This window comes from Nannobrachium achirus, assembly GCF_963921795.1.
Source record: "Nannobrachium achirus genome assembly, chromosome: 7".
NCBI lineage: Eukaryota > Metazoa > Chordata > Actinopteri > Myctophiformes > Myctophidae > Nannobrachium > Nannobrachium achirus.
In genome coordinates, this window is record NC_137816.1 from 21,686,034 (window position 1) to 21,758,122 (window position 72,089).

At 41.2% G+C, this 72,089-nt stretch overlaps 3 protein-coding genes across 5 annotated transcripts; all 3 read right to left on the reverse strand.

The window, feature by feature from the left end:
• Window positions 1-2,062: 2,062 nt before the first annotated feature.
• On the reverse strand, window positions 2,063-29,241 carry heatr3 (HEAT repeat containing 3). Its single transcript, XM_080729477.1, has 15 exons — window positions 29,041-29,241; window positions 25,642-25,814; window positions 24,899-24,986; window positions 23,538-23,638; window positions 22,861-22,970; window positions 22,473-22,613; window positions 16,965-17,269; window positions 14,864-14,954; window positions 14,156-14,310; window positions 12,724-12,806; window positions 12,263-12,399; window positions 9,000-9,088; window positions 4,959-5,102; window positions 3,139-3,315; window positions 2,063-2,585 (listed from the first exon to the last, which is right to left on the reverse strand). Exons 1-15 carry the CDS (start codon window positions 29,167-29,169, stop codon window positions 2,472-2,474), a joined length of 2,037 nt encoding a protein of 678 aa, XP_080585603.1. The 5' UTR covers window positions 29,170-29,241; the 3' UTR covers window positions 2,063-2,471.
• A 369-nt stretch (window positions 29,242-29,610) lies between these two features.
• On the reverse strand, window positions 29,611-34,143 carry cnep1r1 (CTD nuclear envelope phosphatase 1 regulatory subunit 1). The gene is made up of 6 exons (XM_080730769.1): window positions 34,064-34,143; window positions 32,977-33,048; window positions 32,337-32,410; window positions 31,762-31,871; window positions 30,385-30,439; window positions 29,611-30,286 (listed from the first exon to the last, which is right to left on the reverse strand). The coding sequence occupies exons 1-6, from the start codon at window positions 34,086-34,088 to the stop codon at window positions 30,245-30,247; spliced, it is 378 nt and encodes a 125-aa protein (XP_080586895.1). The 5' UTR covers window positions 34,089-34,143; the 3' UTR covers window positions 29,611-30,244.
• A 4,635-nt stretch (window positions 34,144-38,778) lies between these two features.
• LOC308289116 (myosin heavy chain, fast skeletal muscle-like) lies at window positions 38,779-56,239 on the reverse strand (the record flags this gene model as incomplete). Of its 3 annotated transcripts, none has more annotated exons than XM_080730693.1 (39): window positions 38,779-38,799; window positions 38,949-39,077; window positions 39,367-39,462; window positions 39,547-39,651; window positions 39,749-39,919; window positions 40,071-40,196; window positions 40,278-40,481; window positions 40,567-40,875; window positions 41,005-41,129; window positions 41,438-41,603; window positions 41,699-41,882; window positions 42,061-42,257; window positions 42,351-42,469; window positions 42,615-42,741; window positions 42,993-43,382; window positions 44,101-44,191; window positions 45,636-45,781; window positions 45,878-46,054; window positions 46,741-46,983; window positions 47,372-47,627; window positions 48,122-48,258; window positions 48,869-48,992; window positions 49,106-49,223; window positions 49,337-49,424; window positions 49,799-49,863; window positions 49,956-50,259; window positions 51,006-51,176; window positions 51,275-51,424; window positions 52,281-52,399; window positions 52,578-52,716; window positions 53,177-53,280; window positions 53,794-53,892; window positions 53,981-54,044; window positions 54,134-54,226; window positions 54,335-54,458; window positions 55,064-55,091; window positions 55,198-55,354; window positions 55,791-55,934; window positions 56,057-56,239. In XM_080730693.1, 39 exons carry the CDS (start codon window positions 56,237-56,239, stop codon window positions 38,779-38,781), a joined length of 5,793 nt encoding a protein of 1,930 aa, XP_080586819.1. The 3 variants fall into 3 exon arrangements, with proteins under 3 accessions (XP_080586819.1, XP_080586820.1, XP_080586818.1); XM_080730694.1 differs by having other exon boundaries at window positions 54,359-54,458; window positions 56,033-56,239; XM_080730692.1 differs by having other exon boundaries at window positions 56,033-56,239.
• Window positions 56,240-72,089: the final 15,850 nt, after the last annotated feature.

Consider the following 72,089-nt stretch of genomic DNA (forward strand, 5'->3'; position numbering starts at 1 on the left):
ATGGGGTTTATGGGCATAGTTTTTTTGCGAATTACGTTGCCATGGTAACGTGGATGGGCAAGAAAACTAATAGCACCCCATTCCCAGCCGAGCCACACGTTTTGATGTATATATTGCGTGCCGAAATTTGTGGGATCATCATTATTATTAACTATATATAAGTATGGCGTATTACAATAAGTGTTTTGCCATTGCATGGCAGGCCCACTTAATGAAAAGGATCACATTCACAAATGGATTAATGCCCATAATAAATGAGGGACAGAAGATATGCACAACACACACATTATTCAATGTACGGTATGTAAAAAACTGATACATCTAACTGAAATTCTATTTAGTAATAGTCAGACACCTAAGGGCGAAAAACGTCACTTTTCTAACCTATATGTCAGTCTAACCATTGTGGCTGGTTCGGCCTCCATATATGGGCATTCCCATATGAAGTCCTACTTAGGGGAACCACACTAACAGAATCCCTTTTGTGCCCATATATGGAGATCCCTGTCTGTAGAACCATTCACACTGACATGTATAGTCTATAGCAGGGATGTCAAACATATGGCCCGCGGGCCGAATCCGGCCCGCCAGGCTAGAGCATACATTTCTGAGCATTTAGGAAAAAAAAGTAAGTCTCTAGCCCATTCCTGTCAAGAGTTATGATTGTTTTAAGAATTAACCTAACTAATGTCTGTACACTGCAGGCTAGGTTTCTCCCACCTGGCAGTGATTGAGTTGATTGATTGGAATGTTAAGTGACCAGCTCTCTCTCTCTCTTTGAAGATGACAGCATTGCTAGGAATAGAGTGGTTGGTCTGGCTATGAATAATACCTGAACATACCTACAATATTCGAACTGTACTCAAAGATTACACATATTAGACATGGAAATTAATGTTGTTAAAAAAATAACTTATTTAAAAAATATAATAATAATAAAAATGTAAAAGTTTTATTATTCCGATATTTTCTGAATATGCCATTATTGTTCATTACTTTTATTTATTTTTTATTATAAAATACAATAAAAATAATTATTGTCCTGCATCAATAATATTTTTTTAGCCATTTACAAATTATAGCGTACTAGAGACAATCAGGAATTGAATTATTCTATTATCAAATGGTTTATTCTTATTGGCACTTCTTAACACCCCCAAAATGCCATGGAGCCAATGTAGACTCATTCCTAAAACAGAAATTTGATTACAATAAATGCATGGCTATTGATTCCGGATGGGGACCCAAATGCATTTGGGTCCCCATCCGGAATCAATGGGGGGAAGTGTACTATTATCACATTTTTGTCTTAGTAATGCGACAAATAAAATAAAAATATATTATTGAACTCAATTCTCCATGGCGTGAGTAATCAAAGAAAAAAAAGTCATTTTGGGGATGAACTACTCCTTTAAACAAATAGCATCTCTCGTACCTAACTGCAACTGTAATACCAGTAATGAAAGTAGCTATTTTACACAATTTGTAAAATGATATACTGCTATACTGCTAGCTACAGCAGTGGCTGAGACGACAGGAAGAAAAACAGAGCGAACATGTGCGCGAGTGTGCATGCCATCCGATCCGCGACTGGTTCGGCCCTCATCAAGTCGCCTTTCATCCAATCCGGCCCTCACCCCAAAATGAGTTCGACACCCCTGGTCTATAGGTTACAGACATGTACTGTATATATAGGCATTCACATGGGCTTAATATTGATGACATCAGGGGACTCCATATACTGTATGGGCATAAAAGGGATTCTGTTAGTGTGGTTTCCGTGACATCACAGTGATGTCAGAGTGTGACAGTCAATTAACCCATTCAGGCCGGGTACACATTTTAGTGTATGGGAGGGGCTTACAGTACATGTACAGTATGTATCAACATATTTGTTTTTGTTGGCAAATTTATTTCGGTTCAGTTCGGTTCGGGGAGTCACAAAATCTCTGCAGCACCGAACAGCAGAATTAATGACGGTACCCGCCCCCGAACGCCTCTAAAAGTGGAGTATGCATCGGCCCTTACAGTCAAATAAAGCACATTATTAAAGCACGCAATGTGGTAGGGTAACATAAATCTTTATGTTCTTATTATTCATCTGTTTTTTACACATTAGTTATGACATTTCACTATTAAATAAAATAAGAAAGAATCTCACTGAGAGATAAAGGAGAAAAAAGAAAATAAAACTTGGCAAACACAAATCTCTCACTACCATCATAATAAATATTTGATTGGCAGGCTTCATTCAAAAAATAAAACGAAAATAAACGAAGAAAGAAATCCAGAAGCCAATGGCTCTGAGTCTGTCTGCATTTCTGTCCATTCACTGTTATTCATTAAGCCTTGTTGAAGGTCTTTCACACCACGTTGGTAACGTGACGAAAACAGCAGACCGACAAGCTCATGCGTTGTGGGCTTGCAGGCTCAGCCGACCACATGGAGGAAATTCTGGAAAAGCAAGCTGGTCATTTTTTCACCACCGTTTCCAGGTAACCGATGAACCTCCTCAGGTTCACTTTGATGTTGTCCAGTACACACAGCTGTTCAGGGCTGTACTTCCCCCTGCCCTCCTTACGGATCTAGTGGAGAAAATATAAAAAAAAATAGGATAATTAAATCACTTATGTAGGTTTTACTGTGGGAATTCATAGCTTTGAGATTTGGGGAGAAGAAATGTGCCTCCTCAAATCTCTCTGGATAAAGGAACATTTGAAAATCTCGAAAAGCAATCATGTCAATCAATAGAACTAACTAATATAGCTCTTACATATTTCTCCTCCCTTTCTCTCTTTTTTTTTACCATGACTGTTGGGAACACTCCACCCTGACAAGCATTGTTATTGTATGCATTACATTTAGTTTGACTCGATTCCACAGATAAATATTGTGAAAATAGCCAAACTACAAGCTCACTTACATAATATTTGCCAAGTTAAGTTATTTAAAAAAGTAATTAAATTGTAACTTTAGTTATGCGTAGATACCCTGATAATGTATACAATTACCGGTATACTGTATGTAGGTTTGTTTACTGTCGAGTGAGAAAACAATGTTGCACATTAAGCTAATCATCTGGGGACCCGCCGAAAAATACTTTTGGGACCCCCAGGTTGAGAAGCACTGCTCCAGTACCTTGGCCTTGAAAACGGGCTGCAGGGCTTTCAGAGCAGGCAGCAGCTGGATGTTCCTAGCAGCCTTCTCAGCCTCCGCCCCGTCTGCGAACACATCAAACAGGGCGTCCAGGGCCGCCCCGTTCACCACCAGGTTGACGTCTTTGGAAGCAACGTTAAGTAAGGCACTCCCGATCATCTGAGATGAAGCACATTTCTTAAAGTTATCGTAGCTCCAAAACAGGACATTTCTTGAATTAAGAGTATATGGCTGACTTAAACACAATTCAGGGTTAAGATGGACTAAATAAAATGTGGAATGAGGCTTATTGCCCTTTTAGACCGGTTACACCAACAGTATATGTTGTTAAACCGTTCAAGCTGTGAACACCCATGTTTTTTTTAATTGCTTTAATGAAAAGCCTTCTTTTTCTTCATAAAACTTAGGTTAGGATTTAGAAGGCGTTTTTAGAACCTGCCTCAGGTCTAAATGGGCTAGAGTAATTATGAAAAATAGATTTGAGTGAAATGATATAGTATACGTATATCTTGTACAAAGCCTACAGTGAAATATGTTTTACCTTTTAACGGTATTCATCATCTCTAAGAAATGTGCTCTTTACTTTATCCTAGATATAGGAATTGTGCGATTATACTCTGACATATCATAAGTATTAGTATGTTACTTGAGTGACTTCTACAGGTTAACTCTAGTCTTACTCTTAAATAGCACATTGGAAATTGCTTGTGGGATAGAAAACTACGACCGGGAAACCACTGGACTACAGTGTAACCATGGGGCAAGGCCTAGCATGTTGAGTGTCAAGAAAACGGAAGTGCTGGAATTTGACAGAAGTACAGCGCCCAAGGAAGTGACATTGAGGCTTACTGATCTGCTTACATACTCACGCATGTAGTGATTGGTTGAGGAGGACCGTTTCCGTGGGAAGTACATATATTATACAATGGAAGTCCCGCCCTAGACCATTGGTTCTCAAAGCCACTCCCATCCATTTATATGTTGACTATTCAAAAATAGCAGATTTACAAGCTCACACTGCAAGCTTATACATCTGCTATTTTTAAAGATCTTTTTAAAATATCGAAAATGTTTGTAATTTTCTAAACATAAATCTTCTCTCCAGGGGGTCCCTGGCAAAAAACCTTTTCAAATGGTGTTCCAATTACATATCAATTTGGGGGCCCTTGACATTTGAGAACCACTGCTACAGACAGTCTGCATTCGGTTGTGTCAAGGCTTTTCTCCTCAAGAGATGAGAAAAGGCTGTTAACTCATCTAGTGCCATTCCCGAGATATCTCGTGAAATGTACTCGAGTATCTGTAGTGCCATTCACGAGATATCTCGGGAAAAGTAATATATTACTGTAACGGCGAGTACATTACCGAGAAGAATGGCCGGCGGTCCGGAGACGAAATCCGTCGCTGATTTCGCATCATCACGGCTCCACGAGCACAAAATAGTCCCATCCATAACATTGAGGTGGACGGGGGATCTCATCTTTAATGTCCATTATCTCAAAACTACACTTTAGAAGCTAGGATGGAGGCAGATGCTCGCTTATGTTACACAGTTATAAAAGCTCCCGGTCGGCCATTACACAACTCCACGTGGACACGGATCGGTTCCGGCGCACGACCCGATGACGTCAGACCGGAAGTGATTGCGCTGTGGACCTCTGGCCTTCAAAATAAGATAACGGCGGTGATGCCAGCCTGAAGGTGGCATCGTGGACTTTATAATCCGTTAATTTCATGGGCACTAAATGAGTTAAGGGAACAAGGCTACAGTAGAACAGAGTAGAAGGAAGATCCCAGGTCACCTGAAGTGTGTCCGCGGTGTTTCTCTCTTTGGCCAGAGTGCTTCCAGTGATGCCCAGGATGGCCAAGGCGTTGACCCTGATACTCACCCCCTCACAGCGGGTGGCTGCTTCACACAGGCTCATCAGTTGCTGGGGGCTCATACACTAAACAACACAAAACAAACATGATGGAAGTTGAAGTTAACCATGATCTAGGTGAGATGACTTTTTTTTTGCAACTTATTGTTTTATTGAATATCAATATTCATCACAATTTTTTTTCCTGGAATACAAAACAAATTATAGAATACTGTACATTAGTATAGACAACATAAAAGATATGATACAACAACATCAACGACAACAACAACAAAAAAGAAATGGGCAAACAAAGAGAAAGGAAAAAGAAGGAATGTTGTCTCTGCGAACAGTAACAAAAGACAGTAAAACACGAATAACAGAATAAAGAACTATATATACATGGTTAAATAGGACTCCAAAATGTATGGTCCACCAACTAGTGGGTCTCTCTCCGAGTGACATATCTCCCCCAGTCAGACATGTTTGGGGGTAATTAAGGTACCAGAATTGAGAGAAATGGACAGGGAGGAGGGTCGTCACAGAGGAAAGGAGTAGGAGCAACCGGATCAACAATAAAGTCATCCGGGCCTGTTGCAACATAAAAATAAACAGAAGTAAAATAAAATAATAACTAAGGATCGACCTTTGCGAGGTCTTGGCTGCTAGGAAGAGCACAGCTATAATAGACTCTCTCCCAGCCACTGTTACCGCCACAATGATAGTGTACTCAAGATAAGCTATGCAATTCACACACATAACCCACAGTAAAGAAGAGAAAAAAAAGAAGAAAAAAAAGGAAACAAAACAAAATGGGAGAAAAAGGCAACAATAACAATGTTGAGCAGTTACAGGGTCATCTCCCAATCTTATATCGCAATAATGTTTAACAGGTTGAAATTAAATTGGGTCAAGTCTTAATCTTGTCATTGTCACTTCCCTGATAATACTACCTAGTGAGTGTTTATCTGAGGATGGGCATCTTGTAAACAAAAACAGACACATTTTAAGAGCAGAGACAGAGAAACTTACAAAAATAAACTCCTATTTTAGCTACACCCATCTACTCCATCTCCATCACCCACACACACACACACACACACACAAGGTTGCTGTGTTACTTCCTTAAGGGTAGTTTAAAACAAAAAGATAAAAATGAAAAAGATTTCACAGAACCCCTGTATTACACACAGTCACGCACACCCACACACACCATCCACACCCCCAGAGACACACCCACTCACACCCACACAATGTCAAAATAAAACCAATGAAATAAAATAAATACTGAGTATAATATGCAGGATATGTATGAAAAATGAACAGCATCAAAAAAGGAAAAAAGGAACAATAAAACGGTGCAAAACCAAACATCACATTTTTAAATCAGTCCTTAAGTCCTAGATAAGAAAGAAAACTATTATAATAATAATGATTTGAGTTCCTTAACTTTTCGTGTACATTCTCACTGCACTGAGGAGTATTTCACCCAAAGAGTCAGTCATCACTTGGTTTCAACAGTTCTGCTGCATCCTGGAGGACTCCTCGCATCTTCGCGGCGCTGCCGGTTCCATCCCTGCCGACGATCTGCCATCCTATGCGTCGTTGTTCCCGTTCCAGTCTCTCCCACTCAGAAAGGGTGGTCTTTATCCCGTGTTCGGCCAGGCCCTCGGCTGCTTCCCATGCCGAGGAGAAGATCTTCGTACCAGTTGGAAGCTCCACTAGTAACCTTGCTGGATGGCAGGACTTGAACGTGATATTTTTAGGTTTTTTAATATCAGCGTATTCTTTTCTTCTACGTTGAACAGCAGGGGGGTGGTCATTATCGAATCCAATTCGGTTGCCTTTGTATTTTAATTCTTTGGCCTTCCACGCTTTCATGAGAACGTCTTGTTTCGTGTTGAAATCAAGAAACTTGGCAATGAAGGATCTCGGTGGCGCCGTTGCGTCTGGCTTTCGCACCAAGGAACGGTGCATACGTTCCAGGCGCAGCTCGGTCTCAGCAGGCAGTTGTAGTATTTCTTTAATGAACTTCTCCCCCCATTTCACCACATCTCCTGATTCAGCATCCTCTGGAATTCCAAAAATGCGAATGGAATTTCTTCTCGAGGCACATTCCAACTGAACACATCTTAATTCGAGTTGTTTCTCTCTCTGGAGTAAATAGCTAATCAGTCTCTGATTGAGGGCGCAGCCATTTTCATTTTACCCGGTTCTATTTTCCACCGCGTCCATTCGGTCCTTCAGGCCAGAGACAGACTGCCTAATCTCGGTCATGGATACACTCAGTGTCTCTAGCTGTCCATTTACCTCTTCGTGAAACGACCGCATTTCTTCACGGGAGGACCGGATTTCGGCGAGGATCGCAGCCGTGTCGTCGCCCATTCTTGCGTCTCTCTCGGGGGTTGTTTGCACTGGCGTCCTCTCAGCAGGGACGGGTGAGGAAGCCTTCGCGTTCCGCGAGGGTGGTTGTTTCGTGATTAGAAGGTTGTGGAAATACTTGGTCTTGATTCTTTCGCTTTTTCTTTGTTCTTGGTTCATAGTACGGTGAGATTTGCGTTTTGGAGTACTAAAAAACGTTTTCTAAAGTATGATTATTGGCGGATTCCATGAGGCCAGGTCGGAGCTAAACTAAAGAGCTGCCATCTTGCCACTGTCGTGGGCGGAGTCCCGAGATGACTTGTTAACCATTTAAACCCTATATATTGTTGTTTTTTCGTAAATTAATGCCCCACATGATCATACTACAACATCACACAACTATCAAAAGTAGCAGATCCACAAAATCGAAACATGACGCGGTGCGACATGTAGATATGCTACTTTTGGATTTGAATCCTGAAAAGTAACAGGACTTTATACTGTACTTCATTTGACCAGGGTCCCCCAAGGGTCTAATTGGTCCCCTCTCTTCTCCAAAAATAGCCGAACTGCAAGCTCAGGACAAATTATGTTGTGATGGCGTTATGAGCCATTTCCCCCCCGAATGGGTTGCCTATCATCATGACCTGCCCAGACTGAGTAGGGATCATGCAAGGGTTCGTTTGGTTTAACTGTGTGGGTGGAAACACAAAGTCCAACAAGATTCACCGAATTCCAGTGTACACATATTTGTTCAGCACTGACACAGTGCAGTTGCTACACGCATGGACACTATTTTAGCAAATTAATTTAAATGTAAAGAAAAGATAAGAGAGATGCATTTCCGGGCATACCAGTAGGACATTTCCAGTCACGGTTGAGAATGTTTCACCTGCTGGGTATCAGAGGGTCAACACTTTGGTTTGCTGCACTACTGCTTTTGTGTGCCTTTATTTAGGACAGCCTTCTTTTCTAAACGTTTTACATGTCATGTAATGAAGCAGCCCCCAACATTCATGTTTGCATTCTGCACTCCCCCCACTCTGGAAGGTCCTGTTGCTTTCAATTCATATGGCCGTGCCAAAACACAAAAAGTTAGAATATGGAGATAAGTGGTTGTTTAGACGTCCCTGCAGGTCCATGACACCACTGCGGTTATTGTGACAGCCCTACACACCAGTTGGTCACCGGATAGTCCATCAACCACAGAATCGCAACATCCCCACTTAAATTTCAACAGCAGACCTTCTCCCCCCCAACTGGCTTCAAGTTTCCTGTCTCTCTACTATCTATCTAAAAAAAAGCAACAACAACAAAAAGAAGATACATTTCCAGTTTAAACCACTTGAACCAAAGTTCAATAACTATTCTGGGGCAAACATTTGGCAACAAAAGATGATCTACAATACATGCTCATTACACGTCACAACATTCTGGGGCCAACATTAACCACTTGAACCCCAGCATGGCTATTCTAGGGGGAACATTCGCCAAAAAGAGCAGATCTACAAGCTCACAAGGCATTTTGTTGTGAAGCGTTGTGAGCTTGTAGATCGCTGTGTAGCACCAATGCTACACACACTGACAGGATTCAGTGCAGTGTGTGTGATGTGTGGACTGTACCTGGGGAATGTTCTTAGAGGCTATCATCTGCAGCAGTGACCTCATGGCACTGGTGACGGCCTCCAGGAACTCCTCATCCTTTGGTATCTCTGGGAAGACAAACACGCAAGTTACCATTATAGTCTGTGGATCATTTAGTACAGTGGCACTCAAACACTTTCATGTCAACTCCTCTCCTTCACCAACTCAGTGGTGTTGTAGTTACGAGTTCCATCCCCCGGGCCGGGCCATACCAACGATTATATAAAAATGGTACCCAATGCCACCCTGCTTGGGACTCAGCATCATTGGTTGGATTGGAGATAATGTCCAGGGCGTGTACTCGTACATGGCTGGGGTATGTACTTGTACCTAAATAAGCCTCCACACGCTACAAAGAGAGTTATGCTTCTGCCCTGTGTGCCACATGGCTCGGGAATCATCTCCATATTTTGGAAAATATGGACAGATTTTGTTCAACTTAAACAACCAACCAGGTCTGTGTCTTTTTTGGGTCAAAGTTGATCCCATGCTAAAGCGCCAGCGCTAGCCCAGCAGTCTGCCGTCACCCAGGCGGATGGGTGCACGCACCCATGTGCCCTTGGGCGTCTTACTAGTATGAATATTATGCTTAAAGGAGTAGTTCACCCAAGACATGACATTTATTCTATCGTTTTACTTACCCTGTGATGTTTATGACCCATGGAGATTTTTTGTTTGTAAAGCCTTCTTTAATGGTAAATCCAGAAGCGAGGAAAAAAAATGAATGGAATCAATCAGTGACCCGTTTCTGCGGCAAAAAAACAATATCAAAAATCCTTCCATTACAAAACAAACAAAGCTCCAGTGTGCTATCAAAGCCTGTAGTTCCATTATCTGTTGAGACCAGTTCAAAAAGTTCCCTGTACAGTGAGAAAATTAACTTTATAAAATGCTTCCGGTGTAAACAAACTGTGCACGAAAAGGGAGCGCGCTTGGCCAGGCGTGTGCGTTCTCAGCCATGCTCGTTCAAGCTGCGTCATCAACGCAACCAGGCACCAGCTGTTTACGGTGAAATGAAAGCTACTAGAGATGGGATTTATGACTGTATGAGGTGAGCCGGATTCATGGAATCCGTTCATTTTAAAGAGCCGTTCAAAAGATTCAATTAGTTCACGAACGTCCTATCTCTAACGAGCATGGCTGAGAACCTTTTTGAACTGGTCTCAACAGATAATGGAACTACAGGCTTTGATAGCACACTGGAGCTTTGTTTGTTTTGTAATGGAAGGATTTTTGATATTGTTTTTTTGCCGCAGAAACGGGTCACTGATTGATTCCATTCATTTTTTTTCCTCGCTTCTGGATTCACCATTAACTCAACCTCTGCCAAAAAAATACCCCTTTGTACCCCTTCCCTGCCATGCCTGAGGAACCCGAAGATTTAATAAGCTTTAATTAAAAAGAAATAATTTATCGAAGCGGAACCAAAATAGGCCGGAACTAATGCTCCGTGATCGGTTTCTACACGGACACATTATTGAGCGGACCAGTTAACATTGAGGCCGTGAACCGGAAGCGGATGGTCCGTCGTCTATTTTGGCCTGTTAGCTTTCTGTGTAAACTCCGCGGCTTACAGACGGAGAACTTATTGATCAATTGGAAAAATTTAAAAGGATTTGAGAAGTTGATGGAATACGCGAACACACGATGCATAGCAGTGTCCGATCACGCACAATGGGAACTGGATGAGCGCCCGCGTTAACAGGTAGGAGAAGCCAGCAGTGAAAGACATAGAAAAATCTTCGGGCTCCTCGGCTGTAAACTACAAATGAGTTAATGAAGGCTTTACAAACAAAAAATCTCCATGGGTCATAAACATCACAGGGTAAGTAAAACGATAGAATAAATGTCATGTCTTGGGTGAACTACTCCTTTAATTTATAATCCATACTATGGAACTTATAAATCGTCAGTTTTCGTCACATGACACCCTCATACGACAAAGAATGAATCAGGCTTTATTCTTAGCAATAAAGTACCGCCAAGTAACCTGTGATCCAACAATGTCAACACATACTATTCTGCAGGTTGGTACGTTTCGTTTTTTCCATTACGCTTGTCCCCTTATCACTCATGCACTTTGAGAATGCGCGTGATTGCCTTGAACATGTACAAAATAAAGAAAAGGTTGTATTTTTGGAGACTCAGTCAAAAGGGTCAACCTGAGAGTCTTTCGCCACTTTAGTTCCTCTAAATTGTCTAAAATGTAAATCTGAAGTGTTTCCCCGTCCCCCCCACACACACACACACACACTTTATCATTGTGTGCTTTATCTATACGTGTACAAATAAACTAAGCAAACTAACAGAAACGTGCTACATTTCAATTGTATAAATGTCAGACCTGGCGCTGGTGTGACGCAATGGTACCTGCCCACTGCCGCCTAGTTTAGGGCAGAGTGACTTGAGAGAGAGAGTGGTGTCACCGAGGGGTCAGAAAATGAACTGCGTCGTGTTTCAGCTCTAAAGTGACAAGCGGGAGATTAAATAACATTGGTTTCAATAGAAGCGTCGCGAATATCGGCATTTTTAGTTAAATACACAACATGACAACCATTTTAAAGTATTGTATATGGATAACTAAAGTCTCTTTAACATTTACTTTATACTATTGCCAAAAAACGATGTAAAATAACATGGTTTAAGAGGATTCAAGTCGGGATGTTTAGTTGCCTTGTCGCCGACGCTAATCACTGCATCGTCATAATGTTGTTAACATGCACAATAGCACCTCCAAGTGGCAGGCTAAAGTAAGGCAATGAAAGGCATGTACTCTTGTGAGACATCAATATAATTATATCGTTTGCAAATCAGAAAATAAGATATCAGGAAATAACCTGTGATATGTTTTCTTTCATTTGTCTGAATCGATTATTTTAGAAAATGATGTTTTGAGCAGCTGCTCTCATTCATTTTCACATAGTCACTATAGAGCTCCTCCCGAGCCGCCATTGGACTCGCCCCATGAAGTGAACGTAGTTGGCCTAACTCTCCATTCAAGGGCTCTGGTTTAGGGGTTCAAATCCACCATAGTACATCCTGCTTGTCGAGCATCTATACTACACACAATTAGGAGTAGGACGGACGGAGGCTCTATGTTCTCCTGGTGAGGGCTCCTCACTGGCAGAAGTGTGTGTGTGTGTGGGGGAGGAATTAATTGGCATAGTGACTAAATTGTGGAGAAAAGGGTGTAAAAATAACTGGTTACTAGTCTAAAACCATAAATAAATAAAATGTCAGACCTGCGGCACCAAACACCAGTGAGGACAGGTGGTGCGCGGCGGCCTGTAGGGCGGCGCCACCTCCCAGGGACTCTGCATCCATGGTGGACAGGATGTTGTTGAGGCAGGTCAGCGCTCTGTACTGCACGCGCTGCATCCTGAGCGCACACACACACACACACACACACACACACACACACACACACACACACACACACACACACACACACACACACACACACACACACACACACACACACACACACACACACACACACACACTCCGTCACAATGCGTCAGGACGCTTTATTCTGGAATTTTATTAATCTGTAACCACCACATGGGGGCGTTAAAACTCACTGGCTCTCAAACCTTTTCACGTCAAAGACCCTCCAAAATAATATTCGGCTGAATGTATTTTTCACCACCGACTGATCGCCCATAAAATATTTGCGTGTTAAATATTCAAAATTCACACTTACTTTTTAACTAGGCATTTCCATGCGGCGTTCTGCTGACACACATCCATGGCCTCCGTGCTGGGGAACTGTGTCTTTTTCAGTACCTGGAGTGTTGAATGAGGAAAATTCATTAAATGCTGTCAGGCAGAAACCTCTGGCACGAAACGATGAGTTTTGAGCTTGTAGATCTGCTACTTTTGTGCGACACTGTGTAGGATGATCAAGTAGGGCATTACAAAAAAAATCAAACCTCGGTTCGAAGTGAAGCGGTGAACTTTTATTCTATGTGTTCTAGAGTTATGAACTCTGTGATCTATACATCTATACAGTTATGGACTCTGTGATCTATTCATTATTTATATATTCTGAATTCTACATTCTTTATATATTCTGAATGAATATATAAAGAATGGAGGGCCAAATTATCATGTGAAGCTTGACCAATCCTCAAAGTATCCATTCATCAGACCGGGAGGGACACTACACACATATTCTGGACGTACAGGACAGATAAATCCTATTCATTCTGAACTGAAATGGCCATATATGGACATGGGACACACATTTTGCTTTTTGAAAAAGTCTATTCATTCTGGACTGATATTCTGGACGTACGGGACAGAAAAAACCTGTTCATTCTGGACTGGAGTGACCATATATGGACATGAGGTTACATACATTGTGTTTTTGAAAAAGCCTGTTCATTCTGGACTGAGATGACCATAAATGGACATTAAACACACATTTTGTTTTTGAAAAGACCTGTTCATTCTGGACTGAAATGACCATATATGGGCGTGGGACACACAAAGCCACTCATTGGAAGCGGTTTTCACCGCTTCAAAATACAAAAAGTTTATGGAGATAAGAGGTTTCCTACCTGACAACAACAATATAATTGCTCCTAATGCTCATCAACCTGAACGCCCATGGACAGTTCAGGGTTCTGCCCGACACCAGTAAGTGGGACAAATGTGCTGTGGTTTACCCATTTGGAACGCATTATTAAACTCTCTAACTTTTTATCCCATGATTTTGTAACCCATTTTTCACCCTGTGCCAATTGCCGAAGCTGTAATCCTGGGCTCTGCTCTCCCTCTGCCAACCTGGGTAGAGCCCCGAACTGAGCTCATGCTTCCTTCTTATCACCTGACAGGGGGAGCTTCCACGGTTGGACATAGCGTGTGGAAGGAACACGTTCCAAACAGTTCCTTTGCCCTCAATCATATTTTTGACCCGATTCTATAAGTGTCTTGTTCATGTCAAGGACCCCCAAAATGTATGTATTTGGCCACGGACTACCAATCTCAAAATATGTTATTCCAGGGACCCCTCAGAAGCAAATGTTTAAAAAAAATAGCAGATCTGCAGTATATCTGCAATGTTATAATAGTTAAAATATAAAATAATGGTTAAATGGTTCCAGGTCTTAATGGGTTTAAGTGGAACACACCTTCTGTGGTATGCTGTGGTTGGTCAGAGCAGTGTGGATCTCAGCAGACAGACACAGGGGAGACAGCAGGCTGGACAGTCCATCACACAGGCTGTCAGGTCCCATCTCGCTTTCATCACTACTGGACTCCTCTTCCCACTCGTCATCCGACGGGTCTGAAAACATGATGCGTGGTCACAGACATAGAAATGCTGGACAGAAGGGACATACCTTTAAGTTTTTTTTTCTTCTCATACATTTAGAGTAGCCAACAATTGTACCCCCTTTTTCTCCCCAATTTAGTCGTTCTATGCCAATTAAATTCCTCCCACTGCTTGCCACTGCTGTTGTATCCTGCTGACTTTCCTGCCAGTGAGGAGCAGCCCCCACTGGGAGGACGTAGAGCCTTCGTCCTACACCTCCCGCTCAACCCTCCCCAATGACAAGTAGGACTACGTTCAGTGACAAATATCACCCTTCCCCCTTCCCGCCTGGCTTCCCTCCCTCAAACACAGGCCCACCGGTGGATTCAAACTCACAGACTCAGCAGCGGTGGGCAGGCACTTTACCACTGCGCCACCCGATGTGCATTGATTGCTGGTGATGAGGGCAGGCTGTGGAGGGTTAGGGATGGCTGGGACAGGCATGGTGCCCAGGGCACTCACTCACCATCAGAGTGGAGGGTTAGGGGTGGCTGGGACAGGCATGGTGCCCAGGGCACTCACTCACCATCAGAGCAGCACATGTTGACGATGATCTCCAGGGACGTCTGCTGGGCTGTCAGCAATGCGATGGCCTCCCGCAGCTCTGCCTTGTCCCTCTGGACCATAGAGACATCGGCCATTAGGAGTCAACAACACACGCAGACATAAACAAACACGTTGTCAGCTAGTGGGTCAGGAAGACTACTGTAGCTATAGCTGCTTGGCGCTGATTAATGCTTTTCACCAGTGGAGCTCAATATGAGAGCACATTCAGCTGTACTTTTATGCTTATATATCAAAATGTTCTGGATCAGGGCTTCTAAACCGTTGGCGGCCCACGTATCTAATCACTATACACGGCAACCAAGTTAACACATCTGGTGCCAAACCCGAGTTTCCCGAGTTTGAAAAGGTACCACCCCTGTGCCAAACCCGAGTTTCCTGAGTTTGAGCAGTTTTTGACCCTAACCCGTTTTTTTTTTTTTTTTTCATTTTCTTTTTTTCAAAAATGTTTTTTGAACCTCCAGAAATGTATTAGGCATGATCGCGATCGCGAAATTGCATGTTTAACCCCCATACCAACCCATTCTTTCAAACATGGCAGCCATGTTTCTTTACATCTGAAGAAAACATAATGGCTGATAAATCATGAATGCCTGAACGGATTTCCAAGCGGATTTTTTTGTTTGAAAGCTGTGAACAGTGCGCACACACGTGGTGCATCATCTAGGCATGGGCGTGCACGATCCGTGCACTATAAATTACATGGAAGTCTATGGAGACCATGGCATCGCGGGACATAGAAGAGAAAAAATCACTGCAACATAAGTGTTAAGTGGTCAGATGGGTGGGCCATGTGCGTTCTCAGAGCATGTTTGATTTAATGATCAATTAATCGATTGTGTTTCTGCGAGGATCAACGGAACTAACATTACACGTTACTATTTATTACACTGAAAACATGAATTACTTTACAGGTATACATTTATAATAAGTGATAGATAGATTGAAGATAGTTTTCTACGTTCTGTACCCTGGCACAGTTTTTATTCAATGTGAAGCATTTTGTGTTGAGTGTATAAAGTTGGGGGAGTGGGGTATCCAACAGGAATATAAAATGGAGGGGTTCACGTTCACCCCTCCACGTTCAAGTCCATGACATGGCTGTAGGCTCGCCCAGTATATGTGAAGTGTCCCTGAGCAAGGAGAAAGTCACTCATTTCAACAGTAAATTCATGTAATTGGCTCTCACTAATGCTCATAATAAGATGGTATACTTTATATCTACACACTCTCATTGTCTCATTGGTGGGCTGTGGACAGTTCAGAAACCTGCAAATCAATGATGTCATCGAACTTATGATTACAAGCTAATACTCTTCTTTTGAAGTTGTCATGCTGAAATAGAAGCCATTGTTCCAGCATTAATGGAAAATGTGTTCGTTGAATTTGTTTGAAATGACCAAAACCTGCCTAGCAATGATGTGACTGGTAGGCCGGTTACAGAACTGTCCACTTACACAGCCCTCCTCTGACATCAACTGAATAAACAGACATGGTTCCAACTTATGAGCATTGGTGAGGACTAGGTACTTGAAGATAGGTTGGAATTGGAAATGGGTGAAATGAGAAAGGAGGGCTACAAACAGCTGGTCCATGATATTATGGGGTTCTATTTTTGGAGGATCACCACCAGTAAGTTGTCAGGCGTGATCATGGCGGCAGCACTGTGACTGGTGCTGAGAGGGACAGCTCAGCTCTGAGCGGCCAGCGAGGTTGTTGGGCAGGAGGCAAAGGGAGCAGAGTGACGATGGTGCGTCCTAGACCAGTGGTCCCCCCCCAAAAAAAAATAAAAATAAAAATCATATTTGAACTGACAAGCACTTTGCATTGTAGGATTTGAGGTCATGCATTTTGTTTGACTCGGTTCCACAGATAAAACATTGTGAAAATTAGCGAGCTTGTAACAGCTATCTTTTGAACATTTTAGAAAAAGTGTTTCACATTTGTTCCATAATCATTTTGCATTTTTAATACATATCTCTTCTGGGGGTCCCTGGCACATAACATATCAATTTGACGGTCCTTGACAACTTGTGAGGGTACGAGTGGACATCATCACTTACAGGCAGCAGATCAGAGAAGTCAGTATCTACATGACGTGCAGCCTTTCCGTTGCTCTTGTGCTCAACTCCCTCCTCCATCTCTTCTTCAACCCCTCCAGAAGCCAGCTGCTCCTCCTCCTCCTGTGTGACCGCTGTGGCCGAGGCCGGAGGAGCGCTGAGGTGGCGCGCCTCCTCGGCTCGCCTCAGCTCGGGGATCAGCCTGCCGGCGTCCAGCTCCAGGGTCTGCCCCAAGATTGCCGCCAGAGCGTTGAGCGTCTGGGCCTGGCTGCCAGCCGGTAAGCTGCTCTTCATGTTCCACATTGTCCCTTTGATGACAAGAGGGAGGACTAGGCATGTCACAATTACTACATAATCGCCTAATCGCAATTATTTTAGATAATCGCGATTATTTTGCATAATCGGCATAATCCTTTCCATGTTGGGAAAGCTTCATATATATTGAAACATTTAAATAAATCTACAAGCTCACGACACGTCGCGATGCCACGTGTTGTGAGCTTGTAGATCGTTAATTTACACCTTTTTGTTACAGATTTTGAGTAAACAAGACCTGGAAAGGCTTAATACGCTACATTCAAATTTCCATGGGGCTGGAGAGTCTACCACTGATCTTAGTGAATACCTGGTGGTGTTGCAATTCTCTGGAACAGTAAATATGACTGGGCCATTGGTATTGAAATCAAGTATGAAAATAGGTCTTTTATTATTTTAAATATATACACCCCTTATGAGTCATACCAAAATGAAGACGAATTTAGCAATAGATTGGCATGTATTAATGCTTTCATCAAGGATAATGCTACATCCTGTGTCTATCTTGTGGGTGACATGAACGCTGACATATCAGATGATAAATCTCTGTTTGGCAAATGCCTACTGAGTTTTTGTAATGATAATAACCTTATACTGTCAAGTAAAGCTCTACTACCTGAAAATAGCTATACATATATTAGTGAAGCATGGAATACAGTGTCATGGCTAGACCATTGTATATGTACTGTGGATGCACATGCTTCTATTGACAACATGGTTGGTCATTTGTTATGAGTTGGCCACTTCTGACCATATTCCCTTTGCTTTGAACCTAAATGTTGAAAATATTCCAATGCTAGCTGTGGTTGACAATAAATCAACCACAAGGAGGCTGGATTGGCTAAAATTAAGTGAGAACGATACCAATCACTATACCTTGCTTACTGACCAACTACTTGAATCTCTTGTTTTACCCAAAGAAGCAATGCTGTGCAGTGACACCAACTGTAAAAACGAGCAACATGTTAGAGAGTTATGTCTTACATACGATTTTATTATTAATGTTTTAAATTCCTCTAGTAAGGGTCTTTATAAGGGAAAGAAAAAGGAGCATAGCATAAAACCTGGATGGAATGAGCATGTGGCTGAGCTACACACTCAGACCTGCCAACCCTGGGAATTTTTTTTGAGTACTCATGCGCGGGCACGAAGTGCCCGCGCGGCGCCCGCAGCGCCCGCACAGCGGGCGCGGCGCCCGCAGCGCCCGCACAGCGAATTTTTGTTGTTTTCCCGCACAAAACAGCGTATATTTTGGGGGGTTCCATGCACCTTTTTGGGTGGGACCTTTACAGTTATGTTAACAAAATTTCACACCAGAAATGTAGCACATTGCATGTCTTGACTTACACTAATAGGAGGAGGCAAGATCAACCTTTTAAATAAAAATGCCATTTGGTCTGGAGAAAAAGTAGGCTAGTATTACCAGGCAATACATTAATGTTGCTTTGGCAATATTGTTGACAAATCCTTAATAAAATATATTAACTGCACTTGCTCAGAGTTAGTTAACAATAGACTAGCAAAACAGTCTCACCAGTGACTTAATGAATGAACATACATCAACATAATCATGTTATTCAAATAGCAAAATAGCTTTACATTGTCAGGTAGGCTATTTACCTTTAAATATTTACCTGTGTCTTTGTTAAACATTGTTAATTGAGCAGCCTAAAAAAAACACCTTTCTGTGCATGATTTGCATGAAGTTGAAAGTATTCAACTCATGTAGGTTTCTATTGCATTCATTAAAATAGGCCTACATTGTGTATAGATCAAATACCGTCTAGTCTGTATATTCATTCATAGAGGATACAGGCTACTCATTGTTAACAAACCATTAATGTCTTCATATATTCACAGGTGATAAATAACTTGTTCACCTTTAATGTTTTTGACAATACACATAGTCCCCCTAATTCCTTCATTCATACTCATTTAGAGATAGTGGAACAGGGAGCCCAGTATTTTATTTTCATTCGCTTGGATCTTTACTCTAAAGCCTAATCATGGTCAATGTATGCTACAGTTCATTGTACCTGGTCACAAGTTTTGACATTTCCCGACTTCGCTCACGTGCAACACCGTCGTATGACGAAGTATAACACAGGCTTCATACACAACAAGCTGTCGCGGGGGCGACCGCAGTTTAATAGTATAATATTATTGATTCACTTGATTAAAACCCTAACCGCGTCGCGGAGAGGAGCGACAACAACATAACCATTTCATTCTCACCATCGTGGCTGCTGACATGTGAATTCACCTTAGCTGAGTGTTATCTTAATATATTACCTGTTAGTCAGACTACTACTCGCACGGCAGCATTGTAGGGGCGCCACCGACGACTCGCACAACACGGCCATTCTCCGTGTATCTTCTTTATAAATTAATCGTATTAATATCGCCGTTGTACAAACCGGGCGGCGATAGCTATGAGATGACTGAGATGAGTAGCTTCTTATGATGAGTAGCGTAAGTGTACATGCTGCACCCGGCTGCACCGCGCTGAAAACCCAAAACAAACTAATAGCATCCGGTTCAATTCTTCTTCTGCCGAAAAAAACGAGCATATCTTCTGTTCTAGTGCTCCCCAGCGCCATGCGCCCCATTCACACACCATTCAAGTGGTGCCTGGGAGGAACTACACGGCAGGTTGCAAAAATCTTCGCCTCGTTTGCTGCTGCAGAATTGCGTAGCAATGAGGGGAAATATCGTACCTGCGTACAGAGCCTTAAAATGCGTGCTTAGTACGCAAAATGCGTACGGGTTGGCAGGTCTGCACACTGCAGCTAGAGATGCTTTTAAAGTTTGGTCAGAATCAGGACGAGACAGGGGCCCTTATTTGAATCAAAACAAATCTTGAATGCCAAATTTAAATATGCTGTGTCCGCTTCATAAAAAAAAAACAAGAGGATAATATGACTCACTTGACAGAAAGCTGCGCAACAACAGCTGTGTTGATTTCTGGCAAGAGGTCAAGTTGTTAAATAACAGTAAAATGTCTCTGCCGTCTTCCATGTATGCCCAGGCAAACACGTTGATGCGTAAATTTGACAAGTGCTCTGCAGATGTCAAGGTATCACTTTTTAAAGCATTCTGTACACCATGGTATACTGCTCACTTGTGAAGCAATTACAGGGCTAGCAGTATGCAAAAACTAGAGGTGGCATACAATGATGCACTGAGGTTACTGGTGAGGCCAGCTCTTTGTGAACTTGAGGGTGCCTACTTGTCAAGCCCTATTAAGAAACTTAATGTACAAATGTATGTGTCGTCTTGATGAGTCTGACAATAGTGTTATTGTGATTTTAACCAACCCTGTGATTAGTTCTAATCGGTTCTCGTCCTTGATCAGGAGACATTGGCGCAACAGCCTCTACAGAGATATTTATATACTGTATATCCTCTTGTGGACTTTTGTACCTTATGTACCTTTGTACCTTATTTTCTATTTTTTCCTGTGTTGTTTGTATGTATTTATCTTGTCATTTATACTGTATGTGATATGGACCTGAAATAAAGATTGATTATATATAAAATAATACATAATACATTATTTATTTTGATTATTGGTATCTGCCATTGTCAGTTATTTCTTAGTGTATATATGTTTTAGTCATATTTCCCCCGTGCAACTTTTGTTTACAAGGCTTAAAAGCCACACAATTAAATTGTTAAATCGCAATTATTTGTATGACAGTAAAATGTCATAAACATGACAGGCCTAGAGAGGACACAATATGAGGGCATGACAGGCCAGAGTGCTTTGATTCACTGTTGTTCTACATGGCTCACTGGGGGATACCAACGGCGACCGAGTATTTCCCGGTGAACCTAAGCGCAACGGTGGGGGCTTGGGAGTGTGGGGAACACGTGCCACTGACTATTGCTGATGATGGAGAGGTTATATAGTTTAGCCTTTATGTATTGAAAATGAGAGGCACTCTTGCCGATTTAGTAAGAGACTCGTCGCCAATTGCAAGATATTTAAAAGTTATTTGGGGCCAAGATGATGATGATATCCTTTTCTTCCCACAACTAGACTAAGGATTTATATTGTCTGTGTCATTGTTTACAACCACTGAACCACAATTATTCACGTGTGGCAAGATTCACTAGTTTTAGTAGGCTAATAGTGTAGGCTTAGAAGAAGCCTTTTCAGAAGTTAATTTAATGTTTTCCATTTAATGATTTCCTTTATCCTCATCTAATCTTGCGCAATATTATGCAGGCTGTTTAAAGGCTGTGTAGGCTTTTCAGAAGTTAATTGAATGTTTTCCATTTAATGATTTCCTTTATCGTCATCTTGCGCTAATGCACGCAACTGTTTTCACCAGGTTTTAAGTTCTTTGTTTCTCATAAAGCTCGCAACCCTCCTTGCCCATCGGCCCCCACCTTTGCGCACGTTCACCGGGAAATACTCAGTCGCATACCAACGTAATAATACTAAGTCAGTCAAGGGAAGTGGTTCTCTAAATGTAGAGCACGGCCTACTGGGAAAACAACTGCTGCAGGTTCAGGAGGAGGAGGAGCGCCTTTGTCCCATTACTGTCCCATCGCTGCCAGCTTGTGCATCGATTTTTAAACTTTTTCTTTTTTTTTTTTTTTTTTATCTTAAAAGTATTATGACATTTCAAACACAAATCTTATCTTCCGTGGGGTCGCTGGCACAAAGCATTTTCAGTTGGGGGCCACTCAGCGCTATATATATATATATATATATATATATATTCTGCTTTAAACCTCTGGTTTTCAACCTTTTTCATATCAAGGTCCATTAATTATTTGGCATTTGAGCCACGGACCACCATTTGATGAGATTTTACCTTTCAGACCCAAAACTTTGACTAAGATTTTGTGCACAATTCCATGTTGTATTGATGTGGTACCATAGGAGAGATAACAGACAAACGTTGATCAAAATAACAATCCTTCTAAATCTCTAATTGTGTGTACTTCTTTTAAATTAAGTAATGCAAATGTTAAACAATAATTTAACTCTTCTTTCTTGGGAGCATGAAATTAAACCAAATGGACCCGTAATGGTCCATTTGTTTTAATTTTACACTCTCAAGAGTTAAAGATCTTAAAGGGTTCATAATGGTTACCAACACTATCATTTAGCTGGGGACCACCTGGAAGGCTCAAAGGCCAGTGGTTTTAAGCCATTGTGTTAAACCCATATACAGACAGTACCTGCAGCCAGTGTCCTGAGCAGTGTGTGAGCCATGTCAGTCTGGGTTGACAGCATGAGGCTCTCAAGGGCTCCCAGCACAGAGCCGTTGATGCTGCCCAGCAGGTCCGGGTTGTCCTCTGTCACAGTGTGCAGGCAGTGGGCTGGAAGGTCACGTCAATATAAACATGTGTACATTTATATTTATACTGCAACATAATCAACACATAATGGGATGTACAGTACATACAATTTGACAAATATGGGCTGCATTTCAAGCCTGTAGATCTGCTACTTTTGAGTGACGCTGTAAAGGTTGGGCATTAATTTACCAAAAAACCAGTTTGAATATTAACCATGATGTCTAATAAATCAAATCAAATGGTATGTAAAGTAAAAGTTAGGTCCTACCGGCAGACACAGCCAGCTCTATGTTGTGTGGATGTCTCTCCACACACTGGACGACCACGTCCAACAGACCAGACTTGTTGAACAGCGAAAGGGCCTGGCTGCTGCTCTCACTGTCAGGGACCATAGATAGCAAACAACAGTAGGATAAGAGTCAGAAGTGAAACACCATGGAGTTTTCATTTAAACCAATCACTGACTGCACCGATTGAACACACCTTTAATCTAATGGGTCTTCAACAGGGGGTCCTTGGGGTTACTTTGGGGGGGGGGGGGGGGTCGCCAAATCTTTTGTGAAAGTAACTTAAAAATATTAATAATCATTTATTAACCACTTGAACCCTAGCGTCCCTATTTTGGGGGGACCATTTGCCCAAAATAGCAGATCTATGAATTGTAAGATAATAGATTGGTTATCTTCAGCGAAGAGGTTTGGTGAAAAGGGGAGGTGAAAGGGCAGACAACAAACAATACTTTGAAATATGTATATTTTTGGTCAAATGAATCGCACAAAAACAAAATAACGGCATGCATTGCAAGGACATTAAAGTTTCTATGGATAGTTAGGTACAGTATGTCCACAAAATGCGTAAATGTAAATACAAACAACCACAAGGCTCCAGGGGATCATTTTCACTTTGAATATCACTGTCAATAGCCTTTCAACAGTCCTAGCTTACCAGAGATTCCACAGCAGATGCACTGCCTCGTTGGCTACGCCTTCCACCGTGTTCCTGGGCTCTTTCATCGGCACAGTGCTGGTCTCAAAGCCAGCACAACACTGTAAAGAGACAATGTTGAAGGTTAAAGCTAAGGATAGTAATCATTGCTATAAAGTGGTGTTCAGTAACAGGAGTCTCCCAATCTCTTTAATAAACATAAAATACATTTTCAGGTGGGTTGCAAAAGTTAAGCCAACCAGAAGAGTAACCATTTATCACTTGTAGATTGGCTATTTCCCACGGCAAATGCAACTATGTATAAATGTGACTTTAGTGCACATTTCTGAGGTTCCACTCTCACTGCTACCATGCATCCAAACAATGCTAAGAATCTAAATAGGTAATATGAACGACGTCAACACACCCTGTACCATGTAGAGATAAACCTTGAGTACACCCTACATGACAACGAAATGTATCGTTTGAGAAAAATTAGAAACATGTTTTGTTCTTCTCGCCTGTTGGGCATTTATTAAGAAGAAATTAGTCACCTAACATTCTGACATGACATGTCATGGGAAAGACTACTGTGAGTGATTGTTTTGCCCACAAGCAAAATCCTTGTTACCGTTCCTTTCAAACACGAGTCGCTCTGTTTATACTGTATCCCAATAGTTTCTCTAACATACTGCAAGTCTGTCCAAACAATGAATTCAACGCGTGAGAAAAAATAAAACACTGCCATGTTTACTTTGAGTGACTTTGACAAGCCTTTGGGCCTATGAAGCCCAAGTCTACTGTAAAAGTACTAGTATTTTGCCTGTATTATGCTGCATTCACACTGAGAGAAGCCAAGCTAATGGTTTGCTTGGTAATTCAATGTATTCTCTATGCAAACCAGCTTTAAAAAATTCCAAGCTTTTTTTCCAGCTTGGAAATTTTAAAAGCTGGTTTTCATAGAGAATACATTGAATTACCAAGCAAACCATTAGCTTGGATTTTCTGTATGTGAATGAGGCATTAGAGTTCAGCGCAGTCGATTTACTATTTACACCAAGCACGATAACGATGACTAAAATGTTAAAAGATTGTTCCAAATAAAATGGATGGCACACCACAACTATAACGACAACTAATAGTTGTGGTCGACAATATAGTTTGGGTCACTCTAAGGTGTTCGGAGAGGGCATTCCACAGACATGGGGCAGTAGAGCAGAAGGTCAAAGAGCTTGGTGATGGGGATAGGATACAGGATACCGTATACAGCAGAGCCAGGAGATATTGGGTATATGACATCACAGCTGTGTGAAAACGAGGTGTTCAGGAGTAATGGAACAGAAGCTGAAGTAAACACAGAGTGTGGAAGCCAGAGTTCTCACCTCTCGGAGCAGGGCTGTGAGAGGAGTCATGACATCATGTTTCACCATGTCCTCACAAACCTCATGGCCTCCACATGCACTCAGGTTCCTGTCAGTGTGAGTGTGTGTATAAAAGTAAAAAAGAAAGAAGAATTCTGGTTAACTCATGAACCAAAACCAGTACTATATCATTGCTGTCGTGCAGACAACCCTTTAATCTCCATGTTTTATGCATTTGTGTTTTTTCTTAATTAACGCCCTACTTGATCATCTTACAGGGTCACACAAAAGCCTCAAAAGTGGAAATCAAATGATATTAACCAAACAACACCATCTTCAGTCAGTGTTTACTGTTTAGCAAGCAACTGTTGTCTATAACTGGATTATGGCTCCCCCTGTTGAAATACCGCCAAGTAATGCTGCAGTATTCTCCAAAACCCCTTTTGTGGTTTTTGTTGCTATGTACAGTATATACTTTAGCAACATACTTTTTTCCCTTTTTTTACAGAAAATGTAGTGCAGGATTTAGAAGGCGTTTTTAGAATTGGCATCATTGGCTATGGTTGCAACGTACAATAAAGTTGAAACTGTCCTGCTGCTATACCCTGATTTATTATTACTTATTTACATAAATCTCCTATTCTGGGGGTCCCTGGCAAAAAACCTTTTCAGATGGGGGTCCGCGGCCAAATACATATACTTTTGGGGGTCCTTATCAAGAAGCACTGCTTTTTTTTGACAGCATGGTTGGTGGCACTTGTCACCTGAGTGCCCCTGTGGCGGTCTCCCTGACGGCCAGGCTCTGGTCCAGCAGCATGGGGCCCAGGCGCCTCACAGCATCCCTCTGCAGGAAGCCTGGGATGGTCTGACTCTGCTGCACCACCCGGGAGATGCTGGCACACGCAAACTCTCTCACATCAGCGCTAGGACTCTGCAACTGTACACCACAACACAAAACGGGCACGTCATTTTGGGAATACCGGAAAGAAACTCGCCCGGGCTGATGGTTTATGCATTTTGATTGATTGATTGAGGCATTTATTAGAAGTTTTGGATAGGAAAACGGTACAGTTTCATGACAGTACAGTTCACTGATACAATGTCAAATAAAAGGAAACTCGGGTAAGGCAAGGCTTATCTGTTATTTTCCATTGAGATCCTTAATAATATCCTGCGACTCTCCCAGGGCACAGCAATTGCTGAATTCAGATATTATGCATATTTTCCCCCACTCTGAATTGTTTCGGCAGATTCATCTGATTTCACTGAGTCCATTCTTAGCTCCATATCCAAAGTCATGGAGAAAATAGTCTACGAACAGATTGCAAGTTATCTCGATGAGAATAATCTGATTTACGAGTTCCAATCTGGATTCAGAAAATCCCATTCCACTGACACATGCCTTCTCTATTTGACTGACCAAATCAAACGCGAAGCGGATCAGGGCAAATATAGTGGCATGGTCATGATGGACCTCCAGAAGGCATTTGACACCGTGGATCATGCTATTCTGATTGAGAAACTAAAAGCCATCGGTCTTGACAGCGCAGCAGTGAGCTGGATGCAATCTTACCTGGTGGGGAGGGAACAGGTGGTGGAGATTAACGGAACCCTGTCCCCCCCCCCTCCCAGTAAGCTGTGGTGTTCCTCAAGGTAGCATACTGGGACCTCTGTTGTTCCTAATATACGTGAACGACATGGCATCTGCTTGCGACTGCAACCTGTTCCTGTTCGCGGATGACTCGGCTCTCCTAGTCTCGGGCAAGGACCACTTGCAGGTTGAAAAGACACTTAACTCTGAACTGAGTAAGATCTGCACATGGCTTAACGACAACAAATTATCAATTCACCTGGGAAAAACCGAGTCCATCCTCTTTGGATCAAATCATAATCTCAAAAAGGTAGATGACTTCACAATCAAAGTGGGTGACAAGGTCATAACACGAAAAAACGAAATCTCTTACTTAGGATGTATCCTTGAAGCTAATCTTTCCAGCGAAAAGATGACTTCAAAAGTAATAAAAAAAATCAACCAACGAACTCGTTTCCTACAGAGGATCGCCCCAATGGTCAACTTCAACACACTGAAGACCATAGCTGGTGCAATAATCCAGCCCCTCTTTGATTACGGAGTCCACGTATGGTATCGTGACGCCCCACAAGCCCTAAACTCCAAACAGCCCAAAATAAACTAATTAGGGTCCTGCTTAACCTTCCCTATCAGACTCACCTCACCGCTACTCACCAGTTAAGAGTAGGGTGGCTCAGAGTAGATGACAGAGTACAGCAACTTGCAATGGGCCTGGTGTACAAGATACACCACACCACTATGATACCCAAGTACCTGTCAAAATACTTTATAAACGTTAAGGATGTCCATAATTACAACACCAGAGGCAGTGCCACAGATCACGTTCAACCCAGAGTCAACTCAAAGAAAGGGTCGAACTCGTTCTTCTGCTACACCACAAAAATGTGGAATGCCTTACCGAAGGCCATAAAGGAGTGTGGATCACTAGCATCCTTTAAAAATGCCCTGAAAAACCACTTACAGGCAGCAGCCGTTCGCAACTGGTAAAAAACCTAGCCCAACCCTACCCTCCCTGCCCCTTCCTTGTATATACTGTACATACTGATTGTTTAGACTTACTGTTACCTGCCCCTTCCTTGTATATATTGTATATACTGTACTTACTGATTGTATAGACCTACTGTTTTCTTTTTTTCTTTACATATCTACTGCATAGTACTGTGTTCTATTTGTCTGTCATTCAATGTTATATGAGATACTTTAATGGTTTCCTGTTGAAATAAGCTTAGTCTTTTCATGGATCTCCTTTTAGTAGACCTTGTACCAGTGAACTGTACCGTCATGAATCTGTACATTTTCCTATGCAAACTTCTAATAAAGCCTTCAATCAATCAATCAATCAATGCATCCCAATGCCGGTGCATTTGCATGTGACATGTAACACATGTGTTCATCTACATGTGAAATATGTTGTATAGTTATGGATGTGTCTTCATCAACTGTACATCTGATCATGTGACACATGTTAGCTGTTTATGTGTCAGCTACAATACATGTATACTATTAACCAATAACCACTATCCCTATTTTGGAGGACATGTCTCCTCTTTCCCCACCAAAAATTGTGGATCTATAACCTACAAGCTCCACTATTTGGAAAATGGCTCATTAGTGGCATCTTATTTTTACCACACAGATTTTATTTGGATTTTCTGAAATGACACTCAAATCTTTGCCACAGAGTGTTGAAGAGTTCTGCTACTAGACAGCGTAAACTTAATTTACACTTCATAACATATCTCGGTTCATAGTCCATATTAATCATGAGAGACAAGCCTTAGATTGTTAGACTCGTAGATGTATGTTGACATTTTCAATCTACCAAATGGTTACATTTACAGTGTAAAACAAGTCACTAACTCTAGATTGTGTCATCTACCAGGCTTTCTTCATTGTGAAGAATCTGTCACCAAAAGTCGTTGGCATAGTAAAATGCTCTTAAATGATCTGTGTCCAACTTAAAAGTGTATGACATGTAGTCATATGTAACCATTTGTGGTGGACAAACTCTGTTACAAATACATGTCCGGAATTCAAAATGTACTTGAGTATGAAATGTTGTATGTTGGCATTAAAATGTACTTAAAGTACCAAAGTAAAAGCACACAATAGCTATTTTCAAATAGCCTAGGTATAAAATAGGGCTAAAGTGGTAAATCACATGTAGTAACTAAAGTTTTCAAATAAATGTAGTGGAGTAAAAGTACAATATTTGGATCCGATCCACTACAACTCGAGATGTAGTGGAGTAATAGTAAAAGTATTGGAAATTGGAAATACGAAATAAATACCTAAAAATTGTACTCAAGCACATTACTTACATACATGTAGGCTACTTACATATATTACACCACTGGTAATCTGCTATTTGTTTACATCGGGTGTTTGTTGTTACATTTACAGAGGGTTTTACAGTTTAAAAACAAGTCCTCTAGTAACTTAACTGCAAGTGACAACACCATAGCAACACGATACCATATATACAGGATGTGTTCCTCATTTCCCTACATTAATAGGTGTTAACAGACATTAGGTCAGCACATTATTCACATGCATGCACGTCTGTTCCTACTTTCTCCAGTAACTCTCCAGCTGGACAGCGCTCCTCGTCCTCCTCCACTTCTTCCTTCACAGGGTTCACTGGCAGCCCGGCGGAGTTGAACTGGGCTCGTTTGAACTTGTTATTCTTTGCTTTACCCATTTTTTAAACTGTCTTTGAAGTAAGTGCAACAAGCCTTGCATGGAAGTTGGTGGTAGTGTTGCTGCTCAGTCTGTCAACCATCCACACGCACACAAGAGGCCATGTGGAAGCTCCCTGCCGTAAACTGACTCACTGGGTAGGCAGAAATCAGAACGCTCGTCGTAAACACGACGTAAAGGGGAAAACGTTAGGTTACTCACGTAACCCCTGTTCTTTGAATAATACTCACTCAATGTTCAAATTATGGGACAGCAGCACCTCCTCAAGTGAGTAGTATACTAGTATGATAATAGAACTGCAATTCATTTTTTAAGGGACAATTTGCATATATTGCAATGAACAGCAAACACGTCACACCAATGTAAAGTTTTTATTTGGCAAATAACAGTTTAAAATAGAAAGGCTACATTTATCTAAAACAGATGCACATATTATGTATGATTAGAAATAAACATGAAGTTCATGACAAATGAGTAAAATATATCTCCAACAGAGAAGGAACTTCAAGAGAGACATCAAAGACAGACACTGTCCAAAGTCATTTTCTGGCCATGTCTTGGTTTCTTTCAAGTCTACAGATACAAGACAAACTGATCCAATGCTGCCCCCTAGCTGCAAGCACTTGATGTTTTATGCATCCAAGTTCCAATACCCTACATTGACAGCCCTTTCATTAAACAGAAAAGTCCCATCTGATTGGATTAAACCGAGATTAACTGACCAATATTAAACCTGACAGCTTGGGTTATCCTCCTTGTCTCTGTCAAGCCTTGTATGTCATGTTATGAAACAGTCTTGACAGAGACAAATATTCAGGTGCAATATTAATCACGGTTTAATGCAATGAGACAGAACTTTTCTGTTTCATGAAAGGGCTGTCCAATGAAGGGTATTGCAATTTAGATGCAGATAGCATCCAAGTTTCTTGCGCTACCTTTTCTCTTCCATCTCAAAATGACTCCCTGGATATTGTGATCCGTTGCAGTCCAGTGGTTTTAAGAACATTACGTTCCCTCACCACCACACAATCCAACACACATGCGCGTGCTCACACACCCCTCCAGAGAGCTCCTGGTTATTGGATGTTTGGCCGTGGTTTGAGAATAAGCTTCCCTGTCTGTAAGAAAGAGACACGGGTAAACAAGGTTTACAATGGTGGAAAGAAACAACACACACAGATCTGTAATGAAAGAGCAGAAATGACTGAGAACTTACATCATCACAGGACATGTTGTATTCTGCTAAAACTGTCCGACACCGAGCAGCTATACTGAGGGTACAACAGTCAAGGATATAAGATACATGGATGAACCATAAACTGAACATAAATCAACAGAAGTAGTCTGTATTTGATAGGATATATCACCCCAAAGACAGGTTTGGTAACACTTTACTTAAAGGTCAGGTCTATAATGCATCACATCAGTACTGTATAAAGACACTTTATAACTGACTAAGTTATGGTAGTTATAATTTACAGTTCTGCTGAGCTTATAACGCATTATGACTAGCACTTGTAATACTTCATAAAACTATAAGTTGTCGTGCATAACAGCATAATTATAAACATTTATAACAAACAAAGCCTAATAACTGTGATTGTTTGTGATGCATTATAGACCCGGTCATTAAGTACAGTGTTACCACAGGTTTTGTTGTATAATGAATTAACATAATCGATTACTGTATTAACGATGACTACACTATAGCAGAGCCATCTATTGGAGAGTTACGCCACCTCTGTTCACTTCATCGGGCCAGGTCTTCCACAAAGACTTCTATTGGTGAATAGTGACAAAGCACTGACTATGAACCACATGACCGGTGCCTGCCCCCGCAATGGAGCAACTCTCCAACAGATGGCTCTGCAATATAGTCACCTTGAGAAAGTATTTTGTTCACAGTAGGCGAAATCCCTTTGTTCAATTTATCCAACTGCTACCAAAGCATGTGTGATGTTTATATGGTACCCCCTCAAGTAAACCAGAGGGTCCATTTGGTTCCATTTGCACAATATCAGCATGGTAAACCTATACAGGTCCATTTGGAACACCCTGAAGTAACCCTGAGGGTCCCAGGACCACACCTTTTACAAAGTAGTATATAAGACAAAGGTTCAAGTAAGAGAGGCCACTACAACTAGTAAGGACATTATAGCGTCCATGTACTGTGAGAATGTTTAGCATGGATTAAATATGTCTTTGACCAGCATTCTTGTCTGAAAGAGCTCTAATACAACCAACTATGTTATTTAGGAGCTAAAGGAGCTGTTTTAGTAAACGTCCATATAAACATTCACATCACACACTTGTCCATCAAGTATTTAAATGACAGTAAAAACTATGCTGTACGACTGCATAATGTTACATCATTTTATAATGTACAGGTTATTATTTTGACAGTATATTGTTTAAACTGATCCGAGGTTCCTGGCTTACTTGCAATCCTAGTTTACCGAGGCACTAGTACACTGTTTCTGCATTTGATGTACTGTTGTTTATTGTAAGCCGCTCTGGATAAGAGTGCCTGCTAAATGCCTACATCAGAAATAGTTTTGCCTTACACAGGCTGAATGCAAGGGGAGAAGGATACATTGATGGTGCAACAACTCGCTTATGTATTCCAGCGAAAAAGAGTGCTATTAATGTGACACAGCTGATTGTGAAGAAAGGGTGATTCCACAACGACGAGAAGAATGACACCTGCAGAAACACAAAGCAGTGAGTGAAACTGTTAGAAGTCACAGAGCTCCTGGCCATTCTACTGTAGTGTCAGCAGCGGTTCTCAAGCTTTTCTGAATCAGGGCCTACTTGGAAAATTGTTCACGGCTGCCGTGTTAAGTGGTCAGATGGATTGGCCGCATGTTTTTTCAGAGTGTGTTTATTTTTGGAACTAACATAGTATAATTTAAGTTCCTTTTTGGTATCACAAAGAAAACACTTTCTTTTTTTCAAGTTTTAAAAGAAAATAATATCATGACATTTTCTTTTTACATTATTTTGTTTTTATATTGCTATATCATGATTAAAATCATATTGTTTTGCCAATTATATGGGGTCCACTTGCAATATCTGCATGGCCCACAGGTTGAGAATCACTGGTATGAAGGATTATTTATAATAGTGAAATATTATTTACCACAAATTACATGATTAGTGAAAAAGTACCTTTTGTGTGTCTGGATCTATCAACCAGTTCCAAGCCCCGGTAGCCGTGCAAACAGAGATCACTATCAAGATCACTGAAACCACATATGAACATTATTAACCAGTTATAGGCGATGTAAGTGACATATTGTTGCTGTCGTGTGGCGTTGTGAGCTTGTAGATCTGCTATTTTCACAACTTAATTTACAACAAAACGTAAAAAGGTGCAATATGGAGATACAAGGTTTCTGCCCAACAGCAACGATATGTTATTTATATTTTATTTTATGTTTTGTTAAAATAAGTGTTAAATAGCTTTATATTCCACAATTATTGTTAAGTGTTTGTTCAATGACAGTGGTCTTTAGTAAACAGAAAATACATTTTGAAGTCGGGATACCAATTTTATCCAGTCAGGAGAGAGAACTCATACAGGCAAAATTGGAACTGGAACACTATAAAAATGTAAGCTGATAAATGCTATGTAGAGTTCTCTCACACCATTAAAACAACTATGTAATACATGATAATATCTGTAATAATTGATACACTCAATAGAAAATTACAACGCATCGCAGAGCTTGTAGATCGACTTCGACTATTTTCGACTATTTGTTGTTTTGTGTACAACAAAGTATACAATACATCAGGCTTTACTTACTTCGCCATCGACCTGTGGCAGGTTGCAAGCAGGACACATACTCGGTCAGTCTCCTCTCAAAGGCCTTTAAGTCTGCCAACAAAGGGGGACACGCAATTCATTTACCATGATATATAGACAATGTCAATGTTATTACGTGGTGAGCTTTTCTATGGTCTATCATGGCCTGAATGCACAAGCTGCTGGTTTAGAGACTCACTCACAGTGCGGAATCTGTGGATCATCCCAAATGAAGACAACAAAAAACATTTCAGTGTCTCCATTCCGACAACCCTATACTAACCCTAACCTCTATGGAACTGTTGCCACTCCGACAATAAGAAGTCAATGTCGGAGTGGCGACATGTCGGAATGGAGAGAGCCTCCCGCCATGTCACTAGTCACTAGTGGATGGATACTTACTGTATGCTCCTTGTCATTAGTTGTGAGGATGTGAGTTTGAATCCAGCTCCCTTCATGTCTCCCCTCTCCCTGCACTAGATTAACTGTATTTCTTTTTGGTGTTTCTCCTTTGGGCATATTATTAACCAATATATTGTAATTGTAACTAATGAAGAGATCAGTGTGTCCACTGTCCAGCTGTTGAGGGTTATTTTATTGGGTTGTCACTGACACTGACTTTACTGTACCAGATGTAAAATAAATTCCACTGTAAGAATGTCATACCTGGAAATAAAATCACTCACTGATATGACCTTTTGTATACAACACACTGCTCAACCAGTAATGATCATGATACTCGTTAAATCTATACTACTGTAAGTTGAAAAATAATAATGTGGAACTAAATCTGAGAGGAAAGCTTGAATCTGGCAGTGTTGCACATCTTGTAACGTTACAGGAATAATTGTATAACTCCACTACAAACTAACATTCACAGGCTCACAGCATGGTTCAGGTTGTTGGTTCCAGACAGTACTACAGAAGCACTGAAGTTTTAGCTAACAAGCTAACAGGCGTTAGCAGAAACACATAATAAAGGACATGTAGTTTCCAATCCAGAGGGAACCTTAGACGCTGATTCCTACACTTGACAAGGCAACGAGGTACAGCTAAAAGGTGATGGTTTGATTCCATGTTTCCTTACCTTCGGCCTGTTCCAAGGAATTCATTGTTAAAATCTCTAGATCCACTCCTCCGTCCCCAGCTCTACTCAGCTTGCTTCGTTTCTCAGTTACACCAAAAACGGCGACCTATCGAATTATGTGACTCAAGGACAAGCTGCAAAGGTTCACGCTGGTGATCGATGGATTTGGCAAGCAAAGCAAGTCAGCTGGAAAATAACATTTGAGATTGTTGTGGAAACGTAGTGGTGGTGATGAGTTACGTGTTCTCTTAAGTCAAATTAGGTTAAAGGGGTATTTCTTAGTTGTTGTTTTTTGTGAAATATTTATTTCCTAACATTAGCCTACTCTTAAGAATTACTATTAGGCTACAAATATGTTTAAAAAAAGCAAGCAAGCAAAATACTGATTCCCGACAAACGTTGGACCCTGTGGAGAAATTACAGTTAGCCTAATAATTCGATAGGTCACTTATTTCGATATAACGTTTACAAAAATAAAAATAAACCCAAGAAACCGAAACGCAAGACTATCTCCGGTTTACTTCCTGTCTTCGTGACGTAGGGTACCGCCTCTTAGGAGACGAGAAGTGGGTTGGAAGAAAAGAAGAAGAAAAAAAAAAGAGAGAGAGAAGTAAGCTCACCGCAGCCTCCTGCCCGTTGTCCCGCCCCTCTTCACACCCATTGGTTGCTATGTCTCGGTGGGACATTCGGTGGGACACTCCATCCACTACCATTGTACCAACCAGAAGGCTAACAAAGGGATTTGAACACTTTAGTTACTAGTTACTTTGTAGATTTTGATTATTATTATTAAAAAACATAATTTAACCACATCAGCCATATACTTTTCAGCTATTTTCAAATTATGTTTGTACATTTGAAACTTGAAATAGGACATTCTCTGCATCATGAGTACTTTTGGTACTTTAAGTATATTTTGATGACAATGCTTTTGTACTTTTACGCAAGTATCTCAGCAGCCATAACCCACAGCGACGCTCTTTAAATATTTTTAAGCATCCTGCGCGATAGAATCACATTTACACTGCATCTAAAGACTCCACCTTTTGCACAAAAATCGCGCATTTTTACCCCAATGTTCCTAGCAGCTTCTCCTGAAGCTATTGTATTCGCACGATGTACACTTTGTAGAAAAGTAATGTGTGGGTTTGCTAATCTTTCCCCAGAGTGTCTCCTACGCAATTTTCGTCACCAAAGTATCAGGTTACAGTTTGCTTCAGCAGTGACGGGCGGCAGCGAGAGCGCACCGAGAGCCTGTATCTTACAAGAAGTTGGCGGCCCTTCGGGCCGCTCACATCTAGAGTTCGGCCCACTCACCTCTTCACAGCAACATACTGTCTGTCTGTCTGTGTGTGTGTGTGTGTGTGTGTGTGTGTGTGTGTGTGTGTGTGTGTGTGTGTGTGTGTGTGTGTGTGTGTGTGTGTGTGTTGCTAAAATGAAAACATTGAAATAATGAAAATAAAACATTGGCAGGCCTATTATAGTAATAATAATAACACAATTAGGCCAAAACTTTTTTTTTTTCAAAAAACTTTTTTTTTTCAAAAAACTTTTTTTTTTTCAAAAAACTTTTTTTTTCAAAAAACTTTTTTTTTCTCCAAAAAAAATTTTTTTCTCAAAAAACTATTTTTTCTCAAAAAAATATTTTTTCTCAAAAGAAGATTTTTTCTCAAAAAAAGAACTACCCATATTTGCCCATTACAAATCCATTTGATTGCTGGTATACCGTGAGGGCCCCCAGAGGGGGCCCGAGCTCTAGATTTGAGGGCCCCCGAAGGGGGCCCGAAATTCTAGTATTTTTAATTCAGGACTTTTACTTGTAACAAGAGTATTTCTATATCGCAGTATTGATACTTTTACTTAAAGGGGCACTCCACCACTTTTCAACCTATGTTCATATAATTGGTCCTCACTCAAAAATATCTTTTTTTTTATTTTTATTTTTTTTCAGAGGAGGGCTGTGGGCAGGTCAGAAACCCATCGTCTTGTGACATCATCGATTGCCAATCCAGCTTATAGAAACTGCAGGCTTTCTATTCCTGAAAAGTTGCAATTTTAAAGTGGAAGCCATTGTTCTCGCGATAATAAAAATCTAAATATTTGTTTCAAAAATATTGATTAAATTCTTTTTTTGGAAAATGATGATGTCACAAGACGATGGATTCTGAACTTCCCACAGCTCTCCTAGGAGACTTGGACTGAGTAGGAAAAAATTGTGATATTTTATCATGAACATTAGTGAGGACCTATTATATGAAGACAGGTTGAAAAGTAGTGAACTACTCCTTTAAGTAAAAAATAAATAAAAGAGTAGCCTTCTTCCACCACTGATAGATAACCCTACATAGTTGCAGAGGGTAAAAACACTTTATAGAATATTTGTTCTCCTTTAATCAGTTAATTGAGTGTGGTTTGGGCCGGTATTCCGACACTAAAACTAACCCCAACTCTAACCCTAACCCTAAACCTAACCTCAGTAACCGTGACGAGTAACTAACCTGCCGACGATAGTCGGAACAGCGACCCGTCGGCATATTGAGCGGAACCCCTTCTCTATTGGGTGTTGCTTGCCACACGTACCATGCAACAATTGATATATTCTAGTGTGCACCCCATGTGTGCCAAAAGGACTGTACAAATTAATTCACATAAACTGTTTATTAAATACCCAGACGATTGTAGTGAAGCGCAGGAGTGGGAATCGAACACAACTCTCCCACTCGCCAGTCCGACACCCAAACCACTGTGCCAATAGAGCTGAGCTCGATTGGTAGGGCGTTTGCGGGTCGGTTTATTGGCTGGGGCTACAATCACCCCCTCTGTCTTTTGAAGCGCGTCCTCGCGCTTCACACTTCACGCCGCGGACCACCGCACACAACGTCCCTCACGCTCCTCATCCTGCCGACAACGCCAGATTGTAGTGAAGCGCAGGAGCGGGAATCGAACACCACTCTCCCACTCGCCAGTCCGACACCCAAACCACTGTGCCAATAGAGCTGAGCTCGATTGGCAGGGCGTTTGCGTTTGCGGGGCTACACGAGGTTGAAACCGTTTACGCCGGTAGGCCTACTGACAGTAGCAGCTAGTAGCCTACATAAAGGCCTGTTCATAGGCTGTTGATAGACTGTACAGTACATGAATCATATCCATTCATAGCCTATTAATTGGGCTTTGGCCTTTCATATAAAAAGGATAATTCAACAAGGCCTTCCATATAAAAAGGATAGTTCAACAACCTAACTTGGACAATATTCACCATCTACACAGTATATCTTAGACCTGGAATACCATAACTTTTATCTTGACTAGATTTACTGTCAGGGCCTACATAATATGTGAGAATTTGTGCAGGAGGTCAAGATGCTGCTGTAATCCTTCTTTGGTGGGCATGAACGAACCCCCGCGAGGGCCCCTGCCCCCTGGCCAATATTTTTTTAGGGCAATGGTTAATCCAGCCCTGTTGGTGGGAGACAGTACTGTAACACCAGATCATCTGCGAATAGTAGGCATTTTACTTCTGTGTCTGCTAGAGGGATGCCTGGTGTTGTTGTCTGTGCTAGTGTTTCTGCTATTTCATTCATGTACCGGTATATGTTAAAGAGGGTTGGACTCAGGTTGCATGCATCCTTGTCTAACTCGGCTGTGTACATTGATTTTATGATGTCGTAGGTTTTCCTCCAATGCCACTTTCATGCCAAATTGAATTAAATGCTTTTTTGAAGTTAAAAAATTGTACTTTTGTTTTTGTTTATTTGGTTGTCGATTAGTGTTGAGGGTGAAAATGTGGTCTGTTGTACGGTAGTTTGGTAGGAAGCCAATCTGTGAAAGCCACACAAAGCCAGACATGGAATATAAACAAATTTAGCTACAGCAACAGCACATAACATCTTACAAGAAAGTTAAAACTATCTGGTTAGCGATCTATCTGGTGTTCTTATGTGTTGGATTTTATTTGACAATTTATTTGTTTTATACTCTTTAGGATTATTGTGTGAAACATTATGCAGGGATTGACTTCCTTGGCCGTTGGCCTACTGGCAGCATGCACAAATGTGGTGCTGCTGAATGGCGACTAGGGTTAGAACTTTGCAAGACTAATGGTGGTTGCACACTGCACTGCGTGTTTTCGTTGCGTTTTGGAAATCCGAAAGCCGTAGGCCAGGGAGAGAGAGAGGAAAGAGAGAGAGAGCAAGGGACACTGTGCGACAGCTGCGAAAATCGGGAAAAATCAACCCTGGTCCGAAAATAAATACGAAACGGGCGGCAGTGCGCAAACGTGATTGACATAACGTGAGGTTGATTTTTTTATTCACGCACTCCGAAATTCACTCCGATATTCGGCCCGAAAAACGCAGCAGTGTGCAAAGGCCTTGACTCCCAGACCCACAAACAGGCAGACAGAAATACAGTATGGGTGAAAACATAATCTCCGGCTCAGCCTTTGGCCTGGCAGAGATAATGAAAACAACAATTGACAAAATATGTATACCAGTATTTATTATGCTTTATTGAATATATAGGCCTAATGCGTCATATTTTATGACGTTTTAGGATGACTTATTGGATTGATTGATTGAATACTTTATTAGACAGAAATGTAAACAGCACAAAGTACAGTCATACATTCGGGCTAAAAGGATAACACAAAAAAAGTCCTGAGGACTTTCCATTGTGGTTCTACGTATTCAATTCATCAACATAATTGATCGAAGAGACTATTCAGCCGCTTCTTTTCCCTGTGAAAAGATGAAAAGAAAAAGATTTAGATTACATTCAACTCAAATCTTTAGTAAAATCTCAGTTAAATATAATGATAAATCTCAGTTAAATCTAATGATAACCAACATTATGTGCCTTGTTCATATGGCATTACTGTGTGTATTACCTTGGAGTCACGACTCTTAGCTCTCATCTTGTTGACTTGGGATTCAGCAATGTCAGCACGCTCCTCTGCCTCCTCCAGCTCATGCTGAATCTTCCTGCACTTGGTCAGGTGAGAGTTGGCTGCTTCTTCCTACAACATGAAAGAGATATGGTTCAAAGCCTGAACACTTGAAAAGTTAATTCTCGCAGTAATAGTTGAAACGAGGCAATTTCGGGAGAATTGTAAAGTGTGGTTGGTTGCAGCTAATGCTGTAGCCCATTTAGCATGTTCATGAGTGTCTCTGGGTCCAGCCCTGGCATGTCTATATAGCAACCCAATAATTAAGAAAACATGATTTCTATGATTCCTTAGTGTGGCTGCACAGAATCCACACACAAAACAATATAATTAAAATAAAAAATAAAATAAAAAATCTTACCGCTTCCTCAGCCTGTCTCTTGTAGCCCTTGACCTTCATCTGCAGCTTGTCTACCAGATCCTGAAGCCTGGCAAGATTCTTCTTGTCCTCTTCAGTCTGAAGTGAGAGTGAATTTATAACATTAGTTTTATGTTCATGCAATCATTTTGTCACTGAAGTGAACATGCTGTAGTGCGATACCTGGTATGTCAGCTCCTTCACTCTCCTCTCGTACTTGCGGACACCTTTAACAGCGTCCACTCCGCTTCTCTGTGCAGATTCAACCTCTGACTCCAGTTCACGCACCTTCAGAATTGAATGATGCACAATGAAGTTAATTCTTCTTATTTCATAGTCTACTGTATATGACTTTAAGCCGTGTTGGTATTAAATTACGTCTTACCCTATTCTCCAGTTTCTGGAGCTGCTTCTTGCCTCCCTTCATGGCCAGGTTCTCAGCCTCATCCAGACGGTGCTGCAGGTCCTTGACGGTGACCTCCAGGTTCTTCTTCATCCTCTCCAGGTGAGAACTGGTGTCCTGCTCTTTCTTCAGCTCCTCGGCCATCATGGCAGCCTGGAAAGTCATGTTTGCATTGTATTGTATGTTAATATGAAGCCTGACATGAGGAGATATAACAGATGAGGCTAGGACAGGTCATCCTAACTTACATCAATGATGGCTATAAGGATATCTAAATAGATAAGAGTAAGACTTTCTAACTTACATCAGTGATGGCTTTCTTGGCCTTCTCCTCAGCATTTCTTGCTTCTTGAACACTGTCGTCCACTTCACCTTGGACCTGGATCAGGTCACTCTCTAGTTTCTTCTTGGTGTTCAAAAGGCTTGTGTTCTAAAATAAGGATTCAGTTTTATCAATGTAAGTATGAATGACTTGAATATTAAATATGTTGAGAGATGTCCATTGACTCACCTGAGAGTGCAGCAGTCCAGCACGTTCACTAGTATCCACCAGTTCTTGCTCAGCCACTTTGCGGGCTCTCTCTGTCTGCTCCAGAGCCACTCTCAGCTCCTCAATCTCTGCCACCATGAGGCCGTTCCTACGCTCCACCATGGCAGCTTGTTCCTTCAGATCTTCTTGACTTCTGACAGCATCATCAAGGTGCAGTTGGGCATCCTAATGATAATAATTTATCAGATTTTGATCTGTGAGCAGTTCCACTGTTTTGAATTATGTGTCTAACTATGTATGTTTTGCACACCTTGAGCTGTCCCTGGACGTTCCTCAGCTGCTTCTGGGCCTCAGCAGCCTGGCGGTTGGCGTGGCTCAGCTGCACCTCCATCTCGTTCAGGTCTCCCTCCATCTTCTTCTTGATCCTCAGGGCGTCGTTCCTGCTCCTGACCTCAGAGTCCAGAGTGCTCTGCATGGACTCCATCACCCTCTGGCTGTTCCTCTTTATTTGTTCCATCTCCTCGTCCTTCTCTGCCAGCTTCCTGTCCACCTCACCCTTGATCTGGTTGAGCTCCAGCTGGACACGAAGGATCTTGGCCTCCTCGTGCTCCAGAGTACCCTAAAATGTAACACAGGATCAAAAGGTTGAATGGACCTATGAATGTAATATGTATTACTTTTTTAATCTTATTGGTACAGTACATAATCTAATTGGCCAATTGAAAATTGCCAACCTAAAAAGTCTTACCTCAGCTTCCTCCAGAGCTGTCTGGATCTCTAACTTCTCTGTCTCCACCTGTTTCTTGTTCTTCTCCAGCTCATGGATGCTCTTTCCAGTCTCACCGATCTGTTCAGTCAGGTCTGAGATCTCCTCTGCATTGATTGAAAGTCATTCATGAGGAGCCTAATCCACAACTGATCTTGAACTCTAAATACATTGATCCCACTTTTGACATCAACTGTAGTGTTTAGTTATATACAAAGTACTCATTGACAATTGAGAGAAATTTGTAGAAATTGACTTTAAAAACTTTTACAGGGATAAAATTCACTTTGAATAATTATTAAACACACATGAACCCAACTTTGAGATAAAGTGATTAAAATGAGGAGCCGTTTTGACCTGTTAACAAACACCAGTCTTGGTTCAAAAGAAGTCAGCAAAAAACAGAAAAACTCACGTTGAAGGTTCTTGTTCTCGCGCTTCATGGTCTCCAGTTGGTCCAGAGACTCCTCATAGGAGTTCTTCATCTTAAACAACTCAGTGCTGAGAGAACGAGCCTCTTTCTGAGCTCCCTCCAGTTCTGACTGCGCCTCTTCGTATTTCTGCTTCCATTCTGCCAGGACCTGCACACCATGTATAACGACATGTGTCCTTTACCACCACTTTATGGAGGCTAAAATCATTATGTTTTAGAATAATCTACAGTACGTCAAGGCACCTTATCGAAGTTCCTCTGTTTCTTGTCAAGGTTGGCGGCCAAACCGTTGGCCCTCTCCACATCGATCATGAGGTCTTCCACTTCACCATGGAGTCTCTGCTTGGTTTTTTCAAGAGAGGCGCACTTGGAATTCACAGCCTCAATATTCTCCTCAGCGTCCTGAAGACGCTGGGCCAGCTTCTTCCTGTTGGTCAGTTTTGAGTGGCATCAAATCATTGTGGGTAATATGTTGTATAACGAGTTAGATATAGTGTAAAACACATCACTTACTAATGGTACCTGTGTTTAAAACACTGATCAATTACTTTATATAGCGAGCCGAGCGGTACCTGATAGTGTACATTAAAACGCTGATGACTTACTTGGCCTCCTCCAGCTCCTCAGTGCGTTGGATAGCATCAGTCTCATACTTGGCCCTCCACTGAGACACCTCACTGTTGGCCTTGGACATTCCTCTCTGGAGTTCTGCCTTGGCTTCCTGTTCCTCCTCAAACTGCTCCCTCAGGAGGTCACTGTCATGGCGAGCTGACTGCACACCGTGGGCAAGGGCGTTCTTTGCCTGACAAAAGAAAATCGCCAAAATAATTTCAATATAAGGACACAAAAATGTAATGCAAGGTCTGTTTGTTTGTAAAGGAAAAGTGCTCCTCACCTTGACCTCCTCTTCAACGTGTCTCTTCAGCTCCTCAATCTGCTGGGTGAAGGCCTGCTTGCCTCTGGTGAGCTGAGAGACAAGAGCTTCTTTCTCCTCGAATTGACGAGCAAACTCACCTAGTTAAGAGATTGAAATGTTTCTATCATCTTTGTTGGATACATATTTGTAAAAGGCCTGGGAAACTGTTAATCAAATCATCATCTCCATGGAATTTGGTAAGGTACCATTGACAAACCATATAAAGTTTTGTTGAACATTTACCATTTTCCGTCAACAGTCTTGCTCTCTGAGCTCCAATATCATTTATCTGGCGAACATTCTCATCACTCTTGGACTTGAGTTCACTGAGTTGGTCCTCAAGGGTGCGGCACAGCTTCTCAAGATTTCCCTGTTGATTAACAACAAACATTATTCAGCTAATGACTGTGTGACCGACATTTATTAGGTCATGTTCCTTTTTACAGAAGTTCAATATTTTACAAATGTCTCTAAATTTTCAATTGAGTTATTCTGTTTAGGAATGAAACGCTACAATTGGTGTCAGAAGTGGGATCAATCACTGGCCATAAATCCCCTTTTTTTTTATTTTATTGAACTAGTATTATCTCAGGAATCATCCACAGTACATTCTCCTCTTACCTTTGCCTTAGCAACAGCCTCCATGTTGCTGGACAGGTCATCAATCTCCATCTTGTATTCACTCTTCTCCTTCTCAAGTTTCTGCTTGACTCTCTGGAGGTTGTCAATCTGCTCGCCCAGCTCCGCCACGCTGTCTGCCTGCTTCTTGCGGAGAGCGGAGGCGGTGGCCTCATGCTGCAGCGTGGACTCTTCGAGGTCACGACGCAACTTCTGGAACTCTGCCTCTCTCTTCTTGTTCATCTCGATCTGAGTGGCGGTGGCTCCACCGGCCTCCTCCAGCCTCTCACTGATTTCCTCCAGTTCCCTGGAGAGGTCAGCTCTCTGCTTCTCCACCTTGGCACGAGCAGCACGTTCTGCCTCGATTTCCTCCTCCAGTTCTTCAATACGAGCCTTTTCAAAATTAATGATATCGGAACAGGGGTCATCAATATGTCCGTAGGCTACATGGACAAATGTGTCCGTGGCAAAGACTTGGCCTTATAGATTTTCTGTTTTGCACACCATTATAATGTTCTTAATTTGATCATGAGACCCAATTAATTACTGAGTCTCCAGGTTTTCTTCAGAATATGAATGACACTGACTTACTATGACACTATGTACATGGTACATTATGAGTCCATACTAGTGGTTCTCAAATGGACCCCCTTAACTCTGAGAGGGTTCATTTGGTTCCAATTGTACACTCTCAGAGTTACAGACCTGTTATGGTCATTCAGGGCTGGCTCTTTATGTGTTTCTGGTAATATTATTATCCCCTTATTTTGTATGCCCGTGACAAAAATGTCCACCACAATCCAGCATGGTGAGGACCCCTGTATCGGAATAACATGTGAAAATCATGATTTACTCATAATTATTATTAAAAGATTTACCACTTGAACCCTTGCTTTGCATGTCATAATAGGCAAAGTTTTACAAGCTCACTACATGTTGTGACACAACATGTTGTGACTTATGAGCTTGTGGATCAGCACATTCAGCAGTGACGAAGAGATTTTGTCTAAAAGGAAAAAAAGGAGGGGGCCAAGGATAGACCTATGGGGGATCCTGGTCAACTTCGCGTTTAAGCGGTTCAACTTTAGATTTGAAAGAAAATGTTAAATACCTGGAGTTCTTTGATCTTCTTCTGCAGCTGAGCCCCCAAAGATTGTTCATCCTCAATCTTACTCAGAAGCTGGCTTACTTCAAACTCCTTCCTGTGGAATACAGTACATCCTATTTTAGTGTCATTCTGTTTTTAGTTTGTTTTACTTTTTTCTTTTCTTTTTTTCTCCATGACATTTCATATTGTTATTATTAATAATTATTCATATGAATTATTATTATTATTAATTATGAGGGAGGTTGCTGTAGGCAACACACTATTCCACACGCTCCGAGAACCTTTATGCCAGCTAAAGTGAACCTGTTGTTTGTTAACCTTTTGACCTTTATCTGGGTTAAAAATTCAAGAAAACTGACAGGATTGGTTATACACTTGACATCAAAATATATAAAATAAATGGTCAGTGTCAGTGCAATCACACTTGCAATTTCCCAGAATTGAACCTTTCTAGTTAGTGTGGTTGCCAGGGCAACCACATTATTACTCTGGGGAATTTTGCATTTTTCAAAACTCTTAGTCTCATTGACTTGAATGGGAAACTCCATATATAGTGAGTAACTTTTATGACGTAACCTTTCCCATTGACTTTGAATGGGAAACTCCATATATAGTGAGTAACTTTTATGACGTAACTTTTCCCATTGACTTTGAATGGGAAACACCATATATAGTAAGGTAACTTTTTTTATGTAACTTTTTATGCAACCACACTCGCAATTTCCCAAATTGCAATTTCTCTAGTTATTATTAGTGTGGTTGCACTAGGCAACACACTATTGTATTCGGTCAGAGATTCTTTGCCAGCAAAGTGAACCTGTGTTTGTAAACCTTTTGAGTGATGTTATCTGGTTTGTAAGGGTGAATAGAGCATCGCAGCGGAAGTGGATTGCCTGGGGTCACTTTCACTTTCACCATTCATTTTCGCCATAGACTTTTACAAAAACATTTATAACAATTATGTTAAGCCTCGAACCAAGCCATCCAGGATGGAGGTGAATCATGACCATATAACCTTTTTTTCTATGAAAAGAACATTTTGAAAATCGCTAAATAAAGGGTAGTTATTAAATGTAGTATATCAAATAATGTAATATTAAAATATGTTTTCACATAGGATCAAAGGTTGTATGATCATGATTCACCTCCATCCTGGATGGCTTGGTTCGAGGCTTAACATAATTGTTATAAATATTTTTGTAAAAGTCTATGGCGAAAATGAATGGTGAAAGTGAAAGTGACCCCAGGCATCCACTTCCGCTGCGATGCTCTATATCATCCAATGTAATGTGACGTCCAATTAGACATGATTGGTCATGCTTCGCTTGACATCACAATATATCATTCCTTTTTACTTTTTCTGATCTCTGATTGGACAACATAATGTCCAATTAGACAGGAGTGACATCACAATATCTAATATAAATGGTAAGTCGGAATTCATTTCCCAGCGGATTCCTTGTGACTCGCGTCACTGCAACCACACTTGCAATTTCCCAGAATTACATCTTTCTAGTCATCATAGTGTTCCACTTTACTTCTTTATCTTCTCATCAGACTGCTGCTTGTCATTCTCCAGGTCCATGATGGATTCCTGGGCCAGCTTCAGATCACCCTCCAGCTTCCTCTTGGCTCTCTCCAGGTCCATACGGAGCTTCTTCTCTTGCTCTAGAGAACCCTCCAACTGCACAATGATAATAATAAAAAACAACAATGGATCATTCAGTGCAACAATAAACCTAATGTGTTCAAGACGTCCTGATTGACTTGATGAACTCACGTCGTCAACTTGCTGCTCCAGCTTGGTCTTGGCCTTGGTCAGAGTGTTGACTTTGTCCTCCTCTGCCTGCAGGTCATCCAGGGTCTGCTGGTGGGCCTCTTGGAGGGCCTTCTTCTCCTTGGTCAGCTTAGCAAGACCTTCATCCTGAGAGGCCATCTCCTCGGTCAGGTTCTTCACCTAATATAAGCACAGAAATTGTATTATAAAGTGATAAGACAACTAATAGAGTGTATAACCATGAACCCTTTTCATAGAGTATAGTGTATATTCATAGTGTATAGCTAATCATAGGCCCGGTTGCACCAAGAAGAATTACATAAAGCTTAGTTTAGGGTTAATCAATGATTTGTTGATCTAGGATTTATTTTAATTCGAGTTGTGTTGCACCACTTCATTTTTAACCTGTGATTAATTCATGATTGAAAAATCAAACAAAGTTTGAAGTGAGCGGTTGATGTGAGCAGTTCATTTCGTTAATCTATACCCCATGTGTGAGATAGTGTACATAGTCACATACAGACAAAGTCACGCAGGAGACGGTGTGACCACCGCTCAAAAAGATGCTGCTGGGGAAAGGAGGGACTTTTCTAACAGGAGGGGAACCACCATTCCTGTCAGTACATTTAAACCATCTCTACTGCAAGCTTAAAATGAATCCCTTACTGATATTCAAATCAAAGTTTAAAGCAGTGGCGCAACAGGATTAACATTAATCTAGGTTTACAGTGAAAGTTAAAACCAAGATTTAAAGGGATGGTTTAAAACTAAACCTGATTAGTGAAAACTATAGGTTTGAAGTTTGTTGCAACTGGATTAATAGATACAGTAAACCTTAGAGTGCCATAGAGTGTATGATCCTGAACCTTGTTTTCAGTGGCGTGCTTCTCCTTCTCCACTTTGGCCAAGGTGAGCTCCAGGTCATCGATGTCCTTCTTGAGCTCTGAGCATTCATCCTCTAGTTTCCTCTTCTTGGCGGTCAGCTCAGCGTTGATCTCCTCTTCATCCTCCAGTCTCTCAGCCGTCTCTTTGAGCTTTGCCTCCAACTGGATCTTACTTTTGATAAGACCCTCACATCTCTCCTCTGAATCGTTCAGAGCCTCGTCTCCCTTTTGGTCAAAAATAAATAAAATAAAGAAACGTCAGTTTAGTGACCCAGGGACAACCGGCTTACAACAGCTTTGCCAATGGAGCTTAACTCTATTGACACGGTAGGTTGTGCGTCGGGCTGCAGGGTAGGGGTGCGGGGTTCGATTCGATCCCAGCTCGTTGCACAAACTCACTACATCAGCATTTGTTTAGGATTAACAAATGAGGTAAGATAAGAGAAAAGATCCAAGATAAGACTATAATACGATTCGAGCTACAAAACTATTCTTCCTCAGAGAAATGTACCACAATGGAAACCCTTTTTTGTGTTATCCTTTTGTGCCTTAATGTCTGACTGTAACTCGTGCTTGTTTACATTTAAAATTATTCAATCAATCAAAAACGTACTGATGCAGCTGCCATTGCCAGGTTATTTCTCTCTTGCACTACAGCGATCAGCTTCTCCTCCAGGCCCTTCTTGGAGGACAGGGCAGTGGCCAGGTCCACCTTCATCTTCTCATAGTTCTCCTTCATGTTGGCCAGCTCTTTCTCAGTCTCGGCACTCTGCAGGAGAGGCTTGATCTTGTAGTAGAGCTTCATCCATGGCCAGTGTTTCACATTGCAGAATGCACGTACGTTGAACTGGATGCAGAAAAGGGCGTCTCTGAGTGGGGGGAAAAAAACAGTTTGGGGAATTTAAAAGGTGTACTTTCTTAGAAATTGCACCAAATATCACATTAAAGACAGGGTGAAATCAAAAACATGTTTTTCACACTTTTAGAGCATATCTGTAGTGATAATGTGGCCATACCAAACACTAGATGCCAAAAAAATAGAAAATAAACAATTTTTGTGTATATTTATCAAAGGTCCCTAAATAGGCCATTCTTAATTACTTCCTGTGAACAGAAATTCAAAAAGTGATGATATATATAGACCTTTTGAATATAAATGAACCTTTGATTACATTCACCTGTTTGTTTCCCATTGCTGGCTCCCATTACTCCCATTACTCAGATTTTAAATCCCATCGCCTGAAGGGCTGGTCCCCTCCAATTGGTTCAGAAACACACAGGCTTCCTTTTCAAACTGAAACTTCAAAATAAAATACCTAAAATAGTCATTTAATTGGGTCTTTAAATGATGTTTTCAAAGTACCTCCTTTCCATCATCTTGACAAACTCCTTCCGCATGACGAAACCTCTGCCCAGAGCCTGAGTCAGGGTGACCAGAATAGCCAGCTTTTCATCTCGCATCTCCTCCAGCGTACCCAGCAAACCAGCTTTGAAGAACACCTGTGTAGGATATTACAAACTATGAGTCGGCCCCTGCAGCCAAGACCCGGACCACAACAGCCCTGACAAAAATATGGAATTCTCTGTCATTGCATCTATGGGAGTTGCCTTCTTACCAATTCAAGAAGGTCCTGAAATCGCTTCTTTTCTCTTCCATATGGTCTGCTTAGGTCTAGTTAAAATGTTATTGTTGCGATATGCTTTTGCTGTTTAATTTCTTTGTTATATTATTATGTTGATGTTTTTCTTGTTCTGTTTTTTCATCTGTATGACATGTCTATTAATATTTTATTTGTAAAAGATATGTTTTAGGTATACTCTGCTTTAATTACATTTTATCCTATGAATGTACAAATATTCCTGGCGAATGCCACTTCTCAAGCCCCTGGAGGGTTTTTAGGCATTCTTCTTCACATGTTTTACTGAATCTTTGTATAATTGTTTTAATTCTCTTAGTGCCCTATTGGCACGATAGGTTGTGCGTCGGCTGCCGTCGTCAGGAGACTGGGTTTCGACTATTACCGTATGTAAATAATCAACTGCAAAGCTAATTATTAGTCCTCCCTCAATAATCCTCAATAATGTTAAACAATATTCAGAGTGTGTTTACCTTGGTGTGTCCAAACTTGTACTCATCATGTGGTATGTCAATGGACCCAAGCAGCTTCTCAGAGGCTTTCTTGTTGTCCATGAACGCACCCTCGGGACATGCGGCAGCATTCAGTACTTTGTACCTGTTTAATAAAAGTTCCATGGTCATGTTGCGCTGACGTTCAGTTCTTTGTATCTTTTTTGTAAAAAGTGGGCCATTTTTGCGTGTGGAACTAAAGGCAGCTGGAATTGATACCTCTGCTTGAAGTCAGGATAGGGGATTCTGCTGGGGAAGCCCTTTCTGCAGATCCTGATGCCCTCCAGCACACCGTTACACCTCAGCTGGTGGATGACCAGGAAGTTCTCCATCAGCCCTGTAAAGATGTTGCTTTATTGTTATCAGGACAAAATAGTTACACACTGGCCAAAGTTGCATTAGATCACCACCTCACAAGTCATTGTTTAAATGTTTATTTTCTGTGTTTACCTGGAGTCTTTGACTCGTTGGGAATCAGGCAACGCACAAAGTGAGGATGAGTGCTCCTCAGATTAGTCATCAGCACCCCCAAGTTGGCCTATTGAGACATAAAAGAGACAATTAGGCTAGTAGTAAAAAGTCATACAATATTGCACTTTTTCCTTCACTACAGTTATTTTAACTCTAGTTACTTTGCAGATTTAGATTTGTCTAAAACATACTGTAGTGTACAATAACCACTTAATAAGCCCTATTTTAATTTTGTACCTGCCATTCCAAGATCTGATCTACAAGCTCACAGCGTGTGATACAGAAATTGTTTCATTTCAACATGAAAGACATGCCTATTTCTTACATGGATATAAATAATGCTTAATTCTTACTGGAATATAACGGTAATGTTGATGATAATAATAATGCTTCATTCTTAGAGGAATATAATGTTCATGTTTAATGAATAAATATTCTTACCCTGAAAGCACTAGACACAGTCTGCATAGAACCACCCTTCTTCTTGGCTCCCTTGGCTCCCGCAACTGTTTAAATTTGTTAGAATCAAGAGTTATCAATAAACATACCTTCAGGCTCAGGAGGAGGATAGAACATATTATATTATTAATAAATATACCTTCAGGCTCAGGAGGAGGGTAGAACACACTCAGCAGCTTCACTGAAGACTTCTGGTACAGTTGCACCACAGAGTCGTTGAGCGGGTCCTTGTTCTTCTCCAGCCAGCCTGTGATGCTGTAGTCCACGGTTCCAGCGTAGTGGACCAGGGAGAAGTGGGCTTCACCCTTACCTTTCGCGGGTTTGGGTTTCTCAAAGGCTTTACACTTTCCAAGATGCGTGCCATGCAACTTTTCGCAGAAGGTTTTGTCTGAAGCCTTTGGGAACATGCACTCCTCTTCAAGGATGGAGAAGATACCCAAGGGCTTTGTAATGGAGATAAAAGCGACAAATCACCATCATGTCCGTTAAAGCACAAAACAATTGTATAACTTCTCAATGAGCTCAATGCAGACAGCCAGGTCCACAATGATAATAATGAGAACTAGAACTGCACTCTGTCGAGGTGCCAACAAGTAGGCCATGTATCAGTTCTGGAACTGATTATAGAGAATGTTCTATAATTGTAATCAGGTCTTTATATACAGCTCAATGAAGTAACCTAATCAAACTGACAGAGCGAATGTCATGACGCAAGTCGTAAATCGTTTCTTTGCATAAAACTATGATCTTATATAAACAGAATTGACAGAAGGTACTGACACACTTACTTCTGCTGATTATGGGAAAAATAGAATCACTGAAATCAATGGATAATTAGGTCAGTCTGAATGTGTGTCCATGTATTTTGTACATTGGCAGCACGCACTTGAAGTGGCAAAAAACCCGAAGTGGCATAGCGGATGGTTTTAGGATCCTAAATACGCTTTCCTAAATCTGTTGCCAAAATACCAACTTTAGGGAAATAGCAGCAACACGCCCGCGGCCACACCTCCACGCAAATAACGGAGTCGGCATAATAGGTAGCGGGTATAGCATCCCCAAAATACCATTTAGGGATAGAACAAGTTGCCTTACCCGCATTTTGTGGGCATAGGGTGAGGATATAGAATTTAGGGTGACAGAATAGTATATTACCTTCTCAATGAACTCAATGCAGACAGTATATTACCTTCTCAATGAGCTCAATGCAGACGGCCAGGTCCATGCCGAAGTCAATGGTATCCCATGGAATGCCCTCTTTTTTATACTCCTCTTGCTCCAGAACAAACATGGTGTGGTTGAAAAACTGTTGCAGTTTCTCATTGGTGAAGTTGATGCACAGCTGCTCCAGGGTGTTGTACTATGAGTGGAAATATCATTAGCCCCAATCTCTTAAAGTAATTGTGATTAAAAAAAAAGTAATTAGTATACCCACTAAAAAAAGTTCATGATGCTTACGTCAAAGATTTCAAACCCAGCGATGTCCAGCACACCAATATAGTAGTTTCTCTGCTGTTTGGTGTCCAGCATCTCGTTGATCCTGATGACCATCCACAAGAACATCTTCTCATAGATAGACTTGGCCAAGGCACCCACTGAGTTCATTACCTAAGGAAATGTGTCATTCAATGTTATATGAGTTAAAAAAAGGGCCCCAAATGAAAAAAGCTCAAAGCTTTCTTGAGGTGTTTATCCTTTAGGTTGACCTTGTACCAGTGAACTGTACTGTCATGAAACTGTACCCTTATCTATGTAAACTTCTAATAAAGTCTTCAATCAATCAACCAATCAATCAATCAATCAATCAGTACTTTGATACAGTTTTGATTTCTCTCTTAGATCCTGGACAGCGCCAACACAGAGTAAATAAGGCGCTTGACAGTGATAACAACACTCTCATCATTAACACAAAAAAGACAGGAGAGATTGTTTCTGGTGCTCTAGAAGAGAATACGCAGATCCCCCATTACTATTATTCATTGTGAACAGATCAACAAGGCATGTTCATATACATACCTAAGAGTAGTAATAGACCATCTTCAAAATCTTTTGACAAATTGAAGAAAAAGGAAAACAAAGCAAACTATCTATTTCCTTCAATGTCTAAGATATTTTGGTGCTAGTAGACAGATTCTTCTTTTGTGTTTTACTTGTGTTATTATGAGTGTTCCTCAGTAAGTAGGCTCTATGCATCTGTGTATAATAACAGCATTCTAAGGTTGGCAAGGAATATCACTTCACTGCTGCCTTCAGGAAGGAGATCCGGTGTTCCAGCATACATTAAGGTCAGACTAAAGAGGTTATTTGACCATCAGTCGACTTTGAGGCCAGGGGTAGGCTGAGCGGTGCAACACTCAGCAATGTCAATGGACATTGCTCTTGTCTTTATGTTTTTATATATGTAATTTAGGCTTGGTTTTCAATGTTATGTCACAATAAAGTATTATCGTATCGTATTGCTCACCTGTGGCACGGTCTGTCCCTTAGTGACATACTCGTTTCCGACCTTCACTCTGGGGTAGCAATAAGCCTTCAGCATCTCTCCAGAGTTCAGACCCATCAGGTAGGCAATCTTGTCAGCCACTAAAACAAGTCATAAAAATGTAGAATATAAATATATGAAAATATTGGCTGAAGATGTATAGCATATGTGGAAATACAAACTTATAATGATAACTATTCGTTATTTTCATGCCTTGGCTGACGACAAAGCGAATAATAGTAACAATAATAACAATACTGGTAATAATATTATAAATACCCTCTGTGCTGTCAGGTTCGGCCTGTTCTTCACGCTGCTTCTGTTTGAAGGTCAGGACCCCGTGATGCATCACTGCACCAGTGAACTTGAAGATCATCTGTTTCTCCTCACCAGTGAAGCCCAGGATGTTAATAGCATCCTGTATTCAAAAGATCCAGATCAAAACATTAGATCAACAAACATCAACTTGCTGAGTAGTCTCACGTCGTAGCCAGACAACTATTCCACAATCTCTGAAAGCTATATAGAGTCTGGAACTACTCCTCCTGAAATCCAAGTAACGAAAGCTGGTATTTCCATATACAAAAAAATATATATATTATATAATATAATATCATTTCTGATAAGCAGCAAGCTATATATACTTAGATAATTCTTTATTTATATTTGGATTAACATGCACGACTGTAAAAATGTAAGTTCTGATCATGAGTAAGCGATAAACTTCCGCTCCCCAGACTGTATGACCAGATCACATTTGCTAATTGTGGGAGGCAACAGTCTGGCCACACACGACTACTTGCTGAGCAACTGACTGCACACCGAATATATAATATAACTGAATATTAGAAACCTATTATAAAGATATGTTTACTGACATCAGTGGCCTCGAGCTCAGTTTTGTCATCAATGCTGGCCACAGCGATCTGACCCATGCTGCACAATGGGAAGTCATAGGGGTTGGTGGTGATCAGACACATCTCTGAAACAGGGTCAAAGAAAAGGGTGATTTATTTGTATTTTGTATGCATTACCACTTACCAGTGGTGTAAACTAAGTACATTTACTTGAGTTTTTTCCAATTTCCATTACTTTTACTTCTACTCCACTACATCTTGGATCCAAATATTGTACTTTCTACTCCACTACAGGTATTTAAAAACTTAAGTTAATAGTTACTTTGTAGATTTAGATTATTATTAAACATACATTAACCAAAATGCATTGTGAGCTTGTAGATCAGCTATTTTCAAAAGTTTTTTATACATTTGGAAACACCGGGACATTCGGTATAATGAGTACTTTCTACTTTTGGTACTGTATGTACATAATCGATACCAAAACCTTTGTACTTTTACTCAAGTACATTTTAAATTCCAGACTTTTACTTGTAACAGAGTATATCTACATTGCCATATTGATACTTTTACTTAAATAAATAAATAGATATTACTTTTTCATGACTTCATGTTATCACTGCCGTCATTCAACTCACCAACAATCCCAGGTAGGTGGTCAGTCATCATTTGGTAGAAGATGTGGTAGCCTCTCTCAGCAGGAAGCTGGTAGGTCACTCTGGACTTCTCCAGCAGATCTATAAGAGTCGTACAGAACTCAAAATCAGTTCCTCTAAAAGTTTAAGGCATGTGTAATTTATCATAACATGGGAATTTCATACTTACATGTCTCAATGTCAGCACTGGACAGTTTACCGCTGTTGTTGAAATGGATTCGGATGAATTTACCCTGTTTCATATAGCACAATTTATAAAAAATCCCTCTACATTATGAAACGATTGCAAGGATTTCTCATTACATAATTATTTTACACTTACAAAGCGAGAGGAGTTGTCATTCCTCACAGTCTTGGCATTACCATAGGCCTCCAGCAAGGGATTGGCTGCGATAATCTGATCCTCCAGTGACCCCTATAGCATGTTTTAGACATCACCAAATTTAGAATTTTGATCAGAATTCTTTTGAATTGAATTGCCATATTGCATATAAAGTTTAAAATGTAAAAACTGTACATATACCTTGATTTTGCCAGCGCCGGCTACGGCTGGTTTATCTGTGGGTCCTACACCAGAACTAGCAGCTGTTGCAAAGTACTGGATGACACGCTTGGTGTTCACAGTCTTTCCAGCACCGGATTCTCCACTGGTTATAAATGCATACATTCAGAGAAATTTGTCAGGGGTAAGTTAGTCAGGGGTCAACTCCATGTTGGCTTGTGGTGGACATTTTGTTCAAAATTCAAATTTTTGACAGAAAATTTGTGGACAATAAATTACCCGAAACACATAAAGAGATAGCCCTGAATGATCATAACAGGTCTGTAACTAACTCTCAGAGTGTACAAATGCACACTCTCACAAATGTACACTCTCACAAATGGACCCTTACGGGTCCATTTGGTTCCATACTGTCTTAGAGTTATGGTCATGGTCCTTACAAATACAAGTTATAAAACGTTTGAGAACCAGTAGTTGGACTCCTAATTTGCCATAGTAAATAAGTGTCATACATCTTCTGAAGAAAGCCTGGAGATTTGAGATTCAGTAATTGTAGATGTTCTTATCAAAATAAGAACATTATAATGGTGTGCAAAAAATGAAATCTTAAAATTTGCCACGGACGAGGCCAAGACTTTGCCATGGACACATTTTGTCCGTGTATGGAGTATGGACACATTGATGACCCCTGCAGTTAGTGAATTGATTACAATGTTTTTTCCCCCAATGCCTAGTAGTTGAGAAACTTACGTGATCAGGACAGACTGGTTCTCTTTGTCTGTAAAATGTAAAGCAAATGTACTTTTAGTACAGCAAAAAACCCATTTAATTATAGTCATATATATATTTAGTTTTTACATTGTCCTGAGCAGTACAGTACGTACCCATCAGCATGAACTGATAGGCGTTGTCAGAGACAGAGAAGATGTGGGGTGGAGCCTCCACACGCTTCTTGCCCCTGTAGGCATTCACAACATGCTGGTCGTACACTGGGAGCCACTTGTAGGGGTTCACAGTTGCACAGAACAAGCCAGAGTAGGTCTGGAGGGGACAAGAGAGAGAGAACATTATAACAACATACAACATAGCAGCGAGCATGTCACATAGGCCTATCTGGGACAAGGGATCACTTATAGGGTTGGGGGATTATAGTCACGAGAAGTGGCATCAAGGAACAGCGAAGCATTATTGTTATCCCTTTTATCTTGAGGATTTTACTACTCTCATTTCTTTGCTATACTGTACTGCAGTGGTTCCCAAACTGGGGGTCGGGACGTAGATCGGATGTTGTGAACGTAGATCGGCTATTTTCACAATATTTATCTGTGGAACCGAGTCAAACTAAATGTACTGCCTCAACTCCTACAATCAGTGGGGGTTCCCCAGTTCAAACATGATTATTTTGGGGGATCACGGACTGAAAGTTTTGGGAACCCTTGCTGTACTGCTCTCAGAGTCAGCAGGCAGAAAACCTCACGTAGATCATCCACGCTGCATAACGCTCTTTGAGGTTATACAGGACGGTGGCTTCAGTGAGGTGGGTCATCATGGCCATGTCCTCAATCTTGTCATACTTGGGAGGGTTCATGGGGGTCACGTCGCTCTCTTTTACAGTTACTTCCTAGACGACAATAAAAACAAGAAACACACAACTTGAGAATGTACTGTACTGTGATTACAGTTGCTTGTCTGATTTGAGATCCACCTCTACCTACGTACCGCCCCGGTGTCCAACAATTCCACGGTGACTTTGACACCATCCTTCTTTAGAATTTTAGCCTTCATATACAGCTCCGTAGGATGAGTCACATATACTGCAGTTTTGGCATCAAAGGGTGCAGCCTGGGCCTCGATTCTCTCCCTCTCTGACTTACGGAGGTATTGGGCAGCCCCCCCATATTGCTCCATCTCCGCGTCCGTGCTCATGGTGGCGGCTTTCTGTGGACAGAAATAAAGATGGTGCCGATGCCTTTGCTGACTTGAGATCTGAACAGAGAATGAGCTCTATGCACAGCAGCCACGTTGGAAAGAAATTGGGCCTCTTCCTTCACCGGACGGTGTTACCAATGATACTGTTGAAGGCTCTGTTCCATTTAGTGTAGATAGAATGGAATGGTAGAATGGACCAGAATGGAACACAGCCTTCATTAGTATCATTGTTAAGACCTGTGAAGGAAGTAAGGAAGAGGCCAAATGTCTTTAGAATATGGCTGCAGTTTGGGTCAGTTTAACCAAGTTTAAAAAGACAAACACTCACTTTTCCCCTCTACGCAGTAACAGCTGGAACCTTCAAGTTCAATCCCTAAGTGTGTGTTGGGGGGGATGGGGGGGACAAAATGAAATACAAAGTATGAAAAGCCTTCAGCTTGGCACAGTAAGGGCAGGGAGAATAAAGGTAAAACAATATATCTAAATGTGTAATGTGGCACAAGGCATATAAATGTACAATGAGTAAGGCATATGTAGCTTTAGAAAAGCGTGTTTGCTATAATAGCAGAGACACTAATACTAAATCCATAGTAACAGTAACTAGTATAGTATTTACTAAATATGCTAGTAGTTACAACAGAAGTCACTTACCTTGTATCTATGTATTTTATATCAGCAATAACATTTTTTACTCTAGAATTGATGGTAACATTCAGTACAGTATACTGTATGTATATTGTGCAATGTTGGGTTTATCACACTATACAAGAAGACGACAGTTTCTATGTGTTACATTCTACATTACACCGTTTGGTAAGAGAGAAAAAACCTTTCTCTATCTCTCAATAGTTCCACATCTGAGTTTTGATCCATTTTAGCATGTTAGTTATATCCATGCCATGAAAGTAAATTATATTTGCTCAAATTGTATTTTTCTTTTGTCTCTTTCTTTCCTGTTATATTCTAATCTATTCTAATGCCATAATATGAATTAGGGTTACATTATTTGTTTGTCAAAGACAACTGAACAAATTGTCAGGCAGTTAGCATCTTACATTTATTTCACTATAAATGAAGCTAAACAAGTCTCACTCACCTCCCAAATGAAACTCTGAAATCCTCCTGCAGTCAAACCATCTCACACCGGTCTCTTTTATATTGAGGGTGTATTGCTTGCTACGCAGAAACTATAAGTAGGGACATGCCTTTAAAGGGGTTTTATTCTGTATCTGTTGACATGCATTTTCTGTTCATGATTTTATTAGTCGTCATAAACAAATAAAATCCTATTAATATACTGTGGTATGAAATTGTAACTTATACCCTCAACCACGAGACTTGGTACCACTTGTAAGACGTTTATGACCTTGATACCAGTTGCTTGTAATAAATAAATAATCAAAGTTTGGCAGGCAAGGTGCAGGGTTTCTTCATTGGGCGGAGAATTAAAATGTTAATCTTACAATTCAGAATATGTTTGATGACCCAAAAGGACCCAAGCAAAGACGCGGTGGAACAAGCAGAGGCGTCAATTGGGCAGGGGATGGCCACTTGGCCACCCCTTGTGTCCGCTTTTAACCTCTACTTCAATTCACTTCCTTCTTTGGGTCTGTTCAGGGCAAAGATTGTAACTGCTTTATTATATGTTTTAGATTTTTGAGTGTTTTCTGTCTTCTGATTTGTGTTTTAAAATTACAGTATTGTTGTATATGAATGATTCTATTTCTATAACTTTTGAGTATCGTGTTCTGTATTGTAAGAAGATCGGCTCGGATTTAATCTCAATCAACAAGTAGCCATCTACACATCTGACACAGACACGAGCCACTTTCAATCTGATGTCAATATTTTTGAAATGATGATGATGTGGTGATCAGGAACTTAGAGGTAATTGGGACGATTATCTGTGCCTCACCATTAGGGGTACCATATAAAGCCAGTGCTCCTGGGGCCCATATAGCAAACACACTTTTTGCCCAGGTTCATGTGGGTAATAATAGGCTCAGTTTGTTCTCTAGGTCTCTATAGTACTGCAGGTAACGTGATCTGTGTCTCCTAAGTTCACAATCACGGGTCATCTAAATGGTAGCTATAATAATACTATCTCAAATGTAGCGCTTTTCTAAATACCCACACACTATAGGATGCTAGGTCAACAATGACCTGGCATCTGTCTATATAATAAATCTAAATGACATTTTAGCCTTTGCATAAGCTTGGAAGGTCGTCAAGGCTATGGGCAATGCTACAGCAAGTATTCACACTCACATTCACACACCAACAGTGGAGGAAACCATGCAAGGCACCAACCTGTCTTGCTCAAGGACACTTCGACACCAATTCTGGGGAGCCTGGATTTGAACTGGGAACATTACGTCTCCGAAACTGCCGCTCTACCTCCTGAGCCACTGCCGCCTGTAATAAAATGGAATGAAATACAATAAATAATAATAATAATATGGAATAAAATCACAAACAGTGGAACGGTGAGAAAGGGGGGTGTGCAGTTAGCTGGGGAAAGACATATTGAAGAGGTGGGTTTTGAAAGTGTTTCTGAAGGTTTGGATAAGATATATCCATCAGGGTAAACACATAATGGAACATGTACACACAGGCCCATAGATCAAGGAAGAAATATCAGACAATTTAATGTATGAATACCACAATGTAGAAATACAGTTAGTGTTACTAAAGTAAAAGCTATTAGGCATTAAAATACCAATACCACTTATACCAAATGGAGAAGTACTTGAACCATCTCACATGAATGCTCATTCTAAAGCAAAGGGAAGACAAAAATGTCCAAAAGGTCAACCATGGACTTCCACAGGAAAGAGGCCTCCGGTCAAATGTCGGCATAGAAAGGACCAGGAGATGGAAGGTAGCGATACCAAGGGTCTGCAGACCCATGTTTGAAAGAAGAACAAAATAAAATAAATGTAGTTTATAGAGTTTGTAGAGTACAAACAGCCATATATGTACAGCCATATGCCAAACCTGGTAAGCATTATCTTTAATATTTTATAAGCTAATTGAAGATTCTAAATCTGCACCTATCTCACTTTCAATCTAAATCAGACCAGATGTGGGTGTAAAGTGTGATACCATGATGACCCCTGCCATAAGCTCACGCTAGGTCACAGATAGTCATTTATCCTCCATGATAGCCTCGTATTGCAACTCTTAACTTCGGTTAAAATCTTGCTCATCAGATAAAGTGACCAATATGACACAGAACACCCATATGTAAAATATGATATACCTTTCTCTTCTGAACCCAACTCCTGGGATTCAAACATGGTTCTGCAGCACTGTGGTGGACCATTGGCATCGCTACCTTCCATCTCCTGGTTCTTTCTACGCCAGCGTTTGGCTGGAGTGCATGGACGCTTCTTTTCTGTGCAAGTCCGTGGTTGACCTTTTGGTTTTGGACATTTTTGTCTTCCTTTTGGTTTAGTCGTAGTATTCCTATGGCCCGAGGTAGACCGCTGCATGCTCAAAGATGAATCCACCTCTGCTGTCTGAAAAGAACAGACCCAATAACAGTTACTACAGTACATTGTATTGTGAGACAGAGGGAGTAAAAGAATTTAATTCATGTTGAAATGCATTCTGTTTTTGATTTTATTAGTCATACACATCTATATCCTATTAATATACCATGGTATCAATGTGGGTAACTTTATACCTTCAACCTTGCCCACCAGAGTTGGTACCACTTAAGACATTTATGACCTTGACTTCACACCAGTTGCTTGTAATAAAAATAATCAAGGCTTGGCAGGGTGCACGGTTTCTTCATTGTTACTATTCAGAATATGTTTGATGCAAAGACCTTGGATTGCATACTCAGTGATCTAGCAGTGAGACACAGATCACAGCAGTCAGGGGCGTCACAAGGGGTAGGAAAGTGGGACTGAGTTACCAGGGCCCAAGGTGGAGGGGCCCTAGTAACTTTAGCTATTGAAAAATAGCAGATATACAAGCTCACAGCGCAGCACCGAGTGCCGCGCTGCGAGCTTGTAGATCTGCTATTTTTGAAAAGTCGTGAAAATGTGCGCAAATCTTGAATATATGTATTTTTTTTGTAACTCAAATTTTGCTTCTGGGGGTCCCTGGAACTAAATATTTTGAGATGGGGGGGTCCTTCACATGAAAAAGTTTGAGCATCACTGACATGGAAACATAGGTTTCTTGGCACACATTTTCACGATTTTTCAAAAATAGCAATTGCTATTTTTCAATAGTTAAACATTCATGGGGGCCCCGCAGTGAATCCTTGTACCCAGGGCCCAGAATGTGGTGTGACACCCCTGACAGCAGTATAGAGTCCTAGAGAACAAACTGAGACTATTATTAACCACATGAACCTGAGCAAAACCTGCGTTTGTCATGTGGGCCCCAAGAAGACTGGCTGGTTTCTATGGGGGGAAACAAGAAAGAAAAACAGTAGAACGGTGAGACAGGGGGTTGTGCAGTTAGAGGCCTCGCACACTGGGCAGATATTAATTGCATCAGATCAGATCTCGTGCCCGGGGGGTTGATCGGTGATCATTTCAAACGACAGCGATCCTCTGTCTTGAATTCGGGCCGTTTTTGAACAAGTGATTACAACATTTTAGGGAGAAAGTAGGCTAAAGTAAAAAGTAAGTAGGCTAATAATAATAATAAAAGTGTAGGCTATTCTATTGTGAGGTGACAGAATAGCCTACACTCTGCGCAGCCTAAAAAAAAGGAGGAGGAGCTGGCTTCATATAATCTGAAGCAATCCCGTGTGCTCATTCAGACGAAAATAATTGTAAAGGATTCCTACCCGATGACCCGAGAATATCAAGCTTTTTTGATATTCTCGGAAGAGCTACCGACGAGTCCCGAGGCCATAAAAATACCATTAACATAATCCGATCGTGTCGGGGTACCGTACAAACCCAAGACCGAGTCCGGGGCCGACCGAACGATTTTCCCGGGGGGTCATGCCGACATCTGATCGGGATGAATCGGCCCCGGGCTCGGCCCAGTGTGCACGGGCCCTTAGGGAAACCATACTGAAGAGATGGATTTTGAAGATTTGGATAAGATACATCCATCGATGTATACATACCGGTGTTATGTAACATATACTGTACACCTTTTGGGCCATAGATGTGGGATTTATTGACACAATCAAGGAGAGGTGGAAGAAGTACTCACAATGTAGAAATAGTAAAAGCCCTATATTCAACATTTTATTAGAGTAACCGTACAAAAGCATTGACATTAAAATACATTATACTTAACTTACAATACCAAATGTGGAAGTACCTATCATACGCATCTCTTTTTTTCTTTTTTTTTTTTGAAAATAGCCGACTACAAGATCTCAAAGACTTTGCATCACAATGCATTGATCGGCTATTTTCGAGTAGCCAAAGCATAAAATTCTCTTATTTGGTGGAGGAGGGTCTATATTATTTTTTTAATCTCTTGGGGAGGGCCAAGGAAAGGGTAGGCCTATTTCTGTCAAAGGGTCATTCAGCAACCCTTCAATTTAAATAATTGTATTACCTTGTTGTCCTTGCTTATGTAAATCACTCTAGATTAAACTTCTGCAAAACACAGCTCCTTGGCTGGCAAACCACAACCTCCGGCCCTGATTTCTCACATGCCCCTATTCTAGCGCCACCATGAGGACACTTTTGGCCCAACTCTTATCTCCGGCACCATTGCCCCTATCCATGCCAAACTTTGCACACACACTCCTTGGCTGGCAAACCACAACTTCCACCCCTGATTTCTCACATGCCGCTCTTCTAGCGCCACCATGAGGTTGCCGATCTGACGGTTGCTTATTATCTCTTGACTAGAAGCTCGGCCGCCCTTGCGACCTGGCCAACTCGGGAACGATGTAAATAGGGAATGAATGCCCCACCCTTTAATGCAAACCCCATTATACCTGTTGTCATACGACCTGTTTTGACCATCTGTTTGCCTGTGTCCATTTATGCCCATATATGGAGATATCTGTCTGTCTGCGTCCATGTTATGCCCATATATTATGGAGATCTCTGTATCTGTCTGTCTGTGTCCCTTTTATGTCCATATATGGAGATCTCTGCCCTTTGGGTGGCCAAGCGTCTAGTCGGGTGCCGGCCTACTCGGGAACGATGGGGAATGAATGCCATTATACCTGTTGTCATAGGACCCGTTTTGACAATCTGTTTGCCTGTGTCCATTTATGCCCATATATGGAGATATCATGCCCATATATGGAGATATCTGTATGTCTGCGTCCATTTTATGCCCATATATGGAGATCTCTGTATCTGTCTGTCTGTGTCCCTTTTATGCCCATATATGGAGATCTCTGCCCTTCGGGCGGCCAATCGTCTAGTCGGGGACCGGCCTACTCGGGAGCGATGTAAATAGGGAATGAATGCCCCACCCTTTAACGCAAACCCTGTTTTATACATGATATGCCTCTTGAAAGAATGTGTGTGGACATGTCAACGAGCTAACCCTACCCTGTTGTAGGCTAAGCTTGAAATACTTTTGGAATTAAAGCACAGGCCTCCTCAAAGGCACGACCACTGATCATTTTGCATCCAATGCTGTAAAAAACAACAGACAAGGGGCCTCAAAACAGAACTCCTCCTATCATTCTGAACAACCGGTAGAGAGGGTGACCTAAAATGGTAAGTTCAGTTTGTGCACGCTGAAGATGGCTCAGCCAACGGGTTCATTATTTAATGTGTGGCCAAACGAGCATGCCTCCCCTCAACTCATGATGTGTTAATGACTAAGATATACCTGACCTTCATCAGACCAGTCCTGGAATTATGCTTCACCTATTTGTGCCAGCCTCCCATAACAGTAGAGACGCACATCACTGGGATACCAAGAGATTCCTTCCAGGCAAGGAGAGATGAGGGCACTCAAAAATAATTCAATGGACTACTGAGAGAAGAGCAGTCCAATGATCCAGAGCCGTGTCAACAAACCCAAATCCAGTGATGGAAAGTAACTAAGTACAAATTTGAGGATTTTTTTACTTTGCTGGATTCTTTAACATTTTCAGTACTTTACTCCACTACAATTATTTTAAAAATTCAGTTACTATAGTTACTTTGTAGATTTATATTTTAGTATTACAAAACATCAAAACATGCATTAACCACGTTATCCCTACAATATACTTTTGTGGAACATTCTGCATAATGAGTACCCCCTCCCTGCCTAATATCCAGCCTTCAACCGCCCAACAGTGGGAGTGTTAATTCATAGCGATTTTCATCATTTCAACAAATAAGCATACAATAACAATATTGCTAAAACTAAGATATTTGTGGAGTAATATAATTTTTATGTACACAGATATAGAAATAAAATACATTTTCCTGGTTTGTGGTTTTCCTGGTGCGGGCAAGGGGAGATGGGCCAGCCAACATACAGTACAGTAGAGGCGCGCCAGCCCGTGACGTCATCAATCATAGCTAATCAGATAGCTTGCTTTACCTTTCTTTTGCGTGTCATTACCACTTGAATGCCAGAAGTCCACCTACTTTTTTATTAAAGAAAATAAAAAAGTTGAAAAACGGAGATAGAAGGTCGTCCCGACAGAGGCATATCTTTAGCTGTAGTGACAGAATGTCATTAATTAGCTTGGGGCACTAACTCATTCTGTTTGACATTACAAGCAAGGCAAATAACGCTTATGTCTGAACTAACGGCTATATCGTAACAAAGGAAAAGTCAATGCAAAAGTTTAAAACATCACTATTTGGGGTATCAGTGGCCACTTTGGACACAAATAACATGGCAGCCAAAATCTTTGACTTCATTACCCAAGAATCTCTGCAAGCATGTTCAGCAAGGACGTGTTGTGATTGGCCAGATAGTGTTCGCTTTGACTGGCAGTTCTGCTTTGATGCCTTGGCAAAATGGCTAATGCCAGGATGAAATTGTCTACCCTAGTTATACAGCCAAACATTTTCAAAAAGGAAAATACAAGCACACCATTCTGCATATAGCTGAACATTTGAAAGTTTCAAAGAATTTCTAGCATAAAGTATGTGGAAGTAATTAGAGACCCAAATGTAGAAATATAAAGCTGGAAAAACATTAGTGGGCTCGCTATGCAGCCAGCAAGCCCACAATAGGCTTAACACCCTGGGTACCTTCATATACAGAGAATATTGTTTTCAAGTCTTTTGACCATGAACATATCACACAAAGCAACTTTGACCCATTGAAAGCAGAGGGTTTCACAATAATGCTGTTAGACAATAATAGCATACAGGTACATTTAAAAATGTTAAACCTACATAATTTACTTCAATTACATACCTGTAGTACATTGAGCTAGAGTATGAAGATTAAAGAGGTGTTAATCCTTGTCTATTTAGGTTCTTTGAGGGACGGTAATCAACGTTTCACCAACTTTATTCATGATAGATAATAGAAGTTCGCATCTCTGACTGGATTTAATTAAATCTGAACGGAATCAATTGCTAACAAGGTGATCTGCAATCAAATCACATTCCTATAAAATACACAGGCAATGCATTATAATTGAATTTCTGCTTCTACTTCTTGGTGGCACCGTGACCCATGATGGACTTCTTAGTGTTTCTCTCAGGTTTCAAAAGCATTATATAACACTTTGGTCCAAACAGCGCCACCAAAAGGGCAAAACTAGATGCTAAAATAGCAAAGACCTCCACTACATCTGCATATTTGCCTGGAGAGCTGATATATGCTGGGATGAAGGCTATCCACACGGCACAGAAGATCAACATGCTGAAAGTGATTAACTTGGCTTCATTGAAGTTGTCTGGAAGATTCCTTGCCATGAATGCTAGAATGAAGCTAAGGAGAGCCAGTAAACCAATATAACCCAGTAACACTGCAAAACCAGCAGTTGATCCCACTTCACACTCATAGACTATCTTATCACTGTGGTACTGTGTGTTTTTATGAGGTGTTGGTGAGGCAGTCACAAGCCAGACTAAGCAGATTAATGCTTGGATAGAAGTAAGAGCGAGAACCGTTCCTCTCTGCTGCACAACACCGAAGAACCTCATGATGTCTGAACCTCCAGGCTTGGAGGTCTTGAAGGCAGCCAACACCACCATAGTCTTTACCAGGATACAGGAACAACACAGAACAAAGCTGATACCAAACACTGCATGTCTCAGCTGGCAGGTCCACATTCTGGGACGACCAATGAACAGCAGGGAACACAAGAAGCACAGTTTGAGTGACAGCAAGAGTTGGAAGCTGAGTTCTGAGTTGTTGGCGCGCACCATGGGCGTGTCTCGATGATAGATGAAGATTCCCAGGACGAGTGCACAGATAAATGTCCCTAGCAGTGAGATGGTTGTCAAGGAGATACCCAGGCCCTCGTGGTAGGAGAGGAACTCCATGATCTTAGGGACACAGCGGTCACGCTGGGGACTGGACCAGAAGTCCTCTGGACAACTGGTGCACTCTGTGGAGTCTGACGAAGAGGGCAAGGTTAAAGGGACAAACAGTATCAGCTTATAGATATCCTGCTGTACATACAGAATGTAAATCTACCTGTTTCATTGCTGATCTCTCCCTCAGAACAAGCAATGCAGTCAAAGCAGCAGACAGGTTCCCCTTTCCTTCTGGCCAAACGGGTTCCAGGAGAACAGCTCTCGCTGCACACTGACCGTAGAGGCTACAGAGGAAAGTAACAATGAACCATTTGAGTCCAAACTAGTATACATTCACATCATGAGCTCAACTATAGGTATTTTAGCCAGCCAAAGTGACCTTGTTGGTTTCAAAGTTCCAGAAGATTCTGTCTTCATCAAGGATGAGTTCTTCACCTGTGGAGGCTGACCTCTTGAACACACCTACAGTGTGAACCTTTGTGCCTCCATCAGGGAGCCACACCCAGTTCATGATATCACAGGTTGGTAAGGTATCACCATACTCATCAAATGATACTTGATCACCAAATGATGTGGTGGAGTTGACATTTTCCAAGTAATGCACAAGCTACAAATGGTGATGAACACATCATAACTACATCCTTTCAATTTAAACATATTCTCCTTACAGTATGTGCATTGGGGAATGGGAGTTGGGGGGGGGGGGCTTCTGTGACCACCACCACCACCAAAAAAAAACTTAAAAAAAAAAGAAAACATTAACATTGACTGCATGCAATAAGTATGATAGCACATCTCTATAAGAAAGATATTAATACAACCTGTGTCAATCTCTCATGATTTGTACCAATGTCATATTTATATATTTTTATATTCCTTATTATTCTAAATTAAACCCAAGAAACACTAGTAACCTATTTATTTATATCCCACCTGCCATGGCTTTATTGTCTGCAAAGTGGTACAGCTGTGCCCAGTGAAAGGCCCTCTTCCTGGCACACACTGCAACATGTCATGGAGGGCGTGGGCCAGAGAATACACAGCCATGTACACACAATACGTTGCCCTGAGTTCAGACACATCCAACAGAGTAGTTTCTGCTGTTGCTAGGTCCTCTTCTCCAGTACACACCCTTCCACCAGCGGCCACCCACTCTGATGGAAGGGGTGGAAATTTACACTGAAATGTGTGCTCCCAAAACCGCCTCACCTGAAGAAACAAAAGGAATACCGAAACAGAAATATAATACACTATGAATATTTTAAAACAGACATCACATGTCATCCTCTCTCCAACCAAGACATACTATGAACGGTGTGTCAGCACAGCCGGCAGAATCATCAAAGATCGTAGACACCCCAACAACGGGTTGTTTCAGAAGATGCCACATGAAAAGGTGCTCCACACTGGCCTGTTGACTGTTAAAGAGCTTCTTCCCCAGGACGATCAGAGACTTGAATGAACAAGCCAGAGGAAAGGCCTTTACACGCAGGGTCCGATTTTCCATGCGGATAAACCTGACAATATTAATATAATCTGGACAGATTCGGACCCGGTGTCCATGAGGTCATAGAGCCCCCATGTGATCATTTATTGTCCGTGGAAAATCTGACCCTTTGTGCAAAGGCATTAAAGCTTGAGAAAAGCTAATGACTGCAGTCTTTATCACTGTTTCTATATGCTACTATGAGGAGCATGTACAAGAGAACACGTTTTACTCTAATAAATAACATTGTAATTAAACAAAAGACTCACAATGATATTTTCATGGCTGTTGTCAAGGTCATTGTTAGGATGTATTTTCAACAAGAAGTCCTTGAGGCCTGGTATCTCTCCACGACGGATGGCAATACCCAGGCTGCCTCTCAGGTAGGGCATGTAGCGAGGAATCTGGAGGTTCTTCTGCTCTAAGAAACCCACATGAGCTATCCACTGTAGACCGCTCACCTTCTGCTTCACCACCTGGTGATGGTAATAAAGAACAACAATAACAACTTCTATCGAGGCAAATGCTTGCCATCTATGAAAATTCAAACAAAATCATATTTAGTTTTAGCAATGAGATGTGTGAATGGTTTCATTATTTGCTTATTGTGCAGAGAAGAAAGTGTAACATAATACATAATTACTGCGTATTTAATTTGATGAACCTAAGACAGATTTTTGCATTGCACTTCACTTCACAATCACTAATCGTGATTAAATTGCATTATACCAAATGCTTGCAATGGAATAGCAACCAATTTAGAAAGGATGTCTTCTCTTCAAACTCATTTCAGACTCCTTATGTGCGGCTTTTTTCATGTTTCCTGACCTCAATTACACCCCAAAAAACTGAACATTCAACAATCTGTTTTTTTTTATGGGCTCAGAAAAGTGAGTTAATTTGCCTCTGGACGTACGCATTATCATCCAGGGGGGAGGGTGTGGTTGTAGGTGAGGGTGAACGCAACAACCAAACTGGTAAATGGTGCATCGATACAAACACAATGGAAAGTAACATCAAAGGTGATACACCCTGGATGATGATGCATACTTCCAGAGGCAAATTGACTCACTTTTCTGAGCCTAATTATTCAAAAAACTACAGATTACTGAAAAACCACTGTATGTTGAATGTTCAGTTTTTTGGGGTGTAATTGAGGTCAGGAAACAAAAGCCACAAAAAAAAAAGACCTTTAACATGGATCATGAACCCAACCTCGTCCATGAGATTAAACAGACGGATCCCATAACAAAATACAACGACCACACGAGCTGTGGACTTCTTCATCACAGAGACAATCCTCTGGAGTTCAGCTGGGTCACTGTCCCAGGGCAGAACCTCTGCATACGACAGACAACCCCAGCCGGACCGGGCCAGCTCAGACTGGAAGATCTGGGCCGCATCGTGGCCATAAGCATCATCAATAAACAGCAATCCTGCCCAGGTCCACCCAAACCGTCTCATAATCTGGAGCATAGCTCGCACCTGATTGGATAAAGAATGGAGGGATATATCAAAATTCTATCTAAATTAGATCACTTTAATACTGATGGAAAACCTGTATATTTGCTGCGCAGCTGAGTATGTATGTATGAAAAATCTCTGCCAATGCTAAACAGCTTATTCTGCTGTTGCTTTTGTTTTGAGCTTCCTACTACATGGGATACATGGGGTACCCAGGGGGTCTCCATGTATCCACCTAGGATCACACTGTAACTAGAGACCTCCAGGCCATTCCACTAATCTTAGTGTAAATCAGGGGTCTTCAACAGGTGGTCTGGGACCCCTTGGGAAGAACTTTAGCCAAAAATTGCAGATCTGATCTACAAGTTCACAAGCTTGTACACGAAAGAGGTTTGTTGTACAGGTAAAAAAAAAGAAATAGCAGCAGAGCTGTACAGATGTAGTATTGAGGGTTACATTTCTGGGAAAAATAAATATATGAAAATATATAACTGTGTCCCTTAATATATAGTGGGGGTCCCTGCTTTATCTCTCTCTCAGCTGAGGGGTCCTTGATGAAGACCCCTGGTGTAAATAAGCTATTTGGCTTCTGGCAGAGAAGATTTTTAATGGGAATAAACAGGCTTTAAAGGTTATTGCCAAGAAGCATTATTACAACAGAGAAATCATCTACCAAACACAAATTTCCAAACAATATCAATTACAGTCACTGGAGGGAGGTATTTGTCAAGTGTATGGAATAAACTACTTAGAAGTTCACCTGGACGGTATTGCTTAGGATTGTTCTAAAGAAGGAAGGGTACTGTTTCCTGTCTCGCAGACAGGAGCAGATTGCATGGGAACTTACCTGAAAAAGACATGAAACATCTGTTATACAAATTACTGTATATATATGTTTTTTTCCCCTTCCACTACAAACAATGTGAATGGAGTGAGGACTGATATGAGGCTGTTATCGCTTTCTCTCTCTGCTACAGTTCAGTTAGAAATTGTACATTTGTGTTCACTGAGAATTGCATGCAGGAATTTACAGAACCAGGCGGGACATGCGTTGTGTTGCAATGCGTTGTGTTTTTTAACATTGTTTTAACCATTTATGTATGGATCACTGTGATTTATAAATAAGTTTTAATGTTACAATGTCATAATGCATAAAACATTCTCATTATTTGTGACCAAGAGAGCAGACTCAGGGCCTTAGAATTCCTACTCTCAGGTACTGGATGTATCAAAGCTCAAACACAGATGCTTTGCACTCTGACTTTATGAAAACCTACATTCAAAATCTGCCTGCTTCGCTCACATACTCTTCCTGCTGGTACATATGCTCAGTTTTTCAAGCCTTAAAACATAAACATTTTATATCGTTGTTGTTGGGCAGAAACCAACTGAGCTGGATTGGGATAAAGTGGTGACTATACTGTATAATGACACATGGAGGAATCTGACAACATATAAAGTCACAATACCAACTTTAATGAGGCAATATTGCTTTATTTCTTTAAATATATGGTTTTCATCATTCCTGAAAAACGTAGGCTATATTGTAGGCTTTTTTTAATTTTATTTTTCATTTCCTGAAAAATTAACGCTTTGTAGTTAGCTGGTCTCTGCTCAACAGCAGAGATATCTTATTAAAAATCAACCAAATCACCAAACGTAAGCATATATCAAATAGGTGATGGTAAAAGGGGATTCAACTAAGCAACTTACCAGGGGCACTCTGTACACACCTAATACAGTAGAGATGGCAATAGTACTTGATGAAGAAATATCACCCACAATTCCGAGCACTGGAGGAGAACCAACACAGCTCTCATCTAATTGAATCTGCTCCTCTCTCCCACTGAGCAATGACAACACTGCACGGAATCCAAATGCTTGAGTGTAACAGGTATCATAGAGAATATACCCCAGAGTCACATTGGGCAGCAGGCTGGGGTTTCTGTTGATCTCTGTGATGGCTAAAGCCATGGTCTGGGCCCGTCTGAACGCGTCAATGAATAAACTAACACACAAAATGCCACTGTAACATTGCATAATTCATGGTTACACTTGAAATATAACATCAACAAATCCTATGGTATCATGCATCAAAACTAGGTCCCTGTTCTCTTGCTTGCTATTGTATCTGTGATACTCACCCGTAGCAAATTGGGTCTTGTTGCTCGGAGGTGAAAGACAGATCAGGGAGCACAGAGGAGAAGTGGATGTCAAACACGGCACCCAGAACCAAGTCTCCAGGCTTGTAAATGCTGTTGGAATTAAACGGTGCCTGTAACTCACAAGAAGAGGAAGATGAGGAAGACAAAGGACAGATGGAAGAAAACAATATCAAGTACAAGTGCTGGTATGAAAGCAGGTGTATGTCTAGAGAAGCCATCATGATGGTCCTCCTCTCTCTAACACCCCCTACCCTACTCTAAATCCATTGTCCAGTTGTTACGTTTTATACACAGTGCTGTGCCATCCCCTGTGCCACCTTTTGGCATTACGTAATCTCACACTCATCTGAGCAGAGCCATAAGTAGAGGCAGGGCTTAACATGTATATTAACAATATTTTCATATGAAAATGATGTTATGTGTCAATCACATTGTAGGTCATTGAATGAACAACTCTATTATTCTATGCTGTTTTGAAGGCCTAAATGCAAAAACATTATAAGTAATAAAAAATAAATCTCAGATCCTCACCAAACTTGGCACAAACACTGTTCAGGGGACTGCCATGAGAACAGTCACACCAGGGGCCACATGTGCCCCTGGGGGTAAGAGGTACACCTTTGCTCCAATCCACACCAAACTTGGCACGTACAAGCACTTTTCAGGGGTCTGATGACAATAGTAACAGCAGGGGCCACATTTTACACTTACTGCTGCCAGGAGCCTCTGAGGGCCACATGTTGTCAAGGTGCTCCATTGCTCCAATCAACAAACTTGCCACAAGCACTGTTGAGGGGTCTGACATGAGAATGGTCTCACCCTTGTCAAGCCAGACCTTTGTTTGCTTTTTAAATGGTAAATGTGCATTTATATAGCGCTTTTATCCAAATCGCTTTACATAGATTTAGCATTACATTTACCCATTTATACACCGATGGCGGAGGAAACCATGCAAGGCACCAACCTGTTCATCGGGAGCAATCAGGGGTTCAGCGTCTTGCTCAAGGACACTTCGACACTAACTCTAGGGGAGCCTGGTATCAAACATCCGACTGCTCTACTGGCCACTCTAACCCTGGGCCCCTGCCGCCCCAGTGCCACACCTTTCACATCATGTGCCAACGGCAGACTATACCCAGGTGGGTATGAAACGTGTGTTTACCACTGATTACATCTGGCCCAGGGCTGATGCAGGTGCGATGATAGAAGATAATTAATTTTCACAACTAATGAAGGGAAAGAGTCACTGGAGATCCTTTTCAAAACACGCTCAAATTAATAAACAACATATGAGTGCCAACACAGTAAATCAAAATGTGAAACGTGAGTTTCAGTGG

Bases quoted from the DNA above. Each gene is read 5' to 3' on its own strand.
- cnep1r1 (XM_080730769.1), bottom strand. From the start codon at position 34,088: ATGAATTCCTTGGAACAGGCCGAAG. The intron at 33,049-34,063 runs GTAAGGAAACAT...CTTTGTTGGCAG, and splicing joins TTCCTTGGAACAGGCCGAAG to ACTTAAAGGCCTTTGAGAGG. The intron at 30,440-31,761 runs GTATCCTTCTCC...TTGTACCCTCAG, and splicing joins CGAGTTGTTGCACCATCAAT to TATAGCTGCTCGGTGTCGGA.
- heatr3 (XM_080729477.1), bottom strand. From the start codon at position 29,169: ATGGGTAAAGCAAAGAATAACAAGTTCAAACGAGCCCAGTTCAACTCC. The intron at 14,955-16,964 runs GTAAGTGATGAT...TCTATGGTCCAG, and splicing joins ACTTCTCTGATCTGCTGCCT to AGGGACAAGGCAGAGCTGCG. The intron at 14,311-14,863 runs GTGAGTGAGTGC...TCATGTTTTCAG, and splicing joins CAACATGTGCTGCTCTGATG to ACCCGTCGGATGACGAGTGG.